This window comes from Aedes aegypti, chromosome 3 (genome assembly GCF_002204515.2).
Source record: "Aedes aegypti strain LVP_AGWG chromosome 3, AaegL5.0 Primary Assembly, whole genome shotgun sequence".
Classification (NCBI taxonomy): domain Eukaryota; kingdom Metazoa; phylum Arthropoda; class Insecta; order Diptera; family Culicidae; genus Aedes; species Aedes aegypti.
Window position 1 is genome coordinate 381,005,210 of NC_035109.1, and position 71,371 is coordinate 381,076,580.

A 71,371-nucleotide genomic window follows, 5' to 3' on the forward strand; every position below is an offset into this window, starting at 1 on the left:
AGAGGGAAAAAACTTTTTAACTCGCGGGACCGTTTACTCTAAACGTCTTTATTCTTTCGTATATCGGGTACAGACTAATGGGTATGAAAAGAATGATCGTTCACTTTCGCTTCTCTCTCTCTTGTGTTGCCAGCGTGGCGGTGCAGTGACGGCGTTACCATAAACGCTGCCCCCACTTTATAGCTGACAAGTTTATCCTTCAGACCGCACTTCCCTGATGTGGAACCATATATTCTAAATATTGCAATATCGCTTTTCCCCAGAATATGATCCCGTTCTTCTGGAATTTATGCCATCGTTCAGAAACGCAAACACTGATCCAGGAACGCCAGCGATAAAATCTGCACTACTTTCAGCATTCACCATTTATCAAGCGAAACTTCCAAGGATCTTCAATTTACAACGGATTTCTCCGCACCATTTGCAGTGACTTGCAGCAAAGGGCAATATAAACCCAATTATATATGAAAATGCGGGAAATGGATCTGGACCAAAGCGGGACAAAATTAACGGATTGGAAGAAACATTATTCATGAGTGGCAAAAACAAAACATAACTAGATATAATTTATGTGAAAATAAATGTGTTTCATGCAAAAATTCATAACATTAAATTTTTCTGGACTTTTGTTTGCCGTGATAAAAGAAAAATGGCTAATTTTATTCATAACACATGATTTTAGATCTTTAAGCGTGAATTGCATAATTTCCGAATAATCTTTCACCAATATAAAACTCGTTTATACTAGCCAAGCTTAATATGCTAAAATGCATCGTAATGAGTGAATAGACCGAATAGGGTTTTAGAATGGTATTTAAGCCATCTAGTATAATATTTTCTTAGCGTGTACTGCAATCTAAACAGCATCAAAGCAAAGACAAATTAAAGACCTCCATGTCCCTTGCAGTTGCCCAAAATTTTATGGCTCATAAGGTAATCTAGAATGCCGTGAAAAGTGTACTGCGATCTGTCAAACTTGGGTACCTTTTGCACTACCGAGGGACGAAATGCAGTACTAGAAGTGGTACCCAATCTGAGCCCGAGTGTGACGGACCTGATCAAAGTTAAGTTTTTACTCGACGGAAGCCGCAAATACAATTTCTTCACATATTGTTGGTAAGTTTTAAGTATAATAATTGTGTCTTCAACACATTAATATTCAATTCATACAATGTTGCAGTTGCAGTTCATCGAATATGCGGAAGTCCTTGAGAACAATCTGGCCCTGTTTGAGCTTCTACCAATCTTGCCAATCTACAATGCCTCCGGCACCGATGAGCTAAGCATTGACCTGACGAGGGTACTATGGATATCACCAGACAAGAAGCGATCGAGACAGCTGAGAGATCGTTTACGAGATGGTACGTGACCGTAGCATGGCGCTGCTAATGTTTTTCAGCAAATCAATAATAAAAATCTGTTGTCTAGCTATTAATGGCATCTTGAACGTAAGGTTGAATTTGTTAGTATTAATATTTTGAATAATTATTTATTAACGATCAGAAACTAATCTTATCAATTACTAACACATGTTTTTCGCGAGATAATTTGCCAACTCCTCCGTAACTTCTTCCTCAGTTGCTTTGCCTTTACTAGCAGCGGATTTACTCTCTCCCGCCACATATTAGCACGTATCTGTCTTTATTTTCTTTCCCGCGGGATAAACCGGATGCCTGTTGTTCCTCTGCCTGTCTCTTTCGGTTTTCTGCTTCATTATCAGCGGAGACCAGGGCGGAGACCTACTAAGCGCAGCCGTACAGGGCTGAATCTTTCATAGCAAAGTAGCATGCTTATGGAGTAACACGATCGTTGGTCGTCAATTATAGTCCCCTCGACGGTCCCTTCCATTGGACGGTATAGCAGGAGATTCACCAATTCGGAAAGTTCCGATGGGCATTTATGAAGTTTCATAGTCTGCGAATTGAAAGAATATTAATAGATCGTCATGCTTCTAAGGAAAGAGAACTTACTTGACAAATTGCTGGTCAACCTGGATTTTTTGTTCAGACAGAAGATTTTGGAAATGTTTAGGAAGCTATTTGCTTTGAATATCTCGTTCTCGATGGCAGTGTTCATTGCGATTTGTTTCGACTCAAACAAGCTTGTTGAGCCGGGGCGAACAACAACAAAGTTTTAGCTGTCAAATCTAATCCTGCAGAAAAAAAAAATATAGGAAGTGTGCCCAGAAGTGCGGTGCTGTGCAGAAAAGTGTGCCGGGCACAGTGAGCCGAGTTTCTCACCCCCTGCGTTGCCCACATACTCTCCGCCGTTGTCACACCGGAGGCGGCATATTTTGCTGTCGAAATGAGCTTCAGCCATGCTCGCGTACTGCTTGAATGCATCCAGTAACCTCATCTTTCGCCGCAAGGATGTACACGGCGCTAAAATGAGTAAAGTCATCCGTGAAAGTAAAAAAGTACCTTTTTCCGTTCCAGGATAACGGCGTGAAGAAACCGCACACGTCACTGTGCACCAGTCCCAACGGTTTGTTGGATCTCGGAATAGGGTGGGGCTTATTTCCAAAAATCTTTCGTAGTCAGGATTTACAATGTGGAAAATGATTATCGGACCCCAAAATAACATCCTGTGAAAAAATGAGAATTTTCGGTGAAGGTTTAGAGGTGGCGCAAATGGCGTAAGTGCAATTTTCCCATTTTAGTGAACTCTGAAAAAATTTGGTATGCTTTTCAGCTTGTTTTGGTGATTTTAGGACCCTTAAGGGCAAAAAATCACCTCAAAATTGCGGTATCTTTACTCCTTTAGATGATATTTGACGAAATATATTTATGCATGTGATTTTGGCCCTTGTATAGGTTACGCTGACTGATAACTATGAACCCGAATAAGCATATGATTAGCTGGGAAGAATTCCTATGCTAGTAAAATGGAGCGAAGGGCAAAGAAGAATGAGAGAAAGAACAAAGAACACAGAGAAATGTAAGGTAGGGTGGGTCAAACAGTTAAGAGGGTGAAACTAGTCATGTGTTGAGTGTAACTGAGGAATCTTGTAAAATCTCGATTTTACGCAATGGGAGAAAAGTTCCAGTAGGGAAAACGATGATTATATTAACTTCTATTTAATATAACCTACTTCAGAAATGTTTCTTCAAGTAGGGGCCAATGTTTCTTCAAGTAGGGGAAGAGCACCAATTTTTGACCCATCTCTAGTTTTCGACCCATGCATACGATTTTAGATTACTCTTAATAGAAAAATTGCAAGTAACGGCTAAAATGTCCTCAACTCCATGCGAAGTTTCATCATTATTCTCCTGGTATAGATAAATGCATGTTCACTTCAGCTTTAGTTCAATAATCGTTCGGTTTTTTTCCTGGATGTTGATAGCAATTTATCGAAATGGACCGTTGCAAAATATACATCCTGGAAATTCAGCCTCACACAGTATTAATTAAATTCATAACAAATTTATATAAGCATTTATATGTACATAGGACATTCCTTCATGTAGCTCTGTCGCAATTCCTAAAAAAAATATGTTTCAGAACTGTGAAGCTCAAATTTGTTTTAATTCGAGAGGTTTTCAGCCTGAAGTGCCTTATCTCTTGCACCCTTTAGAAGCTCGTGCAGTAATTTGAATTCTGACTACCGATTTTTCCTGTTGTCTGTTTATATACATCGATTTCATATACAGATATAGAACGATGTATTGAACTTCAACTGCATTTTTGTTTGTCCGAAGTTATGTTGAAGTGTTGTGGCTAGCGTGGGCAAATTTGATCAAAACATCGATGTTACTGAATCGATTCAAATTCGATATGTCGAATCGATTCACCGATTTAATCGAATCAATTAAATCGATGTTTTTGAAATCGATTTCGATTTTTAAGGTCATATGAAAATGTACAAAAACAAGCTCTTAAAATAAAACGAAATTCAATTATTAAATTCCATCAATATAAAAACGTTTGAAATTGAAAATTATACTTTGAACTCTTCAAAGCCAGTTCATAACTAGGTTCGTGGTTCATCATCTCATCAAACATTTTTATCAATTTCATCCTTCTGAATCGAAAAAAAAATCGAATGAAGAAAATCGATTCACACGAATTGAGTTGTCCTAACATCGATTCAAAAAAATCGATTAATCGAAACGAAAAAATCGATGTTTGCAACATCGATTCAAAATCGCTCATCACTAGTTGTGGCAAAAGTGAAGTATTGAAGCCCAAATGCCAATTAATTGTTGAATGGCATCATAATCCAGAAATTCCTGTGGAAATTCTAAGCGGAATTGTTACTGCTTGAAAGCAGAAATCGTTTATGAATTTACCTTATAAGGATATATCGTGCGGGATCAAATCCGAACAACCTATGAAATGAATCTAAACCCTTCCACTTCATATAAAAACTCCTTCTATTTGTATGAAGTGTACGGATTTTGAGCCTGTATTGATTTAGGCCCCTTTGTAATTTTTTTCAGATTATAAAAGCAATTGCTGGAGTTATGTAAAACGGACATTCTAAAAATACAAAATTAGTGTTGAATTTGCATATAATCACATCTCATACATCCACCGAGAATATTTTTATGGTTCCGTAGTTCATTCTAATATAATATCATCAGTTACACCTCCCCTGTTTAACTCACCCCACCTTACATTCTTCTGTGTCCTTTGTCTTTTCTCTCATCCTTCTTTGCTCTTTGTTCCATTCTACTTGCATTAGGAATCCTCCCCAGCTATACATATGCTTATTTCGGGTTCATAGTAATCAGTCAGCGTGCAGTGGCGCGGAAGTGGGTAGGGACAGGGTAGGACATGTACTACGCACAAAAACACGTTGGTAGGACCAGGGGGTGAGAAACTCGCTCACTGTGCCCGGCACACTTTTCTGCACAGCACCGCACTTCTGGGCACACTTCCTATATTTTTTTTTCTGCAGGATTAGATTTGACAGCTAAAACTTTGTTGTTGTTCGCCCCGGCTCAACAAGCTTGTTTGAGTCGAAACAAAATCGGCAATGAACACTGCCATCGAGAACGAGATATTCAAAGCAAATTAGCTTCCTAAACATTTCCAAAATCTTCTGTCTGAACAAAAAATCCAGGTTGACCAGCAATTTGTCAAGTAAGTTCTCTTTCCTTAGAAGCATGACGATCTATTAATATTCTTTCAATTCGCAGACTATGAAACTTCATAAATGCCCATCGGAACTTCCGAATTGGTGAATCTCCTGCTATACCGTCCATGGAAGGGACCGTCGAGGGGACTATAATTGACGACCAACGATCGTGTTACTCCATAAGCATGCTACTTTGCTATGAAAGATTCAGCCCTGTACGGCTGCGCTTAGTAGGTCTCCGCCCTGGTCTCCGCTGATAATGAAGCAGAAAACCGAAAGAGACAGGCAGAGGAACAACAGGCATCCGGTTTATCCCGCGGGAAAGAAATAAAGACAGATACGTGCTAATTGTGGCGGGAGAGAGTAAATCCGCTGCTAGTAAAGGCAAAGCAACTGAGGAAGAAGTTACGGAGGTTGGCAAATTATCTCGCGAAAAACATTGTTAGTAATTGATAGATTCAGTTTCTGATCGTTAATAAATAATTATTCAAAATATTTATACTAACAAATTCAACCTTACGTTCAAGATGCCATTAATAGCTAGACAACAGATTTTATTATTGATTTGCTGAAAAACATTAGCAGCGCCATGCTACGGGTCACGTACATCTCGTAAACGATCTCTCAGCTGTCTCGATCGCTCTGTCTGGTGATATCCATAGTACCTCGTCAGGTCAATGCTTAGCTCATCGGTGCCGAGGCATTGTAGATTGCAAGATTGGTAGAAGCTCAAACAGGGCCAGATTGTTCTCAAGGACTTCGCATATTCGATGAACTGCAACTGCAACATTGTATGAATTGAATATTAATGTGTTGAAGACACATTATTATACTTAAAACTTACCAACAATATGTGAAGAAATTGTATTTGCGGCTTCCGTCGAGTTAAAACTTAAGCTTTGATCAGGTCCGTCACACTCGGGTCAGATTGGGTACCACTTCTAGTACTGCATTTCGTCCCTCGTAGTGCAAAAGGTACCCAAGTTTGACAGATCGCAGTACACTTTTCACGGCATTCTAGATTACCTTATGAGCCATAAAATTTTGGGCAACTGCAAGGACATGGAGGTCTTTAACTAGACCATTTCCGTCAGACCTTACCCCTATTTTTATATTTTTCTTCGAAAGACGATTTATTTTAATGATTATTTGAGCTTTCCAGATCTAATTTATATGCACGTCCCTGATTTTTAATGTTAAAATTTTTGAAAATTCAAGAATTTACCAATTTTGAGTAGTGCGGCAAGCAGTTGTTTCAACCCTTGTGGGTAAACAAAGTGGAGAGTTTCCCACAACTTTCAAAACCCCGCTGCTGAGTGTTTCTGTTGATGATATGACCGAAATTGTCAATGTCAAATCCAAGCAAACAAGACGACACGACAAAATGGAGAAATCTGAGGTCCGATGGGCAAGCTTCGTTGTAAATGAAGCCCATCCTTTACTATTGTACTTATAATAAAAACTTTTACCGGAAGACGACTGCTAATAGACCGTTTTAAGCTTAGCAAGTGATGGAATTCTCCTTGGAAGCATTTCTGCAACGCTGCGGAACGTTTTCTACAAGAGGGGCATATTGGCCGGTTTGTTTTGAAACGTCAAGAATTGGACCGTTTGCAGATAACGTCTTGTACTCGCTTTAGAAGCTACCTGGCAAGAGAAAGTTGCATGCAAAGCATGATTAACTAAGTAAATAACACTTTGACACCAAAAACTGTATAAGTAATGGATTTGCCACTGCGATAGAGCAGTTTTTCCTTAGGGGGGCCTATACCTGTTTACCCTACCGTTTGATATCTGCTGCTTATGTCGTCAAGCTGTTCCGGAACCATATGACCAATGGATTATACATACTTCTCCATTTTACCACTCTCGTAGGTCTCCCCGAAAAATCTGCAAACGGTCCAATTCTTGACGTTTCAAAACAAACCGGCCAATATGCCCCTCTTGTAGAAAACGTTCCGCAGCGTTGCAGAAATGCTTCCAAGGAGAATTCCATCACTTGCTAAGCTTAAAACGGTCTATTAGCAGTCGTCTTCCGGTAAAAGTTTTTATTATAAGTACAATAGTAAAGGATGGGCTTCATTTACAACGAAGCCTGCCCTTCGGACCTTAGATTTCTCCATTTTGTCGTGTCGTCTCGTGTGCTTGATTTGACATTGACATTTCGTCATATCTACAAACACTCAGCGCAGGGTTTTGAAAGTTGTGGGAAAATCTCCACTTTGTTTACCCACAGGGTTGAAACAACTGTGCCGCACTACTCAAAATTGGTAAATTCTCGAATTTTCAAAAATTTACAATAAAATCAGGAGTGCATATAAATTAGATCTGAAAGCGTCAATAATCATTAAAAATAATCGTCTTTCGAAGAAAAATATAAAATAGGGGGTAAGGTCTGACGGAAAAGGTCTATTTGTCTTTGCTTTGATGCTGTTTAGATTGCAGTAGATGGTTTCGGTGTTTCAAAAATAAACAAAAAACAATCCGTCATGAAACGATCACAGTTGCCAGGTTTTGCAGTGCAACCAGACAAATGTGACACATTATTTCGTACGCTCACTCTCGCACAGTCGGCACATTTCGGCACAATTTCAAGTGAGCCGAGTTTCCCTCCCCTGGGTAGGACAGTCAAAGGATTGTCCTACCCACGATTCAGCAAAAAAAACAGCAAGCTTAGTAGAAAGCTTGAAAAATAAAATTATTTATTATCTTCTCAGTTCTAGTTGTTAGTCTAGGAGATCTTCCAAAGATTTCTATAGAATTTCTTCCGTTTGTTTGAAAAAAAGTTTTTTTTTCAAGAAATCCTGCAAAAATTCCTCCGCCTGTTAATGTTTTATGTTAATTATTTTATGTTCCCTCCCAGAAATTCTAAATTCCTAGAGAGGTTCTTCAAATGAATCTTTTTTTCTTCTAGGAATTGTTTCAGCATTTCATCCAAATATTACTCCTGCAGTTTAACCAAACATTTCTTAAAAAGTTTCCCAAAAAATCCCATACAATCTTCAAAAGTTCATTCAAGTTTATACTACAGCAATTTTTCCAATTATTTCTCCGATCATTCCTACACAAAAATCTATAGAGATTCTGTTTTACGAGAAATTTCCTTAGACAATCCAGCAGAATACTGTCCCAAAATAAAATTGATTTTATTCGATCATCTTATGAAATATTAGGGAGCCGGATCCTATTCTTGGCACTTTTGATTCACTTCGGCAGTGAGGTTTTTTGAAAGCTACAGAGCTCATATTTGGCATCAAAATGCGTCGTACTGAAGCGCTTCTTTTTGCAAAGTTTCAGACAATTCGGCCGAGAAAAACCTCCCATGCCAAAGTGAATCATGGGAGTGCCCAAGTGGTTCTGCACCCTATATAGTATAAAGTTATTTAGATATTTTTGCTCATCAAAAGTGACTTGAGACTTACCCAAGATTTTCAGAGAAAACCTTAGGATTTAAAATACCCACATGGATTCATTTTTCAGAAAATTTGCTTGGCATTTCCCTAGAAACATTTCTAGAAGAATTCCTGAAAAAAGAATCTTCAAGACTGACTTGAGAAAATCTCGACAATTTCTGGAGGAATTTTCTGTTGAAATCTTAGAATGAATGGAGCAATTGCTACATGTGTCTTTAGAGAAATCCCTAGTTGGAACTTACATAAATTTATACATCAACTAAAAAATAATGTTGATCTCCCATTAATTTCAGTAAATAGTTATTGATTGAATTTTAGAAGATGTTTTGATCGATGGAGAAATTTGGACCTTCTTGAAAAAACCTTAGAAAATTATTAAAGATATTCAGGGTGATTTCTGATACAATCTTGGAGAAATTACATTTCTGTTGTTCTCATTGGGAAAATTCCAGGTTGAATGCTTGAGCGTATCCTATGCAAAATTTGTTGCAGAAATTCCTAGCAAAATTCGTGGAGAAATTATTTGGAAAATGATCACTAGAAGAAATCTTCAAACATTTTCGGGAGTGATATCTGAACATTTTAGCAAATACTTGAATAGTTTTTTGATAAAATTCCTAGAGAAAGTCATGAAAAAAACCATACAGTATAGGAGTAAGGTGGGGCAAAAGTTCGACCCTTAGTGGTATAATCAAAATTCCATGAAAATAATAGCAGATGAAACAAACAACAAATACCATACAGCGAACCTTCAACATATTGGCTATAACTTGTTGGCTGAACCGAAACCTTGTGTCAAATATTTCCCATTTTTAGTTATAACAGTTTCAAAATTGATTGTCTTAAACGGAACTTTTGCCCCACCCGGTGGGCAAAGTTCGAATCTAGTGTGGGGGCAAAAGTTCGTTGGTTAATACAATCAAAATATCAATACTTTTATGCCAGGCATACTTTATACCAGCCGTAAACTTATGTTGTGTGTGTGTGTGTGTGTGTGTATACAATCCACCTCCCACTGACCGGCAGTGCTTTTATGAGAAAATTGTATGCATGTATTTATTGATACCTTTCGATATCTTCATATCTGCAGACAATTTTAGCCCAGGAGATGAAAAGGTGATAGCTCTAACTGAAATTCCAACGACGCCATTTCAAGAATGGCAGTAAATACACAACACATTCTGAGGTCATTTTCATATATCAGTAGCCCCGCATAAAAAACACCCAGATATCAAATGGATTATCTGAAATATTTTTACACTTCCCGAATCGAAATTAAATTTTCGACCCTGGCACGTATTTGTTTCATATGGAAATAGGTTAGGTAAATACATAATAAAAGAATGATTTTACCCAGAATGTAATGCTGTTTCTTCGCTCGCAGCACTGTGCTTCCCGCAAAATACAATACACTTTTTCACTGCACTACGCACGTAACATGAATCAATTCTGACCGCATCACCCGCCCCCGCAGGAGCAAGCGTCACGGTCAAAGGATCACACACTACTAAAAAGTCCGCGAATCACGCCACTCTTCTACCCCCCCCATTGCACTGCGCGCGAAACACGAATAATCCTGCTTGAACCGCTTCACCCGCCCCGCAGGAGCAAGCGTCACGGTCAAAGGATCACACACTACTAAATAAGCCCGCGAATCACGCCACTCTTCTACCCCCCCATTGCACTGCGCGCGAAACACGATTAATCCTGCTTGACCGCTTCACCCGCCCCCCGCAGGAGCAAGCGTCCACGGTCAAAGGATCACACACTACTCAAGCACTCAATCCGGTCTAGGTACGTCAAAACATATCGTTGACTTGCAAAAGATTCATAGAATAACTATCATATTTATCATTATTTTAATATCAGCGATTTTATCGTCCCCATTTTTTCTATCATTAAGAAACATTTCAATATTCAATATCTTTTTAAATTACGATAAGGATAATCATTAAAATTGACAGCTGGTCAGTAATTTATAACTCTAAATACTCAATTATCTTGTGCTCATTACTGGTCTCTGAATCAGTTATCACTCAACAGCGCCCATCGATATACTTTTGGTCGATTTCCTGCTTTTAAAATCTTATATAGATTCGTAAATGTTTTATTTTAAAAAATAAGTTATTTCTAAAAAAATTCAAATCAAATTTAGAAATTTTAGACTAATGTTTGTCGATTCTGAAGACGCTTTTTACCCTTTTTCAAAACTTAAAAGATATATATGAAAATTCACAATACTTTACCGTTTCTATTTCAATGCAACATAACGTAAAAAGGTGATATATTTTTAAAAAATAGAGGAGAACTCAGATTTTTCTTTCCTTTTCTGTAAATTTTGAAATGTGTACTGGCGATAGAATTATAATGAAAACCTACTACCTAGTCCTAAAATTTCCCTCCAAGATATTAATCGAAACTTTTTTTTAAAGATTTTAATATATTTGTTTTTGTCTCGCATATAGTTTTAACATCGAAAACATGTAAGTGACAACAAATTATTCAGTTGCCTTCAGTTGCTTTGAAATTCACGAAAGGCACAAATATTTTGTTTTTGACAATCGTCAAGTTTTGCCTTATATGATATTGAAATAGTATGCTTGGAAACAGGTATAAACATATAGAAATGTGGATTTATAATTCATCAAACGCATAAGAGTACACTCATGTATTTAAACATCAGTATTTTCTGCAAATATTTATGAATCGGTATTTTCAATTTCACCACATACTAGCACTTTCCACCACCTTTCTGTCTTTTTCGCATCCCCCCCCCCCCAAATACAGTTTCAAAAAATTTTCGATTCTTTGAGTTCCTGATTTCTATTAACCAGATGGGATTTTTGAATTACCAACAAAGTTTTTTCCCTTTTGAGAGGTACCTCTTCACGGATGATTTCCATTATTGAACTGTAAAAGATATCAACAGCTTTTTCAACATTGTTTTTCTTCTCTGATCAGTGATTGTCAGTCAATTGAGTCCTTTTGAGAGGTACCTCTTCACGGATAATTTCCATTAATTGAATGTAAAAAGATATCAACAACTTTTTCAACATTGTTTTCTTCTCTGATCAGTGATTGTCAGTTCAATTAAATTTATTCTATTTTTAAGTTTTCATAATTTTGCATTATCGTATTCATAAATATCTTCATATTCGCACACTGTGGGTCTGCAGTTACTGCAGTTATTTGTGGATAAATAAGGGTGTAATACTTTCATTTTACGTAGAAATCTTCTTGGTTATTTGGCAACAGAAAGTCAAGGTAACAATTTGCCGGATTTTTTACATGATTAATTTGGTTCAAGCCCAAAATTGCAATTTTGTCGAAAACTAATTATAACGTTTCATTTTCCCCGACCACTAATAATGCCCTCATTTTCAAAATCAGGGATGAAGTCAGCATACCTTTCATCTCAGGGGGAAGGTCAGATATGATATCTTCAGCATTAAAAAAAAGAGTCGTAAGCATGTTTGGTTGGCATGATCAGGTGGAAAGTACACTGATGAAAAAAAATGTTTTGTTCGTTTTCTATATTCACCTTCACCCAAGCATGTTCAAACTCTTTAAATTTCGAAGAATAAATAATTTCAGAATTAAATGTTGAAGAAACTGCAATGAGGACTCCTCCTCTTGACTTCTTTTGTGACATAAGAAAATCACGTCTCTAAAACGTTATAATCACATCCGAAAACTTCTTCGCTTTTTATATTCATTTTGTTTTATTTTTTTAAATTCCCTTTATTAGGGATCATTTTCAAAACATTACATTTATTTTAGTGTTCTTTGTTAGACAACACTTTAATTCAAATCTACAACAAACTATTATATTGAAGTTTTTTTTAATTTTCAAAGATGCACCATCATTTATAAGAAGAAACCTTTCAGTTTTTTTTTCCAGAGTCATTTACAAAAAAATCCACCAAACATTCAACTATTACCACCTAAAATTTACTTCAAAGAATGTTCCCAAATACGTTAGTACTTGAATTTTTAGTACAAACTGATCGTCCCAATAGTGAAAAATAATTCATCAAACCCATAATAAGAAATTTGCTGAATAGTAATAAACCTACATTGTCTTTGGGCCATCTTTACATCGCCACCAAAAAAAGCTGAAAATTTCACAGAACACTATTTTTATGGTAAGGAAAATATGGAAGATTTTGAATTGCAAACAATTTTAAATTTTGAATCTCCCTAATAGTCAGTTTCATGCGCGGCTTAAACAAATTCATCTGATTAGTTTTAATAATACTAGTCGCCTTTTCGATTAGATTTTGTTATTATAAACAATTGTTTGAAGACCAAAATATTGTGATTTTCCAGTTGAGTGAAATTCCATATTTATTCTGAACTGTGATGAAAATATCAGGTCAATTGAACCCTTAACAGCCGAGATCCGGAACCTCCCAAACTTGATCATTTTGTGTTAAAAAAATAATACTTGTGTACTTTATTCTGTCCCCGTACTGTATGAGTACGTATTGCGCACGATTATAAGTGCGGTTCGAAGAGCGAGATTGCAAATAAAGTGCGGATTACGTCGGACATATTTAGTGTTATCACCGCACTTATTCAGCATAAGATGACGAATAAGTGGGCAAAGACACCAAACCGATCCGACGTAATCCAGCACTTTTATTCATGATTCCGCGCTTATAGGCAAGTCAAGTTTCAAAGCAATTAAACATATCATTTGTCTATTATTACGATCATTCTTTTTGATTCTAACTACGCTTTAGAGTCGTGCGTTCCAACCATGTAGGTACACACACTCCAAATAAAAGCTGTCAAAAAACTTTACGTCAGCATCACACTTTGAGTGGTGATAAGAGCCCCTCATTCATAAACAAGAATAAAACAATAATTTCTGGCAGGCTAAATGATAGTAACTCCGGATCAATAAATTATACGTTTTATCAACCTCCTGGTACTGTTCAATTCAACTCTAAACTGATAGATGTTTGATGTTTAAATGTATATCGTGTGTACAAGCGACAGAACCGATCAGATTCAAATACCTTCGAGTGCATTGATAGCTATCAGTGAACGAAAAGGAGGTAAATCACCCCACGTAACACGTAAATATGTTATTGTTGCTAAATTTTGGGGAAAGCACACGCCATAAAACGGAATTGCATTATCATTTGTGTCGAATCAATACACGAGCCCACCACCAGAGGCTGATAGCTTAGATTGTTTTAATTATTTTTTCAAAAATAAACCAGTGTGCTGTTGACCTTTAGTTTGATTCTGTACACATACTTGGCGTTTTAATCTTTCCGTACCAGTAACATGTGTAAAGTAAACCATGCTAGGCGAATTTCGAACGTTTTAAAAGAGAGCTTCCTTAAATTTTCACAAGAATGATGCAATCTGGGCATGAACTCTTGGAGTGTGAATTAACACAAATGGATGAACTGAAGTTTCAATATCAAGGTGCGACAGCTACCTTCGAGAATCAGAGATAAAAAGTTTTCTATGCTAATTTTGCTATCCAAATCGAAGGATTTGGTTATGTGTAAATGTGGTATACGCACTGATTTTACCAATAGCCCTCCTTCGATGTTCAATAAACATTCCGCGGACCCTGGAAATGGATGAAATCGAAATGCAAATTTATGAAAATTTTCCAATTATAAATTATAAATTATAAACAACAGATATCCTTGGCAGCCACACCTTCTTCTTCTTTTTCTTGGCATTAACGTCCTCACTTTGGCAGAGCCTGCTTCTCAGCTTAGTGTTCAATGAAACACTTCACAGTTATCAACTAAGAGCTTTCTTCGCCAAAGTTGCCATTTTTGCATTCGTATATTGTGTGGCAGGTTACGATGATACTTTTATGCTCAAGGAAGTCAAGGAAATTTCCATTTCCAAAATTCTAGACCGGTCCGGGAATCAAGCCCAGACACTTCATTGCTTTGTAGCCGCGGAGATAAATTTTTACATAAGAATTTTTCTATAAAAATCCGTCAGACACCTTCCCTGAATTTTTTTTCCGGAAATTACAAGTATTACTGCTCGTAATACTGGATGCATTTTGCAAGATTTTTTCCGGATTTTTTTTTTTATCAAAACTAAATTCAAGATATTTGTTCTTAAGTAAACATTTATCAATTTTTCAACGGTGATTTTAAGGAATTTTACCATTAAATTAGGTCCAACATACATTCAACAATTCAATTTGATTTTTTAGGATTGCTCTAGAGATTCCACCATATTTTTTTACCAGGGATTATTCCCAATATTATTTCATAAATTCTTCTTATGAGCCATAAAATTTTGGGCAACTGCAAGGGACATGGAGGTCTTTAATAGACCATTTCCGTCCAGACCTTACCCCCCTATTTTTATATTTTTCTTCGAAAGACGATTATTTTTAATGATTATTGACGCTTTCAGATCTAATTTATATGCACTCCTGATTTTATTGTAAATTTTTTGAAAATTCGAGAAATTTACCAATTTTGAGTAGTGCGGCACAGTTGTTTCAACCCTGTGGGTAAACAAAGTGGAGATTTTCCCACAACTTTCAAAACCCCTGCGCTGAGTGTTTGTAGATATGACGAAATGTCAATGTCAAATTCAAGCACACGAGACGACACGACAAAATGGAGAAATCTGAGGTCCGATGGGCAAGCCTTCGTTGTAAATGAAGCCCATCCTTTACTATTGTACTTATAATATAAAAACTTTTACCGGAAGACGACTGCTAATAGACCGTTTAAGCTTAGCAAGTGATGGAATTCTCCCTTGGAAGCATTTCTGCAACGCTGCGGAACGTTTTCTACAAGAGGGGCATATTGGCCGGTTTGTTTTGAAACGTCAAGAATTGGACGTTTTGCAGATAACGTCTTGTACTCGCTTAGAAGCTACCTGGCAAGAGGAAAGTTGCATGCAAAGCATGATTAACTAAGTAAATAACACTTTGGACACCAAAAACTGTATAAGTAATGGATTTGCCACTGCGATAGAGCAGTTTTTCCTTAGGGGGGCCCTATACTGTTTACCCTAACCGTTTGATATCTGCTGCTTATGTCGTCAAGCTGTTCCGGAACCATATGACCAATGGATTATAACATACTTCTCCATTTTACCACTCTCGTAGGTCTCCCCGAAAAATCTGCAAACGGTCCAATTCTTGACGTTTCAAAACAAACCGGCCAATATGCCCCTCTTGTAGAAAACGTTCCGCAGCGTTGCAGAAATGCTTCCAAGGAGAAATTCCATCACTTGCTAAAGCTTAAAACGGTCTATTAGCAGTCGTCTTCCGGTAAAAGTTTTTATTATAAGTACAATAGTAAAGGATGGGCTTCATTTACAACGAAGCCCTGCCCTTCGGACCTTAGATTTCTCCATTTGTCGTGTGTCGTCTCGTGTGCTTGATTTGACATTGACATTTCGTCATATCTACAAACACTCAGCGCAGGGGTTTGAAAGTTGTGGGAAAATCTCCACTTTGTTTACCCACAGGGTTGAAACAACTGTGCCGCACTACTCAAATTGGTAAATTCTCGAATTTTCAAAATTTACAATAAAATCAGGAGTGCATATAAATTAGATCTGAAAGCGTCAATAATCATTAAAAATAATCGTCTTCGAAGAAAAATATAAAAATAGGGGGTAAGGTCTGACGGAAAAGGTCTATTTGTCTTTGCTTTGATGCTGTTTAGATTGCAGTAGATGGTTTCGGTGTTTCAAAAATAAACAAAAACAATCCGTCATGAAACGATCACAGTTGCCAGGTTTTGCAGTGCAACCAGACAAATGTGACACATTATTTCGTACGCTCACTCTCGCACAGTCGGCACATTTCGGCACAATTTCAAGTGAGCCGAGTTTCCCTCCCCTGGGTAGGACAGTCAAAGGATTGTCCTACCCACGATTCAGCAAAAAAAAAAACAAGCTTAGTAGAAAGCTTGAAAAATAAAATTATTTATTATCTTCTCAGTTCTAGTTGTTAGTCTAGGAGATCTTCCAAAGATTTCTATAGAATTTCTTCCGTTTGTTTGAAAAAAAAGTTTTTTTTTCAAGAAATCCTGCAAAAATTCCTCCGCCTGTTAATGTTTTATGTTAATTATTTTATGTTCCCTCCCAGAAATTCTAAATTCCTAGAGAGGTTCTTCAAATGAATCTTTTTTTCTTCTAGGAATTGTTTCAGCATTTCATCCAAATATTACTCCTGCAGTTTAACCAAACATTTCTTAAAAAGTTTCCCAAAAAATCCCATACAATCTTCAAAAGTTCATTCAAGTTTATACTACAGCAATTTTTCCAATTATTTCTCCGATCATTCCTACACAAAAATCTATAGAGATTCTGTTTTACGAGAAATTTCCTTAGACAATCCAGCAGAATACTGTCCCAAAAATAAAATTGATTTTATTTCGATCATCTTATGAAATATTAGGGAGCCGGATCCTATTCTTGGCACTTTTGATTCACTTCGGCAGTGAGGTTTTTTGAAAGCTACAGAGCTCATATTTGGCAATCAAAAATGCGTCGTACTGAAGCGCTTCTTTTTGCAAAGTTTCAGACAATTCGGCCGAGAAAAAACCTCCCATGCCAAAGTGAATCATGGGAGTGCCCAAGTGGTTCTGCACCCTATATTAGTATAAAGTTATTTCAGATATTTTTGCTCATCAAAAGTGACTTTGAGACTTACCCAAGATTTTTCAGAGAAAACCTTAGGATTTAAAAATACCACATGGATTCATTTTTCAGAAAAATTTGCTTGGCATTTCCCTAGAAACATTTCTAGAAGAATTCCTGAAAAAAAAATCTTCAAGACTGACTTGAGAAAATCTCGAACAATTTCTGGAGGAATTTCTGTTGAAATCTTAGAATGAAATGGAGCAATTGCTACATGTGTCTTTAGAGAAATCCCTAGTTGGAAACTTACATAAATTTATACATCAACTAAAAAATAATGTTGATCTCCATTAATTTCAGTAAAAGTTATTGATTGAATTTTAGAAGATGTTTTGATCGATGGAGAAATTTGGACCTTCTTGAAAAAACCTTAGAAAATTATTAAAGATATTCAGGTGATTTCTGATACAATCTTTGGAGAAATTACATTTCTGTTGTTCTCATTGGGAAAATCCAGGTTGAATGCTTGAGGTATCCTATGCAAAATTGTTGCAGAAATTCCCTAGCAAAATTCGTGGAGAAATTATTTGGAAAATGATCACTAGAAGAAATCCTTCAAACATTTTCGGGAGTGATATCTGAACATTTTAGCAAATACTTGAATAGTTTTTGATAAAATTCCTAGAGAAAGTCATGAAAAAAACCATACAGTAATAGAGTAAGGTGGGGCAAAAGTTCGACCTTAGTGGTATAATCAAAATTTCCATGAAAATAATAGCAGATGAAACAAAACAAATACCATACAGCGAACCTTCAACATATTGGCTATAACTTTGCTGAACAAACTTGTGTCAAAATATTTACCCATTTTTAGTTATAACAGTTTCAAAATTGATTGTCTTAAACGAACTTTTGCCCCACCGGTGGGGGCAAAGTTCGAATCTAGTGTGGGGCAAAAGTTCGTTGGTTAATACACAAAATATCAATACTTTTATGCCAGGCATACTTTATACCAGCCGTAAACTTATGTTGTGTGTGTGTGTGTGTGTGTGTGTATACAATCCACCTCCCACTGACCGGCAGTGCTTTTATGGAAGAAAATTGTATGCATGTATTTATTGATACCTTTCGATATCTTCATATCTGCAGACAATTTTAGCCCAGGAGATGAAAGGTGATAGCTCTACTGAAATTCCAACGACCCATTTCAAGAATGGCAGTAAATACACACACATTCTGAGGTCATTTTCATATACAGTAAGCCCCGCATAAAAACACCCAGATATCAAATGGATATCTGAAATATTTTTACACTTCCCGAATCGAAAATTAAATTTTCGACCCTGGCACGTATTTAGTTTCATATGGAAATAGGTAGGTAAATAATAATAAAGAATGATTTTACCAGAATGTAATGCTGTTTCTTCCGTCGCAGCACTGTGCTTACCGCAAAATACAATACACTTTTTCACTGCACTACGCACGTAACATGATCAATTCTGACCGCATCACCCGCCCCCGCAGGAGCAAGCGTCACGGTCAAAGGATCACACACTACTAAAAAGTCCGCGAATCACGGCCACTCTTCTACCCCCCCCCATTGCACTGCGCGCGAAACACGAATAATCCTGCTTGACCGCTTCACCCGCCCCGCAGGAGCAAGCGTCACGGTCAAAGGATCACACACTACTAAATAAGCCCGCGAATCACGCCACTCTTCTACCCCCCCCATTGCAACTGCGCGCGAAACACGATTAATCCTGCTTGACCGCTTCACCCGCCCCCGCAGGAGCAAGCGTCACGGTCAAAGGATCACACACTACTCAAGCACTCAATCCGGTCTAGGTACGTCAAAACATATCGTTGACTTGCAAAAGATTCATAGAATAACTATCATATTTATCATTATTTTAATATCAGCGATTTTATCGTCCCCATTTTTTCTATCATTAAGAAAACATTTCAATATTCAATATCTTTTTAAATTACGATAAGGATAATCATTAAAATTGACAGCTGGTCAGTAATTTATAACTCTAAATACTCAATTATCTTGTGCTCATTACTGGTCTCTGAATCAGTTATCACTCAACAGCGCCCATCGATATACTTTTGGTCGATTTCCTGCTTTTAAAATCTTATATAGATTCGTAAATGTTTATTTTAAAAAATAAGTTATTTCTAAAAAAATTCAAATCAAATTTAGAAATTTTAGACTAATGTTTGTCGATTCTGAAGACGCTTTTTACCCTTTTTCAAAACTTAAAAGATATATATGAAAATTCACAATACTTTACCGTTTCTATTTCAATGCAACATAACGTAAAAAAGGTGATATATTTTTAAAAAATAGAGGAGAACTCAGATTTTTCTTTCCTTTTCTGTAAATTTTGAAATGTGTACTGGCGATAGAATTATAATGAAAACCTACTACCTAGTCCTAAAATTTCCCTCCAAGATATTAATCGAAACTTTTTTTTAAAGATTTTAATATATTTGTTTTTGTCTCGCATATAGTTTTAACATCGAAAACATGTAAGTGACAACAAATTATTCAGTTGCCTTCAGTTGCTTTGAAATTCACGAAAGGCACAAATATTTTGTTTTTGACAATCGTCAAGTTTTGCCTTATATGATATTGAAATAGTATGCTTGGAACAGGTATAAACATATAGAAATGTGGATTTATAATTCATCAAACGCATAAGAGTACACTCATGTATTAAAATCAGTATTTTCTGCAAATATTATGAATCGGTATTTTCAATTTCACACATACTAGCACTTTCACCACCTTTCTGTCTTTTTCGCATCCCCCCCCCCAAATACAGTTTCAAAAATTTTCGATTCTTTGAGTTCCTGATTTCTATTAAACCAGATGGGATTTTTTGAATTACCAACAAGTTTTTTTCCTTTTGAGAGGTACCTCTTCACGGATGATTTCCATTATTGAACTGTAAAAGATATCAACAGCTTTTTCAACATTGTTTTCTTCTCTGATCAGTGATTGTCAGTCAATTGAGTCCTTTTGAGAGGTACCTCTTCACGGATAATTTCCATTATTGAATTGTAAAAGATATCAACAACTTTTTCAACATTGTTTTCTTCTCTGATCAGTGATTGTCAGTCAATTAAATTTATTCTATTTTTAAGTTTTCATAATTTGCATTATCGTATTCATAAATATTCTCATATTCGCACACTGTGGGTCTGCAGTACTGCAGTTATTGTGGATAAATAAGGGTGTAATACTTTCATTTACGTAGAAATCTTCTTGGTTATTTGGCAACAGAAAGTCAAGGTAACAATTTTGCCGATTTTTTACATGATTAATTTGGTTCAAGCCCAAAATTGCAATTTTGTCGAAAACTAATTATAACGTTTCATTTTCCCCGACCACTAATAATGCCCTCATTTTCAAAATCAGGGATGAAGTCAGCATACTTTCATCTCAGGGGGAAGGTCAGATATGATATCTTCAGCATTAAAAAAAAAAGAGTCGTAAGCATGTTTGTTGGCATGATCAGGTGGAAAGTACACTGATGAAAAAAATGTTTGTCGTTTTCTATATTCACCTTCACCCAAGCATGTTCAAACTCTTTAAATTTCGAAGAATAAATAATTTCAGAATTAAATGTTGAAGAAACTGCAATGAGGACTCCTCCTCTTGACTTCTTTTGTGACATAAGAAAATCACGTCTCTAAAAACGTTATAATCACATCCGAAAACTTCTTCGCTTTTTATATTCATTTTGTTTTATTTTTTAAATTCCTTTATTAGGATCATTTCAAACATTACATTTATTTTAGGTGTTCTTTGTTAGACAACACTTTAATTCAAATCTACAACAACTATTATATTGAAGTTTTTTTTTAATTTTCAAAGATGCACCATCATTTATAAGAAGAAACCTTTCAGTTTTTTTTCCAGAGTCATTTACAAAAAAAATCCACCAAACATTCAACTATTACACCTAAAATTACTTCAAAGAATGTTCCAAATACGTTAGTACTTGAATTTTTAGTACAAACTGATCGTCCCATAGTGAAAAATAATTCATCAAACCATAATAAAGAAATTTGCTGAATAGTATAAACCTACATTGTCTTTGGGCCATCTTTACATCGCCACCAAAAAAAGCTGAAAATTTCACAGAACACTATTTTTATGGTAAGGAAAATATGGAAGATTTGAATTGCAAACAATTTTAAATTTTGAATCTCCCTAATAGTCAGTTCATGCGCGGCTTAAACAAATTCATCTGATTAGTTTAATAATACTAGTCGCTTTTCGATTAGATTTTGTTATTATAAACAATTGTTTGAAGACCAAAATATTGTGATTTTCCAGTTGAGTGAAATTCATATTTATTCTGAACTGTGATGAAAATATCAGGTCAATTGAACCCTTAACAGCCGAGATCCGGACCTCCAAACTTGATCATTTTGTGTTAAAAAAATAATACTGTGTACTTTATTCTGTCCCGTACTGTATGAGTACGTATTGCGCACATTATAAGTGCGGTTCGAAGAGCGAGATTGCAAATAAAAGTGCGGAATTACGTCGGACATATTTAGTGTTATCACCGCACTTATTCAGCATAAGATGACGAATAAGTGGGGCAAAGACACCAAACCGATCCGACGTAATCCAGCACTTTTATTCATGATTCCGCGCTTATAGCAAGTCAAGTTTTCAAAGCAATTAAACATATCATTTGTCTATTATTACGATCATTCTTTTTGATTCTACTACGCTTTAGAGTCGTGCGTTCCAACATGTAGGTACACACACTCCAAATAAAAGCTGTCAAAAAACTTTACGTCAGCATCACACTTTGAGTGGTGATAAGAGCCCCTCATTCATAAACAAGAATAAAACAATAATTCTGGCAGGCTAAATGATAGTAACCCGGATCCAATAAATTATACGTTTTATCAACCTCCTGGTACTGTTCAATTCAACTCTAAACTGATAGATGTTTGATGTTTAAATGTATATCGTGTGTACAGCGACAGAACCGATCAGATTCAAATACCTTCGAGTGCATTGATAGCTATCAGTGAACGAAAAGGAGGTAAATCACCCCACGTAACACGTAAATATGTTATTGTTGCTAAATTTTGGGAAAGCACACGCCATAAAACGGAATTGCATTATCATTTGTGTCGAATCAAATACACGAGCCACCACCAGAGGCTGATAGCTAGATTGTTTTATTATTTTTCAAAAATAAACCAGTGTGCTGTTGACCTTTAGTTTGATTCTGTACACATACTTGCGGTTTAATCTTTCCGTACCAGTAACATGTGTAAGTAAACCATGCTAGGCGAATTTCGAACGTTTTAAAAGAGAGCTTCCTTAAATTTTCACAAGAATGATGCAATCTGGGCATGAACTCTTGGAGTGTGAATTAACACAAATGGATGAACTGAAGTTTCAATATCAAGGTGCGACAGCTACCTCGAGAATCAGAGATAAAAAAGTTTTCTATGCTAAATTTGCTATCCAAATCGAAGGATTTGGTATTGTGTAAATGTGGTATACGCACTGATTTTACCAATAGCCCTCCTTCGATGTTCAATAAACATTCCGCGGACCCTGGAAATGGATGAAATCGAAATGCAAATTTATGAAAATTTTCCAAATTATAAATTATAAATTATAAACAACAGATATCCTTGGCAGCCACACCCTTCTTCTTCTTTTTCTTGGCATTACGTCCTCACTTTGGCAGAGCCTGCTTCTCAGCTTAGTGTTCAATGAACACTTCCACAGTTATCAACTAAGAGCTTTCTTCGCCAAAGTTGCCATTTTTGCATTCGTATATTGTGTGGCAGGTACGATGATACTTTTATGCTCAAGGAAGTCAAGGAAATTTCCATTTCCAAAATTCTAGACCGTCCGGGAATCAAGCCCAGACACCTTCATTGCTTTGTAGCCGCGGAGATAAATTTTTACATAAGAATTTTCTATAAAATCCGTCAAGACACACTTCCCTGAATTTTTTTCCCGGAAATTACAAGTATTACTGCTCGTAATACTGGATGCATTTTGCAAGATTTTTTCCGGATTTTTTTTTTATCACAAACTAATTCAGATATTTGTCTTAAGTAAACATTTATCAATTTTTCAACGGTGATTTTAAGGAATTTTACCATTAAATTAGGTCAACATACATTCAACAATTCAATTTGATTTTTTAAGGATTGCTCTAGAGATTCCACCATATTTTTTACCAGGGATTATTCCAAATATTATTTCATAAATTCTCCAACAAAATTTTGGAAAAAACATGACGGTTTTTCTAGATTAATTGCGGAGACAATTATTGAAAACATAATCAATTGAAACCCTGCATAAAATTCTGTAGGATATTTTGGAGGCATTTATTTATTTATTTATTTATTTATTTATTTAACAAAAATTTGGAAGAGGGAAAAACCCCTTTGAGTGATTTCTATAGAAATCTTTCTCAAAGAGGCACAAAACCTCTTCATCTTTTTCAAAACGTTATAATATGAATATATAATCTAAAGGCTCCAACGGACATAAACCATAACACCATAACATACCAGCCGTAAACTTATGTTTGCCGAAAAATACACACTAAATTTTCATCAAAAAATGCCCAAAACAGGGTTAATTGTAATACACCCAAAAAATAGCAGTTTTTCGCAAAACTAAGTGAAAATGTAAATTTTTTGTGACATTTTTCGCACGATCAGGCAAATTTCACTAAATTTGAAGATAATATGTGGATTTCAGGCAATTCGAAAATTTTTCCGTGGGTTTATACATGGGTCGAACTTTTGCCCCGTTATGGGCCAAAAATTGATTCCAACTATTTATGGAAAAACTAATACACGTCAAAGCATCCTTATGATAGGTCTAGAAACGCCCTTACATAAAATATTGAAAAATATTTTATCTTCATTTGGTTCCATGCATCGAAAGTTTGACCAAATATTACAATATTTACGTCGAAAAACAACAAACAGCCATAACTTTTCCAAATCTCAATCGATTTTTATGATATTTGGAGTGAAAGTCTCTTACTTGAATAGCATTCGAACCACCATGACATTTCTAAGTTTTGATTTGATTTGAGCTAGGAATCTTAAAAAGAAACTCTTGCCCCACTCGAACTTTTGCCCCACTTTACTCTACTTGTCGTAATGCCACAAGGAATTCTCAAGAAATGTCTTAGATCTTGAATAAATGTCTGCTCTGATGCTATGCAGTATCAAACTCTAATCTTCTGGCTTACATTGATTAGAGCATCGATGTGACTGAATTGATTGAAATTTGACCCATTGAATTAAATCACCGATTTATTCGAACGGTCTGAATCGATTCGAATTTCGAGTTAGTTCACAAAGCTTTTTTTTTTCACTCAGCCGCTACCAGCCCTGTAAAAACAAAAAGCTCTCTTAAGCCTGATTTACTGCTGAAAAGGATTCGCTCAAAAAAATTCTCGCCGATTCCTTGCATTAATTTTTTACAGCAATTCTTGTTTAAACTATCTTTTGAACTGCAATCTGAAAAAAGCGAATTCTTGGGCTACATTTCCCATGCACCAGGATAGGCCAAGAATAGACTTGTCCGCAAAAAAAAAAACAGCTATTAGTCTTGTGGTAACGAGTGGCATGAAAATGAGGGGGTTAGAAGCAAAGGAGTGTCAGTGGAAAAATACTTAGTTTTGAAAAAAATACTTTGAAGATTTTTCAACAATTTTTTATTCGATACAAATTATATGGGAGTCAAAACAAAAACAAGCCAGTCTTCTAAGAATTATGTTGAAAAATGAAATATCGCTTGCAAACAGTAGAACTTCCACAACTCAAATCCGACCAAATGCTAAGATTTGAGCCCCTCTCATATAGTAACCTTCCAGTTACAGTCCAAGGTTAAATTTTGTCTTAGATTCATTGTGCTCAAAATATATGCCACCGTTTGTCCTACCCACGGTTTCCAACGTGGACGCGCCTCTGGTCAGCGTAACCTATACAAGGGCCAAAAATCGCATGTATAAAATATATTTCGTCAAATATCATCTAAAGGAGTAAAGATATCGCAATTTTGAGGTGATTTTTTGCCCTTAAGGGTCCTAAAATCACCAAAACAAGCTGAAAAGCATTTTTTTCAGAGTTCACTAAAATGGGAAAATTGCACTTACGCCCTTTGCGCCACCTCTAAACCTTCACCAAAAAATCTCATTTTTTCACAGGATGTTATTTTGGGACCGGTGATCGTTTTCCACTTTGTAAATCCTGACTACAGAAGATTTTTGGAAATAAGCCCCACCCTAATCTCGGAACTGGGACGTCTCCAAAAAGTTGCCTTGCATGCTTTCCCAGCACACACGGTTCGCAAATGTCGTTCTCCCGGAAGGCTTCCTTGTTCAGCATCATGCCGTTGACCATCTCATCGCGCGCCAGAGTCTTCAGACCACTCTTGCCTATGTGGCCGAACCTCCGATGCCAAAGCTCGTAGTCGTTCACCGATAGAGTGACTAATGCGTCGTCCACCGGGCCACGTTCGACAATGGCGTTCAGCACGTACAACTTGCCGGATAGCTTACCAGTGGCAACGACCTCGTCGCCGCGCTTGATTTCCACTGCATCGTTTCCAAACGCCACACGCATCCCAAGCTTGCCGACACGCCGAATGGAAAACAGATTGTACTGCAGTTCCGGCACGAATAAAACGTCGTTCACCACGTTGTTAATCCGCCGGCCACCAACCATCGACACCATCTTGACGGTTCCAGAGTGCCGACCGTACAATACCTTGCCAGATGCGACTACGATCGGGACCGGTTGGTCCAACTTCACCACGTTTTGGAGGCAATTCGCTGTGTGCACCATGTGCTCCGATGCGCCCGAATCCAGAATCCATTGGAAATGATTTGCATTCTTACCTCCGCCCGTCGCGTCACCATGCGGCTCCATCACGAATGCCACCTCGGAACCAGCAGCGTTTGTTCTATCCTTCTTGGGCTTCCCGGACGGCTTCCGCTTCTCGGTGTCCTTCTTCGTTGGGCAACTTGCTTTTTTGTGGCCCACTTTCCCGCAGGCAAAACATTTGAGTTTTGTTCGCTCACCATTGAACGCCGATTCGCCATCCAACGTGCTCTCCGTCTCGCCAATGTTCCGTCGCTTCACGTTCTCACTCATCAACCGGGCCTTCACAAAGTCGAGCGTGCACTGTTCCGCCGGTAGCGTTTCGAGAACTGTCACCAGCTGTTGAAAGGATTTCGGCATGGTTTGTAGCAAATTGAACACCACCAGCCGCTCGTGCATCACGATGTCCGCCGAGGCCAACTCACGGATAGTTCGGACGGAAGTTCTTCCCGTCGAAAAGGTAGGGCTTTAATTCGGCTTGCATCTTCTTCGGTGAAAAAAATTTCTTCAGCCTAACAATCTTCCGTCTCCAAGGTTACGGTAATCTGGGCCCATAACCTGTCTTGAATAGCAGAGTTAATGAAAAGTCGAACTGCTTCTTGTGACGGTATAATTGTAAGTGATCTTTATTTATTCTAATTACAGACATGATTCAGGGGGTGAGAAACTCGGCTCACTGTGCCCGGCACACTTTTCTGCACAGCACCGCACTTCTGGGCACACTTCCTATATTTTTTTTTCTGCAGGATTAGATTTGACAGCTAAAACTTTGTTGTTGTTCGCCCCGGCTCAACAAGCTTGTTTGAGTCGAAACAAATCGCAATGAACACTGCCATCGAGAACGAGATATTCAAAGCAAATAGCTTCCTAAACATTTCCAAAATCTTCTGTCTGAACAAAAAATCCAGGTTGACCAGCAATTTGTCAAGTAAGTTCTCTTTCCTTAGAAGCATGACGATCTATTAATATTCTTTCAATTCGCAGACTATGAAACTTCATAAATGCCCATCGGAGCTTTCCGAATTGGTGAATCTCCTGCTATACCGTCCAATGGAAGGGACCGTCGAGGGGACTATAATTGACGACCAACGATCGTGTTACTCCATAAGCATGCTACTTTGCTATGAAAGATTCAGCCCTGTACGGCTGCGCTTAGTAGGTCTCCGCCCTGGTCTCCGCTGATAATGAAGCAGAAAACCGAAAGAGACAGGCAGAGGAACAACAGGCATCCGGTTTATCCCGCGGGAAAGAAAATAAAGACAGATACGTGCTAATATGTGGCGGGAGAGAGTAAATCCGCTGCTAGTAAAGGCAAAGCAACTGAGGAAGAAGTTACGGAGGAGTTGGCAAATTATCTCGCGAAAAACATGTGTTAGTAATTGATAAGATTAGTTTCTGATCGTTAATAAAAAATTATTCAAAATATTAATACTAACAAATTCAACCTTACGTTCAAGATGCCATTAATAGCTAGACAACAGATTTTTATTATTGATTTGCTGAAAAAACATTAGCAGCGCCATGCTACGGTCACGTACCATCTCGTAAACGATCTCTCAGCTGTCTCGATCGCTTCTTGTCTGGTGATATCCATAGTACCCTCGTCAGGTCAATGCTTAGCTCATCGGTGCCGGAGGCATTGTAGATTGGCAAGATTGGTAGAAGCTCAAACAGGGCCAGATTGTTCTCAAGGACTTCCGCATATTCGATGAACTGCAACTGCAACATTGTATGAATTGAATATTAATGTGTTGAAGACACAATTATTATACTTAAAACTTACCAACAATATGTGAAGAAATTGTATTTGCGGCTTCCGTCGAGTAAAAACTTAACTTTGATGCTGTTTAGATTGCAGTAGATGGTTTCGGTGTTTCAAAAATAAACAAAAACAATCCGTCATGAAACGATCACAGTTGCCAGGTTTTGCAGTGCAACCAGACAAATGTGACACATTATTTCGTTCGCTCACTCTCGCACAGTCGGCACATTTCGGCACAATTTCAAGTGAGCCGAGTTTCCCTCCCCCTGGCACTACTGGTCTGTTGCAAAATAATTCCATTTTACTTCCGCTTATCTCTCATATAAAGGATCACTAGTGCATACCACGCATAAAAGTTGAACGAATCAGTGAAATGGGTCACAGCCTTGCCGCAGATTTGTTTTAGGCTCTTTTCAAATGTTACGCTTACTAAAACAGTGTTTTTATTTTGAAGTCCACGGCGTCGATGTTTTTTATCAGTTTTCATCTGCGATCTTCACGATGAGCGTAAAAACCGGTGCCAACGTTTGTCCTACGACCGAGGAACGGTCCGGAAGCGTTCGTGAAGTCGGTTCCCAAGCGGTATGGAGCTTGTCCTCCTGTAAACCGGGTTGGTATTATCGTGAGTTGATACGTTCAAGTTCTCTTAACCGGATGCATTTTATGTTTGTTGCAGGTTTCGGCGTCGAGCAGCTGCGGGACAATTCGATGGAAACGTACTGGCAATCCGACGGTCAGTTGCCCCATTTGGTGAATATCCAATTCCCCCGGAAGACGACGGTAAGTCAAATCTACATCTATTCCGATTACAAACTGGACGAAAGCTACACCCCGAGCCGGATATCGATCCGTTGCGGTACCCATTTCAACGACCTGCAGGAGGTCGAAGTGGTGGATCTGTGTGAACCGTCCGGCTGGGTGTGCATCCCGATCAAGGAGGTGCGGGACATTCCGATGAGGACGTTTATGATCCAGATTGCGGTGATCAGTAATCACCAGAATGGGCGCGATACTCACATGCGGCAAATTAGGGTTCATTCGCCAACGGAGGGGACAACCTATCCGCTGGAACAGTTTGGGCCTTTTAGTACGATTGAGTTTCAACAGTTTCGTACAATACGGTAGAATAGATGGCTGAGTATTTATCACAGCAGAACTTATTTGTCCGAAATTCATTGATATATGTACTCATTTATTAGTCGTCATTATGTCGGTTTAAAATAAATTAGATTGAAATACGATAGTTCCGGTAACCGGACGCTGTTCGCCGTTATAGTTGAGCTTGAGAGGCATCAGTTCCATGACTACCTTGGCGAACGTCTTGGCATAGGCATCCGGATCGATGTTCAACGCTTCGGCATTCTTCCTATTGGCCGGGTTCGATTTGATGACTATTTGTGGACCAGTTCGACGCCCCGCAACGCTGGTGGACGAGGATGATGATGATGGGCCGGGTTCGTTGAGGAAGATAACCTGCGGTTCGCTGGACGTTGATGGCTTCGGGGTGGAACTTTTTGCCTTCGAGGGTAGATGAAGCTTCGGAGTAGCCCAACTTTGGATAAACCTGCCGTTGGCGAAAAAACCATTCTCCGGAAAATGTTTCTGACAACTGTAGATGTCCTTGTCCTGGTATCGATTTATGTCTAGCTTGGCGGCTAGCATCCACTTCCGGTAGATTTTGGGAATCTTTTTCGGAAAGACGTACAGGCGACAGTTCGGGTTTTTCGATTCCCGGTCTCCACAGAGGATGCAATATTTGGGATCGCTTTCTTGATCATTTGCTGCTGTTACGTTTCCAAAAGGATCCGGAATACCCTCGTCAACATCCGGAGCTTCAGTTTTGATTTCGGTCTCTGTAAATGATGTATCTTCTGAGATCATCTCAATAGGTTCAGCCTTTGGAACAAGAAGCGTTTCCGTTTCCATTTCTGGTGTCTCACTGGAAGGGGCTAAAGATTCCTAAAGGGGAAAAAGAAAAAATGTTAACGAAAGGTCCAAGAACATATCAATTTACAACAACGTACAACAGAAACCTGCTCGGCCGTTGGCTTCACGCTGAACAGCGGTTCATATTCTTCCAACATCTGGAAATCCTCGTCGGCATAGGCTTCGATTTCGATCCGTTCCAGATTGGTGGTGGGCATCGAACCCTCGGCCAAATTACCCTCTGCATCGATGCATTCTGCGGTAAAGTGCGTCGAGCAGATATACAAGGCTCCGTCCGAGGGCTGAGGCTGTCCTTGCAGGTCGCAAACCGTGAGATACTTTTGATATAAGACCGGTTGTGCAGAAGGGTCCGGAAATGGAAACAACAAACACTGGGGATTTTTCTGCCGATTATCATTGCAGATTACGCAGCTGAGTGTCATTTTGGAAACTACAAAATCACAAAAATAGTAGGATTTGAATATTAATAAAATTACAATATATACCTACTTACTTGTTTTACATAAAGCAACCTTATTAATAATATTTTAGTTTTTAAGCGTTGTTATTGAATCGCAGAACAAAAAAATTTTGATGGAAGCAGCGAGGAAACAAGTTTTTGATGCATCCGATGTGACACCTGAGGTGCAACATCACGTTTCGAGTGCAACATGACACACGCTAACTTGAAACTACCCAGGCAATCATCAGCAGAGTTACAGGGCTGTTACAACAGGCGCGATTATAGCGGATTTTGCTATTTTCGCGGATTTGTGATTAATGAAAACGAGGCAACAGTGCAAAAAACAGTTATTTTTCATTCATGTTTTACATATGGTTTTAGCACAGACAAACAGACGTCACATTCTGATCATTGGCCATTGACCACCTTTTTAACGGTCGATTCAAACATGTTGTTGGTGGACAATCGACCACCCGCAGCGCTTGTTCGTGTTTTACGTTCACACACTATAGCCACTATGGGCCTGGGATTGAACTTCTGACCTTCTGCTTATTTGAAGCCGAAGCGGATGTCATTAGACCACCTGTCCTGTCCTTATGATGTGGAAGGCGCTAAACTTGCCAAGCTGTGGTAGGTGAGATCTAATTTGACGAAAAAAAAAATTCAGGCGGCTACATTGCATGATGTTGAGCCGATCAAGCCGTCGAGTCTTTCTATATTTTTTTAAGAGTAGATGAAGACGGGGCCTTCCTTAGTCGAGTGGTTAGAGTCCGCGGCTTCAAAGCAAAGCCAATGCTTAAGGTGTCTGGGTTCGATTCCCGGTCGGTCCAGGATCTTCCTTGACTTCCATGGGCATAGAGTATCATCGTACCTGCCACACGATATACGAATGCAAAAATGGCAACTGAGGCAAAGAAAGCTCTCAATTAATAACTTTGGAAGTGCTCATAAGAACACTAAGCTGAGTAGCAGACTCGGTCCCAGTGGGGACGTTAATGCCAAGAAGAAAAAGAAGATGAAGATGATCTTATTATTTTTGTACATGTCAGTTTCAATAAGGAAATACATTGCAAATGTTGTATAATATATATATTATCAAGCAGAGCATTCTTGTTATTACGCGCCTAAGAATTTTCCACGAGACATGTAAATCCCTAACCGCAGACAGACGTTCAAGTTAGACTCAGCCACTTGTGTAAAAACATGGCCGCCACAAATCACCAAGTGGCAATAAGCTAACAGATGGCGTTAGTGGCGTATGCGTATCTCCACCACAGATGACGGTAATGGCGTATGCGTATAGGCCTATTGTTCGCCGCAACAGCCCCTCGTATCGAACACCCCTACTGAGAACCATGGTGAGCTACCTAAAAGTCAACAGACAGTATGAGATCTTCAGGAATGACAATTTAAATTGAATGCGTAGAAGTTTATTTGTATTGAGAAATCTAATTTGATCGATTGTGAAATTATCTGAATTAAAAAGGTACAAAGGTTTGAAATTAAACTGGTATTAAATAGTACATTTTTATTATAGCATTTTTTGAAGCTAAATTTATCATCTGTTTGCGAATTGGTAGTGACACAGTTAAATCGGAGACTAAAATGTGAGTCGTAATATAAGTCAAGAGAGTTGAATTGATTGCCAATAAAATTACTATTTACAGCTTTGAGCTTAATCTACTCCTAAAACGAGTGTTCTGCTGCTAGACCTCCGAAAGAATCCGTTCGCAACAGATTCTCAAAGATTTTAGCCGGATCATAATGAACCTCCAGAGTAACGTGCGGCAGACTCGGTCGAGAACGAGGGCTTTCCAGCAGGAGAATGCTAACCCTACTCCGCCGGGTGACGACGATAAGGTGTCGAATGCGTCGTCGGATGTTTCGTTCGTTCCATCCATGGTAGACAACGATGAAGGTGAGTTACGGTGTTGTGTCGGTTGTGATCGGCCAAACAACGCAGAAAAATACATGGTACAATGTCAGAAGTGTACTCTGTGGTACCATTTCTCCTGTGCGAATGTCAGCACGGCTACGGTACGTATGACTACTTTCGAGTGTGAGAAATGTAGCCCAAGCGGTGATCCGCTTGTCCCAGCGAGAACGGTGAGCGTAGCAAGTGGAATTTTTAGCTCATCTAGTGCACGCAGGGCCAGAATCGATCGTGAACTGAAACGTCTGGACGAGGAAAAGAAGCTTATGGAGGATTTGAGTCGTGAAAGAATCGAGATGGAGCGAGCTCTGCAAGAACGTCGACTTGAGGAGAAATTGGACCGAGAAAGGCAATTCATCGCACGGAAACATGAGTTGTTAAGCCAGCAAGATGGTGAAGAGGGTAGCGTACGTAGTATGCGTAGTAGCCGGAGTAGTACCAAGCGCACGGAGGATTGGGTCAGGCAGTCAGTTGGTAGAACGGCCGGAATGTCGTAGAACAGATTACGTCAATCGCTACCATCTCTGACCTACCAGACGACGTACGATCAGGAAATCAGCAGATTGTACAACATTCCTCAACACCACTGAAGGCTAACACATCCACAGTTCCACCACTCACTGGTAACGCTATACGGGATGCAGGATCAGAGGCAAAATCGATCGCACGCACGCTCGGAAGCATTACGATTGGAGATGAATCAGAAGTGTCTCTGGAAGGCGCCGTTGGAGGAGATGCGGACAATGAAGACAAAGGGCCATCCAATTTGCCTTTCGTTGATCTGCAGCCCTACACTGATCTGTTGAAGGTTGAAGAATTACCGCCAGCCGGCGTAGATCCGAGGATTAATCGTTTCGGCTCCCATTGCTACAAGCGTTGGAGCGTTCAAACTGGTGAGCTCCGAAGTCAGATTGCGTTACAGCAGCAACAGCACACGGAAGCGGAACGCCGGGTAATGCAGGAACTTGTAGCGAAACATCAGGTTGACATCGACGAAAGACGGCAAAGAGAAGTCGATCTGGTGCATCCGATCAAAAGTTCGCAGTTGCAACATAACGCCGAGTTGAAGCTAGTTCGGAATTCGGAGGAAGGATTACGTATTCAGCTGAACAAGCGAGACAGTGAAAGGATAGATTTGAAGAACCAAATTCAAATTCTAGAGAAGCGGCTTGTCGAGGAAAAGGAGCGAATGTGCACTTCGGAAAAAGATTTGCACGATCAGCTTATGGAAAGCAAGAGAGAATGCGAAGCTCTTCGGCTTCAGGTGGCAGAACTGGAGAGTGAAATCCAGTGCCTGCGTGAGGCGGAGCTGCAGCTACAATCTCAAATTGATTCGAGTCGTCAGCGTGAAAACGAATCCATCCGTCTGCGGCGTATAGCAGAAAAAGAATACTGGGACCTGCACGACGAGGTTCAACAGATCATCAATCGAAACGAAGATCATTCAACAAGCGGCGATTGTTCTCCTCCGTTACCACCCCCTCCGTTGTCGTGGTTTGAATCCATGAACGCGTTTAATACAGATACTTCTTCTCTTCCTCATCCTCCTCCTCCTCCTCCTCCAATTTGTGTTGATGATGGTTTACCTTACGATCGACGAGAAACCACCGCAAATGTTGGAGCCTGTGGTGAAAGAATCAATATTCCTGCTCCAATTCCATTCGCTTCCACCACCGTTCATCCCGAGGTTCACCCGCAACTAGCAATCCCCCATCTAGTGCCTCCATATGTAAGCAATCAGTGTCCCCCACCATCGCCTCAACAAATTGCCGCTAGACAAGTGGTCACCAAAGAGCTTCCGGTCTTCTCCGGGGATCCAATTGATTGGCCGCTGTTTATTAGCAGTTATCAGCACTCAACGGATACATGTGGGTACACTAATTCGGAAAATCTTCTGCGGCTACAGCGCAGTTCGAGGGGTAGTGCGAAAGACTCCGTCAGTAGCTTCTTACATCATCCGTCGACGGTATCACAAGTTTTGTCCACCCTACAACAGTTGTATGGACGACCGGAACAGATCGTTAACAATATGATTGCTAACACCTCCACCGAAGCCTGATCGTTTGGAGTCGCTTGTTAGTTTCGGCTTGGTGGTCCAAAACCTTTGTGGGCATTTAAAAGCGGTTGGCCTAGAAAGACATCTTGCAAACCCGATTCTGCTACAAGAGTTGGTCGATAAGCTGCCGGCTACAGTAAAATTCAACTGGGCACTCTATCAGGAACAAGTCCCAGTGGTGGACTTAAATGTGTTCAGCGAATACATGGCGAAGATATCCTCAGCGGCTAGTGGCGTCACCCAGCTTGCGAGCTTCCCGCAGAAAGCACCAAAAGATGAGCGAAGTCGTCAGAAAGAGCGATCGTTTGTGAACACACACGTCTCAATGAATCAACCAAAAGCGAATCGAAGAGAAGAGGTCAATAAATCCGAAACAAACAACGGAAAGCAGAACGAAAGAGATGCTGGCAATATCAAATATCGTGCTCGATGTGCAACGCAGGGAGCCACCAGACTGAGCATTGCACATCTTTCAAAAGCCTGGATTTGGATGGCAGGTGGAAGGCAGTGAAGGCGAATAAACTTTGTGCTCGATGCCTCACTTCCCATGCCCGTTGGCCTTGCAAAGGTGAAGTTTGCGGGATCAACGACTGCCCGAAGCGACATCATCGTTTGCTCCACTTTGAGCCGCCAGCGGTGGCCAAGGCTACCAATGCAGTGGTAACGGTACATCGTCAATTGTCTTCATCAACGCTTTTCCGCATTCTGCCAGTCACGTTGTTCGGGAGAAACGGGAAGGTGGACACGTTCGCGTTCCTCGACGACGGATCGTCAGTGACACTCGTCGAACGATCGATCGCGGAAGCTCTTGGAGTCAACGGAGAGATAGAAACGTTACATATTGAATGGACCGGCGGTATCAACAAGACAATTGCAGGAGCCGAAGTCGTAGCGATGGAAATATCCGAAGCCGGAGGAAACAAGCGCTATAAGTTGTCAGAGGTGTACACTGTAGACAATCTCGGTTTACCAAGGCAGACTACAGACTACACAGAGCTTGCAGCAAGGTTTGGCCATCTCAAGAAGCTGCCAGTGAAAACTTTCAGATCTGCTGAACCCAGAATCCTGATCGGACAGAGCAACTCTCATCTGTTAGCTACACTGAAGTTGCGCGAGGGAAAACTGGACGAACCGATTGCTACAAAGACGAGAATTGGATGGGCTGTTTGTGGTAGACTGCGAAAGGCACAATCAAATACGACGCACATACAGCTTCACATCGCAGAGCCAACACTAGGGGATCTGCACGAGTATGTCCGCCGCTTTTTCGACATCGAAAGCTTGGGCGTAGCAATTGTGCCAGCCGTGATAGGTACAGAGGAACAACGGGCACTGCACATTCTTGAAGCGACTACACGACGATTACCTGGTGATAAGTTCGAGACGGGCTTGCTCTGGAAGCAGCTGGCCGATGGCAGAACGACGTTTCAAATGCCTGGAAAAACGTTTAGCCCAGAAACAAGACCTTTATGAAAGCGTCAAATAGCAGACTTCAAGGCCAAAGGATATATCCACGAAGCGACAGCAACAGAAATGGAAGGATTTGACTTGCGGCGAACCTGGTTTTTGCCGATTGGAGTCGTCGTGAATGAGAAGAAGCCAGGAAAGGTTAGAGTTATTTGGGATGCTGCCGCAAAAGCTGACGGCGTTTCGTTGAACTCAATGTTGCTGAAAGGCCCCGATTTGCTTACTCCACTGCTGTCTGTACTGTTTCCATACCGAGAACATCAGGTGGCTGTGTCGGCAGACATCAAAGAGATGTTTCTGCAAATTTTGATTCGTCAGCAGGATCGTAGCTCTTTGCTATTCCTTTATAGGGAATCCCCGCAACTGCCGATGAGTATCATGGTATCTGATGTGGCGATTTTTGGCGCAGCATGCTCGCCAGCACACTCGTAGTACATAAAGAATTTAAACGCTACAGAACAAGAAGTAGAGCTTCCACGAGGTTCCGCGGCAGTTAAAAAGAAGCACTATGTAGACGATTACGTAGACAGTTTCGATACGTCGGAAGAAGCATTTGAAGTGGCAAAAGAAGTAATCGAGGTGCATCGGCGAGCAGGATTCTACATTCGGAATTGGATGTCGAGTGACAAAAGTGTACTGGAGAAGCTAGGAGAAGTAAGCCAGGAACCGCCAAAGGCCATGCTACCTGAAAAAGACATTAGTTTTGAACGAGTGTTGGGGCTGGCATGGATGCCTGAAGAGGACGTCTTTACCTTTTCGTTGAAGTTTTGTGAAAAAGTGCAAGCCTTACTGGAAAGTAGTCAGATTCCCACGAAAAGGGAACTGCTTCGATTGGTGATGAGTATTTACGACCCTTTAGGGTTAGTAGCATCGTTCGTCATCCAAGGAAAAATCCTCATCCAAGAAGTATGGCGTATGGAAACAGATTGGGACTGCCAGATCCCATTAGAAATAGCGCCTTGCTGGACCGGACGAGGTTGCGTATTCCTCGGTGCTATTTTCCGGGCTATGATCCAGAAAGTTTTAAAAACCTGGAACTACACGTGTTCGTGGACGCGAGTGCTCAAGCATTTGCAGCAGTGGCATACTTCCGCATCATAGATCGGGGACAGATCAGAGTCGCGCTTGTTTCCTCTAAAACAAAAGTTGCTCCGCTTCGGGCACTTTCGATTCCTCGACTGGAACTGATGGCAGCCTTGCTGGGCGTTCGATTGCGGAAAACTGTCGAGAAAAACCATTCATTGAAAATCAAGAAAACCTTTTTTTGGAGTGATTCATCGACCGTTTGCTCATGGATCAAGTCGGACACGCGGCGATACAGACAGTTCGTAGCTTTCAGGGTCGAGCCTCTCATCTGTCGACGAATGGCGATGGATTTCAACGAAGGTTGAAATAACGTTGCCGATGAAGCCACCAAGTGGGGCAAAGGTCCAACGTACAACGTAGAAAGTCGCTGGTTCCTAGGGCCCGCTTTTCTCTACAGCAACGATGAAGATTGGACGAACAACCCTGCAGAAGGTATAGACGAGAGTGATAGAGAATTACGCGAAGCGTACGTTTGCAGCCATCTAATAAGACAACCGTTGGTGAACGCTGAAAGATTTTCAAGGTTTGACGGAATGCTACGTTCAGTTGCGTATGTCCATCATTTCGTGGAGTGTTTGCGGACAACGACGAGTTGATCCACAGATATTGTTGGACTGACTAGTTCGGATATCCAAAAAGCTGAAAGAACGTTATGGACGTTAGCGCAGTCAGATGCGTTTCCGGACGAAGTTGCTAACCTCAAGAAGAACTTGGAGCGTAGTCGAGAAAACCGGAAGCAAATCGAAACTTCAAGCTCTCTTTCGAAATTATCACCATTTGTAGACGAGTTTGGAACGTTGCGAGTTGGCAGCAGGGGAACAGGAGCACAAGTACTAGCCTATGATACTAAGTATCCCATCATTCTGCCGAGAAAACATCGGATCACAGATTTGCTGTTGGATTTCTATCATCGAAAGTATGGCCATGCTAACGACGAAACTGTTGTCAATGAAGTGCGCCAAAAATTTCATGTGCCAAGGCTGCGAGTGGAAGTTCGATTAGCAAGAAAGCGATGTATGTGGTGTCGAGTTCACAAAGCAAGGCCGGTAGCTCCAAAAATGGGACCTCTTCCGGCAATACGGTTTGAACCAGGTGTGCGGCCATTCACCTACGTGGGCGTAGATCTTTTCGGTCCGTATTTAGTGAAAGTCGGACGAAGCATTGCAAAACGTTGGGTATGCCTTTTCACCTGCCTTACGATCAGGGCTATTCATCTAGAGGTAGTTACAAGTTTGTCGACGGATGCGTGTAAAAAGGCAATCAGAAGGTTCAGAGCTAGAAGGGGCTCCCCATTGGAAATCTACTCCGATAATGGGACAAACTTCGTCGGAGCAAGTCGAGAGCTGCAAGACGAAATCAAGAGGATCCATACGGAATTGGGCAGTACTTTCACAAACGTTCAAACCCAGTGGCGGTTCAATCCTCCTGCAGCTCCTCATATGGGGGGTTGTTGGGAAAGGATGGTTGGTTCTGTGAAATCAGCATTAGGTTCTGTTCCAGTAGAAAGAAAGCTAGATGACGAATCGTTTGCTACAGTACTTGCTGAAGCGGAGAATATGGTCAATTCCCGGCCATTAACTTTCATCCCTCTGGAAACCGCGGACCAAGAATCTTTAACACCGAATTACTTTTTGTTGCTGAGTTCAAGTGGCGTGCGTGAACCAGAAAAGTTACCAATGGATGCAGGGATGGCTTTACGAAGCAGTTGGAACTTGGTGAAACATACACTGGATAACTTCTGGCGACGTTGGTTGATAGAGTACTTGCCTACTATTATCCGTCGCACAAAATGGTTCAAGGACGTACGACCAATCGAAGTTGGAGATCTAGTGCTTGTCGCCGACGAAAATGTCCGGAATAGGTGGATTCGTGGACGAGTGATCCGAACCATTCCGGGAAAAGACGGAGTGGTACGTCAAGCAGAAGTAAGGACTATGGGAGGAATTTTGAAAAGACCTGCTACGAAGTTGGCTGTGCTGGACGTTGTAGGGACTGGTGACGCTAATCCGGAGTTAGAGGCAACACGGGGGGGAGGATGTTCGCCGCAACAACCCCTCGTATCGAACACCCCTACTGAGAACCATGGTGAGCTACCTAAAAGTCAACAGACAGTATGAGATCTTCAGGAATGATAATTTAAATTGAATGCGTAGGAGATTATTTGTATTGAGAAATCTAATTTGATTGATTGTGAAATTATCTGAATTCAAAAGGTACAAAGGTTTGAAATTAAACTGAATTTAAGTAGTATTAAATAGTACATTTTTATTATAGCATTTTTTGAAGCTAAATTTATCATCTGTTTGCGAATTGGTAGTGACACAGTTAAATCGGAGACTAAAATGTGAGTCGTAATATAAGTCAAGAGAGTTGAATTGATTGCCAATAAAATTACTATTTACAGCTTTGAGCTTAATCTACTCCTAAAACGAGTGTTCTGCTGCTAGACCTCCGAAAGAATCCGTTTCGCAACACCTATTCACATGACGTTCCAAAACAGCTGATCGGGAAGCTCTTTGACAGTTCTTCTATGAAAATGACAGCTAGAGAAGCGGTACAGGGCAGAGAGCGGTACAGGGCAGCGAGAGCCGAAGAAAAGCGAATCCACCGCAGGAAGAAAAGGCAGCACGAAGAAAGTGTGGTAGCTGAAGCACAAGGAAGCATGAACCGGAATGATATGCGGAGATTCTACGCAACGGTCAACCGTACCAGTGCACGTCATGTGCAATGATCGAGAAGAGAATTTGCTGACCGATAAAACGGCGGTGGCTGCCAGGTGGAAGGAGCACTTTCAGCAATTGTTGAACGGTGAAAATGGAATGTTGCGAGGAACAGGATGAACATAGATGACGACGAACAAGCTAGCCGACCATAGGAGAGGTTAAAAAGGCTATCAGCGAGCTGAAGAACTATAAGGCTGCTGGGAAGGACGAGCTCCCGGTCGAGCTTCTCAAGCACGGAAATGAGCAGCTTTATCAGTCGATCCACCGAGTACTTCTGAAGGTATGGGAGGACGAAGAATTGCCCACCGGCTGGTTGGATGGCCTCATCTGTCCTATCTACAAGAAAGGGCACAGACTGGAGTGTGCCAATTACAGAGGAATTACCCTGCTGAATTCGGCGTATAAAATTTTGTTTAACAGACTGAGACCGCTAGAGGAGTCCTTCGTCGGCGAATACCAAGCTGGTTTTTGTGAGGGCCGTTCGACAACGAAGCGAATGATCCCAGACAAATTCTGGGAGTATAACTTGCATACTCACCATCTGTTTAATGATTTCAAGGCGACGTACGACTCAGTGAAAAGAAATGAGCTTTGGCAGATAATGTCTGAACCGGGTTTTCCGGCAAAATTAATTAGGCTGATACGTGCTACGCTGGATGGTTCGAAATCAAATGTTCGGATCGCAGACAAGGTGTCAACCTCGTTCGTGACGTTAGACGGATTGAAGCAGGGAGACGCACTTTCGAATTTACTGTTCAACATTGCACTCGAGGGTGCTATTAGGAGAAATGGCACTATTATCACAAGGTCGCACATGCTCCTTGGCTTTGTGGACGATATATACCTAATTGGAATTGATCGCAGGTCAGTGGAAGAGGCCTTCGTGCCTCTGAAGAGGGAGACAGCGAGGATTGGCCTGACCATTAATTCTACAAAAACGAAGTGCACGGTTGCAGGTAGAGATAGAGTCAGGCTTGGTGGTGTAGGTGCAGAGGTAGTGTTTAATGGGTATGTGTTTGAAGTTGTTGAAGAATGTGTTTACCTTGGAACACTTGTGACATTTGACACCGACGTTTCCCGCGAAGTGAAAAGACGTGTTGCGGCTGCGAAAAGGGCCTTTTACGGACTACGTAACCAGCTTAGGTTCCGCAGCTTGCTAACGGAAACAAAATTCGCCCTGTATAAAACATTGATTCTTCCGGTGGCACGAAGCGTGGACGTTGAAAGAGTCAGACCGGAAAGCTCTCGGTATTTTCGAGCGTAAAGTGCTGCGGAAAATACTCAGTGGGAAACTCGAAAATGGTATATGGCGCAGACGCATGAATCACGAGTTGTATCAAGTGTACAAAGATGCGAATATTATCAATCGTGTAAAATACGGCAGTCTTCAGTGGGCTGGTCACCTAGTGCGAATGTCGGAAGAAAGAATTGCGAAAATAATATTCAGCAGGGAACCAGGTAGAGATCGGCGGCTTCGGGGAAGACCACGAATACGCTGGCTGTACGCAGTGGAAGAGGACCTGGCGACCCTAAACGTTCGGGGCAACTGGAGAAGTTTCGCCCAAGACCGACAAAGATGGAGCTCTACAATACGCCCGGCAATGGCGTGACGCTACGCTGTAGCCATCAAGGTATCAAGGTAGATGTATAACAATACTATCAGCAAAGTTCATAACACTATCAATGCTCAAAAGTCATTTTTGGGTGTTTTTGAACACTTTGCCATATATACCCCTTCTAGCACTGAACCGAATAGCGCCTTCCGCTTTTGCACTAGCGCTTTTTTCCCAGTATGTTATACCTAATGTCGGAAGTAGTGCGCTATATAGATCATCAGATGATCATATACAGCGCACTACTTCCGACATTAGGTTTAACGTACAGGGAAGGCAGCGCTAGTAAAAAAGCGGAAGGCGCGATTCGGTTCAGTGCTAGAAGGGGTATAAGAGAAACAAAAAGTTTTCTTTGGAGACTACAAGCATGTTGGATAAATTGGTTTAATCTAAATTTTATCGTGCAATTTCAACTAAATTATATCTAAAATGAAAATTGAAGTCCTATTTTGCATGATTGCTTGATTGAATCACAAACAAGATTGATGAATCAAACTTTAAATTTTATGTAAATATCAGCTAAACCAGTGTATATACAACTTTGGCGACCTGTACCTAAATATATGACGTAGGGACATTTCTGAGAACGGCATCAGATTCAGCGCCCCCAAATCTGCTAGAGACACATAATTTAATCCTTGAGATATGCAAAAAAGACATTTTTGTTACGCTGAGTAATCTAATCGAGACGTCTTCAGTAGGGCTTAGCTTTGTGGACGCAGACGTTACTTCCAGGCTAAACAAGGCCCAACTAACACTTTAGCTAAAACAAAAAGGAACATCATTTGTCATCTTCGAAGCAGAGTAAGGTTTAGTATGTGGACGTCCAGTTATGTATTCTTGATAGGATGAGCTGCTATTACGTGATGAAATTCATTGATGGAATCTGAACACATAGAATTCTGCAATAATTTGAAAGCGTATGCTGCACCAAAAATTAAGTCTTAGTTAAACAGGGTTGTTTGTTCGCGTTCATAGGTAGAAGCAAATAAGACGGACCGATTTTTCCTATTAGCATTAAGAGCAGTTTCAGGCTGCCTCTTCGTTTATTAAAATAGTTGAAATACAAAAATTTAGTTTCAAATGGCGTAAAACATAAACATACAGTAAAGTGTAGCTGTGGGCTTACATGACATGTAAACACGTAAAAGAATTTTCATTAACATCTAATATCCAAGTGAATAATTTTGCAGTGGCGGGTAGCGTCAACAGGAAGGTGACTCATGCGCAAACTACATTCTCGTAGTTGATCATCAGGTCGGCAGTGGAGGTGTTGCAAAGGCTTTCGTCAGCGAGCGTCGTCAGGTGCTCCATCATTTCCCTGTGAAAAGAAGAGAGTAGGAAATCAAAAACGTTGCTTTTTAAGCATGTCTGAGTGTTACATACAATGTATTCTTGCTAATGTAGCAGAACACCTTGGGAAGTGGGAAGCCGTTGAATGGGCTGGCAATCGGGATCGTGTAGGCGCCCATGTTATCAAAAACAACCCAGTCCTCGATCTGAAGCTCTGGTAGATTGATGGTTTCGACGACCTGATCCAGCGCGTCGCACGAAGGTCCCCAGATGGTGGATTTGTAGGTCTTGCCGCTTTGCTGTCCGATCAGACGAGGCTGAGGGTACTGATGATCGAACAAGATGCAGTTGAACGATGCGTAGACTCCATCGTTCAGATAGTACATCATACGATCGATGGTTCCGGTGGCGGGATCAAGACAGGCGCGTTTCGACTGTACGTTGGTGAGTAGGGTGAAGGCCGACGCTACGTAGTATCGACCAGGCTCAGAGATGATGCGTACTGATTTGTCAGCGAAGAATTTATCCAAGGCCGTGTTGATGATCAGAGCCACTTCATCGATCGAAGTTCCGTGGCTACCGGGAAAACCTCCGCCAATGTCCAACAGGTTGAACTCGTATCCCAGTTGCTTGGCGTAGTCGAACAGATCTCTTGCGATGGAGATTGCCTTGTAATAGATCGGGAAATCGGAGCAACCTGATCCTACGTGGAAGCTGATCCCGATCACGTCTAGGTTCATGCTGCGGGCGATCCTGATCAGAGAAGGAGCTTCATCGACGGGATCGCATCCGAACTTCTTTCCGAGTGGACATGTTGCTTTCTCAGCTTCGCAACGGATGCGCAGCACCAGTTTGGCGTCCGGGCAGAACTTCCGGATCTTGTGCAGCTCGATTTCACTGTCGAACGTCATCGTCTTGACGTTGTTGGCACTGGCATAGCGCAGATGCGAGCTCGGCTTCATCGGGTTGGCGAAGATGATGCGGTCTGGGCTGACGCCCAGTGCGAGGATCTTGGCAATCTCGCCCTTGGATGCGCAGTCGAAGCTGGCACCGAGGGTGGCCAAAGTGGCGCACACCACTTCGGTGTCGTTGCACTTGACGGCGTAGTGCGGCACCACTCGGGGCATCTTCTCGATCCAGGCCTGATGCTTGCGGACGATGTCGTCGATGTCCATCACGTAGAAGGGCTCCTCGGTGGACAGCTCGTTGGTGAGCTGGTCGATGATGGCCGGTACGTCAACTGGACCGTCGACGACCTGAACCAGCTCGGTTTCGTTTTGAGAGAGGAATTTCATGTTGAGGGTTTGTGGAATGCTTGCTTGCTTGCGAGGTAGAAACTTAGAAATTTAGAGTAAGTCTTAAATCGATGGCACTTAAGCGTGTATCGTAGTCTCAAAGATTTCAATTAGAACGAACTGGAATGGAAGAGATTGAGAAATTAGACAAGAAATTTGGAGATTGCTGCTTTGATCAACTTACGAGGCAGCCAGTCTCGGTGGGTGTTAGCCAGCGTTTCAATCACGTGTCACCAGGGAGGATCTCCTTGGAAATGGTCAGAGCCCGGGACAAGGGCTAACTGACCTGTGATTGTATTCTGTAAGGAGAAAGAACAAAATAGAATCTTTGAGAATGTTTGAAAAGGAATAGTGTAAAAAAATCAGAAGCCTTGAGCGATCGTTCCACCCGTCCAAAACCCGCCAAGGTCATTCGTTGATTGTTTTGTTTATCGTACACTCGACAGACGGCGGTACGATTTCGCTTCCGCTTTTGTGAGGAATCAAGAATAGACGAATTTTTCGACACCTTTCCGTTATCAAAATAGCAACGCCGTCAGCGTTTTTACGGGGTATTAGACGAATGTAATAAGCGATCTCCCGTCTTATCAGTAGTTTACGATTCACTTCGTGAACGATGGTATATTGCAGTAATTCATTGATCAAGTCACGGATCTTGCCCATTCTTATATTGAAATATGATTGGGAACGAAGCATGCCATGCTTGTAATCATCTCTCGGCAAGCTGAGGCTCACGTGGTTGATCGTCTGAATGAGAGCAAGCGGATCCGCGATCGTCTGAGTATAGAGAGTGAGATGACGTTCACCCGCAACGCAATCACTTCTTCGATCAATGACTGTTGCGGGTTTGTTTAGGTTGTTACTAAGGAACGGGTCGTCAAGACGCATATGTCAAGTCGGCTTCGTTGTCAATGAATGTGAGAATCAGTGAGAATGGTTTAGTAGCTGATTTTTGGTTTTAAATAGTATTCAAGAAAATGCCATCTTAAATTGGAATATAAATAATATCGTGGAAAGTATCGTCAATTTAATGCTGGATGTTATTTTTTGAGTTCAACTGTCATTATACGATTTAATGTTAAATAATTTGAATATGAAAACTTATTTTTGTTAAATGTCTTTTAGTATTTTTATGTGTGTACATGAATTTGTCGAAAAAGTGTTACCATTAGGAATGGAACATAATAACAATCCTATTAGAAAAGTGTGTATCTGGCAACCATATGCGAAGGTTGCGTGTTTTTGGATGGTAGCACACTCATGCACGTGTACTGTTTGTATAGTAGTTATTGCGCCTTATCATTTTTTTCTATGCTCAAATTCGCTTGCACGGGAATAACCGAGCAAACATAATCCGAATGGTCATGGTTTTCAGACAAATTTTACCTTGCAATTGTTCATCACATTTACTACCAGAGCTTATCTTTAATCCGGTCCTGAATGCATCGGTTGTTATACCTATATAATTGTCTTTACATCGTCCCTTTTAATCTCTTCACAATTTCTACCTTGAATGTTCGGCTTTCGAATTATCTGGTGCGGTAGCCATTTCCAAAAGCAAAATTTTGCTTAGCTGGCAGTTTTAGGAATAGGAAAATTCCCTGACACATTCTGTCTACCTATGTCGTAATATGATTGACATGGTCACGCTAAAGAATGGATTGAATCATCGTCAATTCCCCCGTCTATCCTAGCTGCAAAAACCTACCTTTAGAGAAATTCTCGAAACTTTTCGACAATAAAGTTAATTATACAGCATTGGTGTGAACGGCTTGCGATCACTCACGACTACCATGCAACAGCGGGGTAATTTCACGAATCACACAACAAAGAACAACTCGCTTCACGCTGATTTCACTATGGCGGTCTGATTCACAGGTTGTTACTATGCTGTGTTCACACTTTGGTGCTTCTTCTTTCCAAAGGAAAATTTTCACTTTTCACTACGCTCTAACCGTATCACTTCGGACCGCTGTCGCTAACCACACCGAGAACTGAACTGAACTGAGAGGCAACTGCCAGGACTGCTCTAGCTTGTACGTGATACTGCCGGTTGAGAGATATTCTCCGCTTATGTCGGTCCGTTCGAGCGGAGCATGGCTTTTATAAGAGTTCTGTGAGTGCGCCATGCGAGTGTATGAACCGGATGAGAGAGATTAAGGAACGAAGGGAGAGAGAGAAAGAGAAGAAGTGCGGGTGCACATGATGTATACTCTTTCGCTAATTCGTTGCTCTCTTTTTCTCTTTCTCTCCTCGGTCGATGTCGGTAAGGAGCTTATTGATTGTTTGTATTGTTTTGAAAAATAGATAGTCTTGGCTGAATTGATATAGCATCTGCCTTGTGCGGGGGTTTTGCGGGTCTTGTATCGTAGTTAGGGATTAATCGGAATTGGTTAGCATAATAATTTTCAAGAAGAATTTATGTTGTTTTTACCATTTGTCTTGGAAATATTTTGCTATTATTCTGGGGTTTTCCATTGAAAACAACCTTATTCTGAAAAATAGAGATCATATTCAATTAAGTTTGAGACCACTGCTGGTCAACTAAGAGTGGACTAGTCTCAAACTTAATTGAATATGTCAGTATACCACATCAAACTAAGCTACTGAAAAAAAAAACAAAAAAATCTTCAAGTCACATCCCTCTCTAAAAAATAATAGTAATCCCTTCTCGACGAAATCGCGAGTTAACATAGTAAAAAAAGAAACAATCATGATTTAGTGATACAAATCCGATGATTTCGGCTCCGTTATGCCTAATAGCGCTTGAGCCTGTTAAATAAATGATAATGTAAAAAAAAGTTTGAGATCACTGAGCTCATATCAAATTCAAAATTAAATATTACAACTAATGCCTTGTCTTAGAAACAGTTACACAAAATAGGACTATTGTGGACCAACATACATGTGTGTAATTTTCAAACATCCTGAAAAATCGATTTTGTATTGATTTCTACTTCTTTTACTGAAATCACACGACACGCAGAGATGCTTAGGATTTCGAAGCTCCTTCATATGTCAAATAGTTTGCGAAAAAAAGAAATCAGTCCAGAAGCAGTTTTTCGAAATTGCTGCAAATTACATACATAATGTGTTGGTCCAGAAGAGCTTGCCTTCATTGCGAATCGTACTCCATTTTGTGTAACTTTGTTTAAGTGTGCTGCTTTCAACGAGAGCAAATGGCCATCACAAGCAAGCACGCTTCCTGGTAGGGATCAAACCAAGTACGGACTTGAAAAGTAAAGCACTCAAGTAAAATGTCTCCTTTTCACCAAAGTAATTTTTACCAAAGTAACATAGGAGGTCTATGTCTTCGACAAAGTTGTTCAATGGTTAAGGCGAAGTAGGCCGTCATTGGAATTTGTACAAGACATTGATGATTGTTGCTAATTCATCCCATAGTTTCGAACTCTTGAAAATCCGATAGGTTTATATTAAAATTGCTGAAAAAGTAAAAGCATATTTTCGGTATGAAAGCGTGATACTTTTTTTTTGAATCCATATGAACTATGAAGACTGAGTTTTATTACTTTTAAATTTCAACCTGCCATCTCATCATGGCTGCCAAAACGAATGACGGGTTACTTGGCCATGAAACAGTTCTGATATCCGACGCCATTTTGGAATTCAAGATGGCGGAACGGTTGCGATAGGGCTTCGTCCGATGTGTGAACATTTTCGAAAAACTATACAATATTGGTATTTTTAGGGTCGCCTCGACAAGTGGATGTTATAAATCGATGTTTGACACTATTTAGAAAACACATCGAAAGCTTATAAATGTAGGCACAGTCAACTCTCCCTTACTCGATATTTCGTATCTTGATTTCGAGTTAGAGAACTAAAGTTGGTTGTCATGGCTACTTCGATGGTCCCTTGGATCGCAAATTCACTGGTTTTGGGTTATGTAGCTCAATACCTCCCTAACCTGATGGTCCCTTCAATCTCGAGTTATGAAAAGTTAACTGTATTTTCTAATCTAATTTAACGAGTAGAATTCAGTTGAATTTCAATTTGTAATTATGAAATAGTAGTTCCAGATACAAAACAAAACATCAGATATCTAAATTTTAAATTTTAGAGGGCTATCGGCAGTAAAAAATACTCATATAGGGCTCTAAGCTGAAGAATGTCTAAGAGGCATAGGACTTAAAAGGCTAATTTTCTTACGAACTGCTCGAGCATAAGCCTTTTTTTGCAGAGAGGACCCGACCTGTTTTTCTCTCGGTTTCCAACCGCTCTGTTAGCTCTTCGCTCGCGCCTACATTGTTCTCTGTACTCTGTACCGTCTGGAGATAATGCCGCAAGCCGGCTCGATGTGGTTTTTGATTTTGTTTACAACGATCTACGAAACGTGGGTAGGAGTTTTCTAGCCTAAGAAATCCGTTTTACAGGCGTTCTTTCTTCGTTTGCCCATGCTGCTGCAGCTTTGGCGGAGGAAGAGGCAGACAAGCTTGAGGCTTTGATTGGTTGGTCGCTTCCGACCGACCGAACGAACGATACACAGCCCGATGACGATGAGTCGAATCATATAGTTATGGGGACAGAGGCGCAGACGAATGGGCTCTCTCGGAAAGTGGCAGATGTTGAGGCTTGGTAACGCGCCAGAAAGACAACAACGATTCATATGATTGAGGTGACTTGAGGCTTTGCCGGGCCCCGCGCCGATGTGGTAAAGTCCCAATAGTTGGAGGCCGAATCAATGAGTTCAAAATTCGGAACGAAATGGTGAAACCCTGATAAAAAAATAATGTATTATTGTAACAATTCCATGTCTTTCAACAGGTTTATCATAGAACGAAATGTAAATCTTACAATTCAGGTACCGTCTATTTTTATCAAATATTTTTGAAATTATTTGTTGGAATTCAAAAGACCATCAAAACTTGAATGTACTATTCCGAATTTGCTAATTAGGAATTATAATAATAGGGTCCTAAAATGTTTAATGAAATCTTGTTTTTATTTAAGGTGAAGATGAATCGAAGCCAAACCTCAAATTTTCAAGAGCACGAATCTGGAGAACCAAACATCCGTTTTAGCTGAAAACTTAATCGCTTGGTCACTAGCTGGTGGTGACTAATCGATTAAGTTTTCAGCTCAAACGGGTGTATGGTTCTCCAGATTTGTGCTCTTGAAAATTTGAGTTTTGGCTTCGATTCATCTTCACCTTAATAACACGGAAAAGCATGTTACTGCAACTACTTTTTTTCCCGCTCAAATAACGGCTATATCATATTTAAACTTTGATTTTAAAATTGGGTACATAAATGAACCTTGACACTTTTGATCATGACGTTCGCTTCGTTGACAAAAATGCCACAGGGCTTTTAGTTTTAACTGAGGTTGTTCCTATCTGACATTTCGGAAGCGACACAGAAAACAAAACACACACAACATTTAACTTTAATCCAAGGGGTGTGACAAAATCTAAAACAAAAAACATAAAACATAGTTTTTTGGACTTAAACAAACTAAAAATATTAAAAAATTGAGTAAACATGTGTTTTTGGCCTGAACTTAAGTGTTTGACACTCAAATTTGGACAGGGCTTTAGGAGCCTATTGTCTTTCCTTCGGAGGTTCCTCCAGAGATTGTACAAGAAATTGCTCCAAGATAATCTCTATCGTAATACCTACAGCGATCGTTAGTAGAGTTTTTAGACAGGTACCGACAGGAATACCTTCAGCAATTCCTCCTGGAATTCTGTCAGGTGTTCCTCTAGAGATTCCCTTAAATATGATTCCAGAGATTTCAGGAAAATTTCCAAAAGTATTCTTCTAGAGATTTTGCGAGTTTTTTTTTTTTTTTTTTTAATTTTTTTATTAGTATCATTCCAAACATTACATTCATTATTTCTTATATCTAGGTGTTCTGTGTTATTAGACAACACTATCATCCTAATTTGGTAAAACAAATCTAAGATTTTATTAACATTTTGTTAACAACATATTACATTTCATTTGCCGTAGCAGTTCAGATTTTTTACAGGTGAGTTGATTTCACCTGCTTATAAGAGAAAAAAAAAAGTTTTTAATATTCTTAACCTAACTTAACCTAAACATATAACGCATTAATCGTGGCAATAGAAGATTGTAACGATTTTTGCCTGAACTTATTGATTATTTTATTTGACATTTGTTCCAATGTTTCAACATTGGATATCCTATGTAACTCATTGGTACTATACCAGGGAGGAAGCCTCAGAATCATTTTCAAAATTTTATTTTGAATTCTCTGCAGAGCTTTCTTCCTGGTATTACAACAGCTAGTCCATATTGGTACAGCATACAACATGGCTGGCCTGAAAATTTGTTTGAATATCAAAAACTTGTTCTTAAGACAAAGTTTTGATTTTCTATTAATAAGGGGATAGAGACATTTTACATATTTGTTAGATTTGGCTTGAATGCCCTCAATGTGATTTTTGAAAGTTAAATTCTTATCTAGCATGAGTCCTAGATACTTAACTTCATCTGACCAATTTATTGGAACCCCTCTCATCGTGACAGCATGTCTACTTGAAGGTTTCAAATAAAGAGCTTTTGGTTTATGTGGGAATATTATTAGTTGAGTTTTGGAAGCATTAGGAGAAATCTTCCATTTTTGCAAGTATGAAGAAAAAATATCCAAACTTTTTTGCAATCGACTACAGATGACACGCAGGCTTCGTCCTTTGGCGGAGAGGCCTGTGTCATCCGCAAACAAGGATTTTTGACATCCCTGAGGTAACTCAGGTAAGTCAGATGTGAAAATATTGTATAATATTGGTCCCAAAATGCTGCCTTGGGGAACACCAGCTCTTACAGGAAGTCTTTCAGATCTGGAGTTCTGATAATTAACCTGAAGTGTACGATTTGACAGATAACTTTGAATTATTCTAACAATGTATGTTGGAAAATTAAAATTTTTTCAATTTTACAATCAAACCTTCATGCCAAACACTGTCGAATGCTTTTTCTATGTCTAGAAGAGCAAGACCAGTAGAGTAGCCTTCAGATTTGTTGGAACGGATCAAATTTGTTACACGTAAAAGTTGATGAGTGGTCGAATGTCCATGGCGGAATCCGAACTGTTCATTGGCAAAAATTGAATTCTCGTTGATGTGGGCCATCATTCTGTTCAAAATAACCTTTTCAAAAAGTTTACTGATGGAGGAAAGCAAACTGATTGGACGATAGCTAGAAGCTTCTGCAGGATTTTTGTCTGGTTTTAAAATTGGAACAACCTTAGCATTTTTCCATTTGTCAGGAAAATATGTTAATTGAAAACATTTGTTAAATATATCAACTAAAAATGATAAACTACTTTCTGGAAGTTTCTTGATGAGGATGTAGAAAATTCCATCATCGCCAGGAGCTTTCATATTTTTGAATTTTTTAATAATAGTTCTCACTTCTTCCAAATCAGTCTCCCAGGCATTTTCGAAAACGTTCTCTTGATTGAGAATATTTTCGAACTCCTGAGTAACTTCATTTTCAATTGGACTAGTGAGTCCTAAATTAAAATTGTGCGCACTTTCAAACTGCATAGCAAGTTTTTGAGCTTTTTCGCAATTAGTTAGTAATAATTTGTTTTCCTCTTTCAATGCCGGTATAGGCTTCTGAGGTTTTTTCAAGATTTTAGATAATTTCCAAAAGGGCTTAGAGCCGGGGTCCAATTGAGAAATTTTATTTTCAAAATTTTTGTTTCTTAAATCTGCAAAACGTTTCTTGATTTCTTTCTGCAAATCCTGCCATATAATTTTCATAGCAGGATCGCGAGTGCGTTGAAATTGCCTTCTCCTCACGTTTTTAAGACGGATCAAGAGTTTAAGATCATCGTCTATAATCACGGATTCAAATTTTACTTCACATTTTGGAATTGCAATGTTTCTGGCTTCAACAATGGAATTTGTTAAAGTTTCAAGAGCATTGTCAATATCAATTTTAGTTTCTAAAGAAATGTTAACATCAAGATTAGAGTCAACATACGTTTCATATATATATTCCAGTCGGCTCGTAAATAATTGAAAGTGGAGCTGATAGGATTGAGAATCGCTTCTTGAGATATTTGAAATGTAACAGGGACATGATCAGAATCAAAATCAGCATGAGTAACTAATTGGCTACAAAGATGACTAGAGTCGGTTAAGACCAAGTCAATCGTAGATGGATTTCTAGAAGAGGAAAAACATGTAGGGCTATCAGGGTATTGAATTGAGAAATATCCTGAAGAGCACTCATCAAATAAAATTCTGCCGTTGGAATTACTTTGAGAATTATTCCATGACCGATGTTTGGCATTAAAGTCACCAATGACAAAAATTTTGACTTATTGCGAGTTAATTTTCGCAAGTCAGTTTGAAGCCAATTAACTTGCTGTCCAGAGCATTGAAAAGGCAAATAGGCAGCTATGAAAGTATATTTACCAAACTGTGTTTCAACAGAAACACCTAAAGTTTCAAAAACTTTAGTTTCAAATGACGAAAACAGTTGATGTTTTATACGCCTATGAATGATGATTGCAACTCCCCCACATGCCCCATCAAGTCGATCATTACGATAAACAAAAAAGTTAGGATCTTTTTTAAATTTGGATCCAGGTTTTAAATAAGTTTCGGTAATAACTGCTATATGCACGTTATTAGCTGTAAGAAAATTAAACAGCTCGTCCTCTTTACCATTCAGAGAACGAGCATTCCAATTTAAAATATTTAAATTATTATTTGGATCCATTAGAAAAACGTAATCCAATAACAATTTTATTTGTAAATTTTACGCCTACTTGGACTGCTTCAGTCATAGTTGTGGCTTTGAACATTGCATCAATCATTAGATTCAATTGTTCAGTTAGAAAATTAAAATCAGAGGCAGACATATCATCTGATGATTTCCCATTGGAATTTTCGGTAGACGAAGAAGCGGGGTAGGAGTTACCTGTGGCGGTAGGGTTTTTTCCATTTGATTTGAAACAAGTAGAATGGGTACTCAAGGAACGAACAGGGGAAGAGTTCAAATTACCTGCTACGATATCGGCAAAGGATTTACCGTGGGTAGATACATTCGAAATTGAAAGATTCGAACGGCTACCCGACGGATTAAAATTTGTTTGTGAATGAGCATGATTATGATCTTCCTGGTGGGTATGATTCCTAATCAAGCGATCGTTAACTGAAAAATGAGCATTGTTCGATACTCTACCAGGCAAATTCCGGAAACGACCGTTATCGTAACGGATATTATCCTTCATCTGCTTGGCACGAGCCTCAACGACTCTTTTGCGTGAAATGCATTCCCAAAAGTTAGCTTTGTGAGGGCCCTTGCAATTGGCGCATTGAAATTTTCTGGTATCTTCTTTCACAGGACAGTCGTCCTTAGCGTGAGAAGAACCTCCGCAAATCATGCATTTAGCATCCATGCGACAATTTTTTGTACCATGACCCCACTTTTGGCACCGACGGCACTGAGTGGGGTTCTGGTAATTTCCTCCAGGTTTCTGGAAATGTTCCCACGTCACACGGACATCGAACATAAGTTTAGCTTTTTCTAAAAGCTTTAATATTATTTAGTTCTTTTTTGTTAAAGTGAACTAAATAATATTCTTGAGAAAGCCCTTTCCGAACAATGCCAGATTGGGTTCTCTTTTTCATAATGATTACTTGGACTGGGGAAAATCCAAGTAAATCATTTATTCCATTTTTGATCTCTTCAGGTGACTTATAGTCACTTGAGAGACCTTTCAAGACAACTTTGAACAAACGTTCAGTTTTGTCGTCATAAGTAAAAAATTTGTGCTTCTTCTCTTCAAGATATCTGAGAAGAAGTTCGCGATCTTTAAGAGTTTCCGGCAAAACGCGACAGTCTCCTTTCTTTGCGATTTGGAAGGAAACCTTGATTCCCCTAATGGAGTTCAAGATCTCCTGCCTAAATCCCCCAAATTCGGAACAACTGACCACGATAGGCGGCACTCTTTGCTTCCTCACTTGAATCAAAGAGCCTGGGCTAGAGGCTGCTTCGATTTGGTGTTCGGAAAATTTGTCTAGAGCATCGAACTGATTGCTCATTTCAATACAATTATTCATTTCACCCTTGGAAGAAACTTCGCATTCCGGGGAAGCGTCCTTTCTTCCATTCTTGCCACGTGTAGTGACAGTTTTAAAACCCACTTTTTTCGAAGGAAGTAGTGAATTCAGAGATTCACCCTTCCTTTTGTTAGTTGTTGATACCATGTTTAGTTAATAAACGAGAAAGACGTGACCTTCGAGAGGTTTTTTCCCTAGACGGTGTCCAAGAAGGATTACCACCGCTAGCTTTCGCCAACGGGTCCAACGAAAAATCGAAGGCACGGGTCCAAACAAGGATCGTAAAGGGATCAATAGTAGAAAAAATAGTACTTAAAAGTACTGTTTAAGTAGCACTGAAAAGTACCGTTTTTAATTTTAGCACTGAAAAGTACTGTTTGTGTAGCACTGAAAAGTACTGTTTTATTGCTTTAGGTAGTTTTTAAGAAAACTTCCAAGAGCAGAGAGAATTCGTGTACGCACAGCACGAAGGTACGATGCGCACTGAGAGATTTTGCGAGTGATTCCTCCATTGGTTCGTCCAGTATAATTCCAGTATAATCTTTACTGAGATTTTCCTCCAGGAATATCTCCGGGAACTTTTCAATCAATTATTTCAGGGACTCCTTCAGAGATTCATTAAGAATTTTTCGAACGTTTCCTCCCAATATTCCTATAGAGCTTCCTCCAGAAATCTTACCGGAGAAATCAACCAAAAAATTGGAATTGCTTCAACGAATTACTTCTGTTATTTCTCCAGTGATTTCTGCAGAAATTGCCCCAGGCAAGACCTCTCGAAATTCCTTCAGAAATTATTCCGGAATATTTTCACAGGTTCCGCCAGCCATGAAATTACTACAATTTTCCCTCAAGAATTCTCCTAGGGATGACTCCAAGAAAATCATTATATGAATTACTCCAAAGATTTTAACAAGTATTCCTCCAGGAATTCACCGAGAGTTATTTCCAGAGATTCGTTATTGACCTCCAAAAATTCCTGTTCAGATTACTCTAGAGATTCATAAATGGCTCCAAGGATTTAATCAGAAATTACCCTAAGAGTGCCTACAGAGATTCCTCGAAAAGATTTTTTCCAGAAATTGCTTGAGGAACTCCTCTATTGAAGAAGTTTTTGGAAAGCTCCTGAAGGAATCGCTGGAGGAACCTCTAGAATCATGAAGAAATACTTAGAGTAGGGGCGATCCATTAATTACGTAAGACAATTTTGGCAGTTTTTAGACCCCCCCTCCCCCCATAGTAAGATTTTTTGTATGAAAATTAAAAATAATTTGTATGGCGCGTAAGAAATCTCAAACCCCCCCTCCCCCCATAAACCCTTACCTAATTAATGGACGACCCCGTATTCCCTAGAGATATCTGGATTATCCCCTCTAGAAAAAAATATGGCGAAATATCTTTAGCATTACATGAAATAAAACATTGAGTAATCTCTAGAAATATATCTAGAAGAATTCATTTAGTAGTCTTTGCCTAATTTCTAAAAGATTCTTTGGAAAATCCTATGAAAAAAATGCAGGAGTCTCTGAATGAATACGCGAGAAAAATCTCTGAAGGTTTTCCTGAAGAAATCTCTGGAACAATTTTCAGAAAAACCCATGTATGGATTACGGAGGAAAAGGCTGGGTAAATCTCTGGAGGAATCCATGAAGAGATTCCTGTAGGAATCTCTGAAAGGCTATTTGAGTAAATTGCTGAATCAATCAATGAAAGGTTACCTAAGTTAATTGATGAAGGGATCTTTGGAAGATCAGCTGGGTAAGTTGCTGAAGGAATCCCTGGAAACATCTCAGGAGGAATGCCTGGAAAAATTCCTTGGAGGATCCTTGGATGAATCATTGTGAAGATTATGAGGGAGGAATCCCTAAAAAATTCCCTGCAGAGATGTTTCTAGAGAAATCCTAGGTAGAAGTTTTCCTAATGTTATCCATGGAGAAATTCTTAGAGCAAATAAACGAAAAACCGACTTCAGTACTATACCATTTAATTCCGTTAGAGTTTGTATCCTTTGGCAGATACGCGTATTTCGACCTCAATTGTAAGGCCGTCTTCAGTGTCGTGTACTAGACTCGACTTGTCGAAGTCGAATCTAGTACACGACACTTAAGAGGGCCTTACTGTTGAGGTCGAAATACGCGTATCTGTCAAAGTATACAAAATCTAGCGGAATTAAATGATATAGTACAAAAGTCGGGTTTTCGTTTATTCACAGGTATTCCACTAAACAGCTCGAAAATTTATTATCTTCTAACCTAGAGCAATTTTTGCTAAGATTCCTGGAGGATGATTCCATGGTTAATCTTTTGAGAAATTTCTAGAACAAATCTTGTTGAAATTCCCGGAGGAATTTTTTGAAGGCCAAAACGAATCTCTGAAGAAATTTCTGAGGTTATTCATGGTAGATTACGTGGAAAATTCCTTGGTGTAATGCTCGTTGCAATTTTTCAGGAGGTATTCCTCAAGGAATTCCAGGAGAAATCTCTCAAAAGATTCGTGAAGTATAGAATATCTGGAGGAATTATTGATTGAATCCTTGCATGAATTCATGGTCTGAAGGGGACTACCCTGCATGGAGTAATCTTTGATGAGATTGTTATAGTATAACCCTGGAGAAAGACTTGGAGACATCTCTGAAAGGATCCCTTTATTTTTTTTCCTGGATAAATTCTTGAAGGAATCTCTAGAGGAATCTGGAAGAATATCAGGATAAATAGCTTGAAGAATTCCTAGAGAAATCCCAGTAAAAATTTTACTTAAGGAATCTATGAAGGATTCACAGGAGGCAATCCTTTGGAAACTCCTTGCAAATTTTCTAGAAAATCCCTGTAGTGATTTTCACGCGGAATAATCCTTGAAGGAATCCCTGCAGAATTGCTGAAGGTGTTCCTGGAGCCCTATTGGAGTTGGTTTAAAAAACATAGTGATCAAAAGATCTTCCCCGAGAAATCACTGGAACCACTGGTGACATCCCTAGTGTAATCCCCGGAGAAATCGCTGTAGAGATTACTGCATATTATCTCGGAGGAATTTCTTTTAGAATCCCTTGAGGAATCTTCGAAGGAATTCCTGTAGAAATCTCAGGTTGAGATTTCGGAGAAATTTCTAAAGATATGTCGTGAGGAATTCTTGAAATAATCATTGGAGATTTTCCTAATGGAAATCCGGGGATTTCCGGGGCCATGCTTGAACTTGTCCTAAAATTGCATTTGCGATAAAAAGTTCTTATTCGTCAGCGATAAATCGTCTTTTTACCTATAGGTACAAAAAATGCAAAAGGGATTGTCGTATGATGCCAATACGCTATATTATCTAACCTAACAGAAATGGCTACGGGTATTCGGATATACAGTGCCTTTCCGATTTTGGCAACACCCGATTTTGTCTACCCCCAATTTTAACAACACCCGTTTTTGGCAACAATTTCTTCCCGATTTTGGCAACACATTGAAAATTATCTTCAATTGATAATTAAGTACTGAACCATAACATTTTGAACTAAAACAAAGGGAAAATACATTAAAATGAAAATAATCATGAACATTAAGATCACAGAGACGTAATGTGAGACGTACTTATGAGTAGAATACTTATACATCTATGATATTGTTTGATTTAAATGAGAAGTCTTATAAAGCAGGTAAGCTGTAATGAATAAATTGGTGGAATACGATGGTAATGTTTTGTTGTTATTATGCTTGTATGTTTTTACATATCATTCGGATTGTATGTGGAGGTCTGATAAGCCTGAAAATGTTAAATTATTGTCTCGTGATTATTGGTTAGTTGATCCATAAAATATTAGTGAGTGATTTTTTTAGGTATTTCTGTCGGCAAAAAAAATGCATAAAACAGTTATTGAGGAAAACATTGAGAAGCTTTGTTCATAACTCAAGATGACAATTTGAGCAAAATGTTGAGAATGGGTTTTGACTTAGTCATTGAAAAAACGTTTGTGTAGGAATTCTGAGAGCGAATAAAAAAATGTTGAACGACTTGAACGGCATTCAATTTTAATATTGTACCTATAAACCTAAGATCTTTGGACTGTTGGACACTGATGCTTTGTAAGATAAGCGAGGTTTTTTCACAACTGTTTTACAAAATACAACAGCGCGACTACTGAAGTGTCGAAGGTGTCTTGTGGAGAGTTGGATTAGGCAACCGAGGTATCGAAATGTTTATAAAACCAATCTATTTGTTTGCTTTCGGTGGTCGTTTACGAATGTGCACCTTCATTCTTGTATACGGCAAATCGAACTTGCGATCGAATCCTGTTCGTTCGAATCCATGGCCCATTTGATTTTACTGGCGTGAACGGGAATGCAAAGCGATTTTCGATCAAAAGAATAAACCCAACTCTGGACAACTGACTCACATCCGACGAATAATACGTGGAGCTTAGCGAGCTAAGTGGATTGACCGAGTGAAACATGGCTTGGCGAATATGAGTCGCATCCGGCAATAGAGACATGCGATACTGATGCAGTCAGTCTTTACTGATCGGTTGATATCTTCTAGTCTATGAGATTTAGTTTAGGTGAAATGTTCAAATCATTCTAGAGGATACCTAGGCAAGTATGGAATATGTACAATGATATGAATATTATATATAACAACGATATCTATCGACACCAAACCAAAATGTATTCCTCAAGAATCTTCTTAGGAACAATACTCGACAGTTTTTTTTTTACAGTATGGCCCTTTATAATACAGTAAAATCAATAAATGTACATTGAAGTCGCATAATAATGAACGAGTATACCACAATTTGAAATCGGTACCCAGATAATATAGAAACTTGGGATCTTTAGTAAAGTTGTTCTGGAGGTGATGCGCTGTCTGACGGTACCCCATTTTATTCGGGAATTTGACCGCTAGGTGGCACTAGTGGGCATGGAAGTTTTACTTTTGTTTAGCAGATATTTTCAGGATCCTGACCATTTAGAAGGATGGCGTCTTCAGCAAAGTTGTTTAGTAGGTTATCATTGTTCGAGCTAGTTGATTCAAAATTTTGCCACTAGGTCTGGTGAGCATGAAAATTTTGTTTGCTGGTATCCTCAGGAGCCTGACCACTTAGAAAGATATTGTCTTCGGAAAAGTAGTTCAGTAGCTCAAAGGCTATCATTATTTGAGCCAAGAAATAGGATATTTTGCCACCAGGTGGCACTAGTGAGCATGCAATTTTTGTTTTGCGGATACTGCAGGATCTTGATTTTTCAGACAGGCACCTTCGGCAAAGTTGCTCAGAAGCCCAGGGACTATCATTATTTTACAAAATCTCGAGCTTTAAGGTTTAAACAAAGAAAGAATTTGAGCTACCAAATAACTCTGCCTAAAACGCAATCTTTCTAAGTGATCAGGCTCCTGAGATATTTGCAAAACAAATGTTTTATGCTCACTAGCACCGCCTGGTGGCATAGTTTTGAATCAATTTACTTTAATGATAGTACTTGACTTGCCGAACAACTTTGCCGAAGACGCCACCTTTCTAAGTAGGTAGTCAGGATCCTGAGATCTGCGAAACACAAGTTTCATGCTCACTAGCGTCGCCTAGTGGCAAAATTGGCTAAAATAATGATAGCCCTTGAGCCCTTGAGGCAATTTCTTGGCTAAAATAATGATATCCCTTAAGCTACTGAAAAATTTTGCCGAAGACGTCATCTTTCTAAGTGGGATATTCGCAAAGCCAAGGGTGTTGTACAAAGTACAACGCGCGACTACTCGCGTTACAAAAATTCGCGCGACGTCCGAAAGATTAAGAGTCCAAAATAAAATTAGCGACATCGAACGTAGAACGAAACATTTTATTACAAAACTAATCAACAAAACCAGGTTTTGTACGTGCGTACAAATCTACATAAATTCCCTACCTCCTTTTTATGACAGCTTCGATCCACGTCACTTCCCGATCGCTCACCAACGCCAACAGTTCCCGCTGTTTGCGATCCAGTTTGACCACCGTGAACCGCTTACTGCTGGTTCGCAGCGCGTTGCTCGTCAGATATTCGCGGAATCCGGCCACACCCTCGTAGCGGTAGATCACCAACGGGTGGAACGGATTCTCCGTCAAAGTGTACAGCATCAGTTCCGAAGTGGTTGCCAGGACCGAGAACTGGATCTGCTTGGGCATCTTGGTCAGGATGGTTTGATACTTGGTGAAGGTGCTATTGTGATGCTGAGGTCGTAGATCGCGCCAAATCTCTATGGAACCGTGATGGGCGGACGCCTCGGTCAGTGCCTGGTCCGAATTAATGGCGATGAACAGCTGCTGCTCGAATTTGGCTACGGTTAGCGAAGTCGGATGGGCTATTTTGATTAGCTGCAAGAGACCTAGTTTGTAGTCGGCCCGTGGTCGCCACACTTGCAATAGGCTATCTCTGCTCAGTAGGATCAATCGTCCGTCTAGGTGAAGAGCTTGCTTGACGGCGGGCGTGGTAAGCAGTTGATGGAACTTCAAGTAGTACACCAGATTCTCCAACTGGAGGCAGTACACGTTTAGCCCATCGATGTGAGGCGAGTAGAGTCCGACGCAGTCCAGATCCAAGACCTTCAGTGCCACAATATCCCTGGGTAGTGAACTGTTGAACTCGTAGATCGAGGTGAACTTCGGTGTCTTCTTAGGTGCTGTGAAGTCCGGCGCTTCGAGGTCAAGGATGGACTGTCGATACAGATGACGGCTGTGGTCGTAGTATTCAACGAAGAGGTTCTGCACGCCACCTAAGACGATTCGTTTCGTCTTGGTGATCTGAAGGGTCGGATAAGTGATGGGTGGAAAACCTAGAAATATGATAAGGAATGTAACGCTTCATACAATGTAGAAATAATAGGCTTGAGTAGCATGTCAAACCTTTAGCAATATGGAACTGCGAATCCTTCTTGTTCCACCTGTAGAACTCAACGGCCGTACGATTTCCGTCGTCCACGTGCACAGCCAGTAACTCGATCGGCATTGGTGAAAGGGGTAACGTAATAGTAACTACGCTACGGAAGTATCCCGGCAAAGGCTTTATCGGTTGATAGTGACTGAGATAAGGAGTTTTGGCTGAAATTCAGAGAATATTAATAACTGCATAGTGACCAAGAACGCCCTAACGAACTTACTACTGAGTGTTTCCACCAAGGATTGACCAACCATGTGCAACCGTCGCAACTTCGTTCGTATTGGCTCAGCTGATCGCCGTATTCCACTTCCTGCAGAAGTTGGTTGATGTTCACATCGAACATCTTACTATCGCCCGTATCGACATTCGAGCCCATGTTTAAAATTATTTGGACATTGTTAAAAAATGTGTGGTTTCCTCCTTCCCGTTACATTGATATAATATAATTATTTGGAAATTATTTCTAGTAATCTAGACCAGCTTGACGCTTCTTTAGCAGTCAAGAGCTTTTCTGACCAGATTCTTGCGACAGCTGGTTTAGGCGAATATTTGGATGCTTACTATACACATTTGCAAGCGACTGTACAATTAAAAAAATCATCAAAAACTTTGACTGTTATCGAAAGAAAATGTTGAATTTCACATATTATTCTGCAACAAGAAGGAAGAAGTAATGATTATTACAATTCTCGAATACTTTTTTAATTAGACGTAAGTCGCAATTTTTTTATGAACGAGTTTATCATTGCAAACGATTACAAAAACAACAATAGCAAAACTTCTTTCAGACTTTCAATGAAAAAAGTTTATTGTTGGTTTCGCAAAATCTATGCTAATTTTTTTCTACCGTCCGCTTTCATTCTTACAGATAATTTAGAACATCCCGCAGAAATGAAAGCTAAAATTGTATCTCTGTTTTATGGATTGTATTTTCATTTAAAGTATCAATTTATGGAATCAATGAGAAAATTCATATGTGCCGAAGAGATTTTGCAAGCAGTTTCTGAAAAATTGCGTTAAAAAATCTATCGGTATTCTTGTGAAAAAGAGAAACAGGTTCACTAATATTGTAGGTGAAGATGCATAGAAATCAAAACTCAAATTTTCAAGAGCACAAATCTAGAGAACTTGACCACCGTTCGCGCTGAAAATTTGTCGATTGATCACCACCCGCGTTTAACCAGCGAGTCAAATTCTCAGCATAAACGGTTGTCTGATTTTTTAGATGCTCTTGAAAATTCGAAGTTCGGCTTTGATGCATCATTACCTTAATTCGAAAATTACGTTTCAAGTTGCTTCAATAATTCCAGCCCAAATAACTTCTTTACCATGATTTTTTTTCCTTCAAGAACCCCTTCCCTCTGATCATTCATTTTGCTACTCTCAGCAAAATATTTCCCGAATCTCAGCAAACAAACATAATGCTTGATGAGAATGACAATTCGTCATCAACTCGATTTATGGGTGCATGGCGGTCTCAACAAATCCATTGAAAAAGTGCCATGGCGAGTAGTTTTTTTATGGACCTTACTGTAAACATTTGATGGATATTTTTCACCTTCTCTTTTTCTATTAATTCTTGACATTACATTTTAACTGTGATATCATTGATTTCAGCAAAGTAACTTATAAGAACTTCCATTTTTTTTTCAATTTAAAACCTTGTTTACTACATAAGACGTGTAGTAACCAAAATTGCACTCTTTGTTCAGGAAATCCTAGAACTGAACCAACTTGAAAAGACCCTGCATTTAAATTCTGCTACTTTCAATATAGTATTGCTTGAAAGATACAGATTTGCACTCTAGAACATTCGCAAATGACCACTGAAAGTAATACTACGCATGCACTGTGTACAACAAGTCTCGATTGTTTTTTCAAATTGACGTCAGTAACTTTTATACGGTGGTGAAAATTAATTAAGAAGAATCAAACCCTGTCTTCTAAAACTGATTTAAAATTAATCCACTTTTTAACATGTACACGGCCATCGTTTATATTTTGCATACCATCAGCTCGCGTTAGAAAACTATGTAGTTTCTGTTTTTTCCCACAAAAAATATGACAAAATGATAAGCCGTTTTATTTAGTTACTTACGATGTTTTTGTACCAGTGTAAAATCGACACAAGTAGTGTTTTGATTTGATTCGTGATTAAGTCATTTTGTCTATCCATACAACGGAGCAGTGAAAGTAGCGATTAGGTTGCGAAAATATGAAAATTTTACTTACGCCGTTTTGTAAATCCAGATTTTAAACCTTCTAAAAGTGAAAAATTGAGTTGGTTTAAAGCGAAACGTGTAGAACTTCGTCTGAGAAACACGTAGGACCGCAAAAGTAAATTTTTTGATGGTGCATATAATCAGTGCATGATGTCTATGGTTTTAGGTCAAAAAACTGAACTGAAAAAGGCTCCCAGATATTGTTCACATAATTTGGTAATAATTTTCATGCATTTTCTGAGATTGAAATGATAAAAAACATAAGCATTTCAAAATTCCCGATTTTGGCAACATCCTCAATTTGGCAACATAAAAATCACGCCTTGTTGCCAAAATCGGTAAGGCACTGTAATTATGTTATGTTTGTGAGGCCAAGATAGCCGTAGCGGTAAATACGGCAGCTTTTCAGCAAGCCAAGATGAGAGACATGTTTTTTAATCCAATCGGTCGGAAATCTTTTCGAGTTGGAACATTCCCAGACTTCCCAGAGCATAAAGTATTTTTGAACCTGCCAGACGACATTCAGAAATCCAGAGCAATGTAATAGAGGCACTCAGATATTAATTTGTGAACTCCCAAAACAGAAATTGAAAGTAATACTTTTCAGCACTATTATTAAACAGTGCTGAAAATTAGCTCTTTTCGGTACTTACGGTTTTGTGTGAAAGTGCGCCATTATGTTGTTTATTCATTCGATAAAAAGATGGCTGATATGCAACATAATGGATCATTAAAGTAACCAAAACGGGCGCTATGAAATGCATAGATAACATCACCGTAGACTTGTGTTTGACAAAACAACAATGCTGTCACAATGTTAAATCCCATGCACGGTGGTGCCGCTGTTTTGATACGGTGAGTGCCAAATGAGTGACCTTCAATGATTCACTGCAGAAATACATTAAAACATGTTGCTCGATTATCCGGATTTTTAAACTCGATTATCCGACATTGTTTTTTGATATGCTTGTTTTTCAGTTTATATGCATAAATTTGAGATAATTTAGTATTGCTATATCTAAGATGAATGGTTTAGCAATTTTGGACGTAGATAGGAAGAGGGGGTTTAATAAAGGTTTTGTTGTGTATACTGTTCAAAAAATTTGTATTCATCTCAAGACCCTCAATGTTCCTAGAAATAATTTCTGCCTACGCCACTGCATCATATAAATAAAACAACGTAGAAAAATAATGTATAAGTACTTTTTCGCAGATTTTTTTTTATTTTTGTGATTCGATTATCCGGAGGATTCGATCATTCGGAGTGAAAAAAATCGATACTCAGGATAATCGAGTCCGACCTGCACAGCAAAAAAATTGTGAATTTTATGTAAAAGCAGTAATTGTTTCAACAATAAATAAATTATAGATTTTTTGTAAACCGCAGTATGTAAGGTTTGTTTAATAAATTCAACTAATTTTTAATTTCATTGTTAATTTTTATTCGGGTGGTGATTCAGCTTGATTGATTGACTGTTTGTTAGGAATAGCAAATTTCGGAAATGCCAGGCCTTGGTTGGAACAGGTTTCAGGGCCAATCCGGAAAATACTGGATTTCAAGGGAATCATTCAATTAGGTGATAACATTCGAGAGTTCATAACCGGCTTCGGAGAGTCTCGTTATCTGCATTTGCATTGCACAATTCAATGGAAGTCTGGGACCTAATCGTTTTTCGAATAGCTAGCTAATCTCAATAAGCTAGGTCGGGTAGTTTTTTTTCTCTGTTCCCATTTTCTATCGGTCGAGATCACAGAAAACTCTTACTCGAGCACAGTGTTTCCCATTTCTTTGTTCGAAGGATTTCATCGATTCATGTTCATGATACTGCTATGAGCTTCGATGCACGATTCAAACCTGATTGAAAACCTCTCTGGTCTTTGGCTGATGTGTAACGATGATATTTGTAAGATGATCGGTAGATCCCTGAACCTGATAGTTTCTTTGTTGATTTTTTTTTGCTTTCATGCTGAAAAACATAAAGCCGCTCCAATTCGTTCGGCGTTTGATGAACCAAGTAGGCTGTTTACGAACGGCTTGCTTACGTCGTGTAACAAGCTGTAAAATGCAAACCTGCCTGTGTAGTAGGCGCGCGGGAGAGTGTTATCAATCAGGGTTGCCGCCATGACGAGTGCGATTGTCGCATGATAAGAGCCGGTCTGGGGGTTTGTCCTAAACCTGAACTTGATGATCGACTCAAGTGTGAATCGGAACTGCTGTTGATTTTCAGAATTAGATGTGACACAAAATATGATAGTTATTGCGGGCTCTTGGTGGTGGTCACAGTGTAGAGCCATACTTTTCTTGTTTTCAAGTATGAATTGGATAGAGTGATCTAGTTTTGAAATGAATAGTATCACTGAATCACTAAGTGAAAAACATCTCAACAAATGAGTCATAATAGCTTACAACTTTGTTGATTGAATATTTTGGAAAAAACCAGCACAACTGCGCAAAATGATGGACAAAGAAGAGTTGTAATTGCTTGAAATCGTTGTAAAATGAATGTGAATATGATGAGAATCCACAATACTAATAAATGTTATCAATTACTTGAAATAGTTCCAAGTTATTATCGTAGTAATAGATTTAGATTAAATCATGAAAATCCAAATTTAGAAATTTTTAAAGTAATTTAGCTATTATCATCTTAGTTTATGAAACGGGCAACCAAACGGCTCCATTTTGTGGGACGACGTTAACACAAAAGTACACGGACAGTACATCAAGTTGAGAAGCAAATACTGTCCCAGTTAGGACCGAATCCTTTTATGGTATTTAGAAGAAGAAGGTAATATGTAATAAAATGAATCCACATACTATAACCAAATACGAAATTTCATCTTTGTCATAACTAAGAAAACGCAATAGAAGCCTTCTGGATAGTAATATTCTACATGGATCGATAGCTGTATGATGAAAACTATTGTTACGCTTCCATTACCTGTGGTTTGCAGAGCCTAAACTAAGGAACTACATATTACATGAGGTATAATTATCTCCATTGAGGTAACGGTGTTTAGCACATCAGCTGTTCAATCATTCAGTCAGATTGCATCATCTAACTTACTAAACGTGGACGCTTGGTAATAGATCTGAGAAAGGGAAATTCTATGGGTTTTTCCACAGATTCACTTTTGGTGAATCCGACAATTCCATTTGTTTTGCCTTTTTATTGCAAACTTGTTCTCTCAAAACAACATGTGCTGAGCGCTGGGTAGATCAAGTTTTGCAACGAATTGCTAAGCATAAGCATAAGCATAGATGACCGTACAATTCGTAGTTGCTACTCCGTGATTGACCAGAACAATCGAAGTTGCACAGGGAATTAATGAATGGGGCTTGGGATTAGCTTACCATTCTTCAATGTGCACAAATCGAGAACTCAAATTTAAATATCAATAACGGCGCCGGCCACGTCCTTACGGTAATCGGGAAGGGAAGGAATGTTAGTTAGACAACCGTTATTACTAGAGACCGAGATCTCCTCTGCATCTCCACGTTTATCATGGAAAGGATATTGGGTTAGTGGGATAAGGTAGAGATCTGGGAGTCACCAATGTTTGGTGATGCGATCCATGATATAACCGGATTTGCGAAATAATTCTATAATCGCATTGTACGTCGAACAAGTGTTCGTCACTCGCCCACGCAAGAGCAAGCGACGTGATCAATAGATCAAACACTACTAACGATCCGCGGTGCTTTTTCATTTATCTGAGCGAACGACGCGCGACAAGTTTGATCCTGCCCTCATAGCCCGCCCTCGCAGGAGCAAGCATCAAGGTCGAAGGATCAAAGACTACTCTCAAGTTTTGCAACGAATTGCTGACACCAAACTCATTTTGTATGTAAATTTTACTTAAATGATCAGATCGGGACTGTAATTTTTCGGGTCAATGGTAATTTACGTTATTGAGTTGTTCAGCTGCTGTTTCATTGTAATCTGGTAGTATTAGACTACCGTAGAATAGCTTGTTTGATGAAGTAGAAAAATTAATTGTTATAATATGTGTTAGCACCCCCCACTGGGCACAACCCTAGTGGGCTTGTCGAACAGTGACAGGTCTGAGAAATGTCAAAAGCAATTGAAGTTTAGGGATCAAAAATAAAAGAAGAAGAACTGGATTGATGCTGAGAGTTGCTAAAATTTGGAATAGTTGTAAAATCTATTGGAAATTGGAATTTAAAGTGAACTGAAAATAAAATTAAGCCTAAAGTTTTCGGATTTGCTAGAATTCACAACGCCACAATAAAATATTTGTCAGGTCACAGAAACCACATGGAGAACATCAATAATTTTTGAGCTGTATGCTACAAAAAGGTGTATTTCTTCTACGTGTCCCTGAACAAAATTCTCAAAAATTATTGATATGAAGCCTGCAGAAGACGGACATAACCTTGAAAAGACCGGCTATGATTGTGCGCACTGCGAAAAGCCGAATCATGCAGATGATAATATGGTGCTTTGCGAGAAATGCCAAAAATGGTTCCATTTTATGTGTGCTGGAGTAACGTCGGACATCGAGAAGCTCCCTTGGTCGTGTGATGATTGCCGAAAAGCGAGCAAAACAGCGGACAATACCTCCATTCAAGGCGAAAGTGGTACAATATTGGAAGTTTCCGATTCGACGGACCAACGAGCAAATAACGACACGAAGACGTCGACGGCCGACGAGGATGACGAAGAAGAACGGAAGCACCAGAAGGAGCTATTGCTGATGAAACAAAAATTTGAGCGGCAATTCGAAAGGGAAAAGGAAAAAATGATGATGCAGATCCGTCTGGAGAGAGAAATGCTGGAAAGAAAGAAAGCTGTAGAAGCGGAATTACACAAGATGCGGAGCGAGCTGTACGAAGAATTTCATGGCAGTCTCGACCCCTTGGACCAGGAGAAGGGCGCCGTAGGTGGTAACATCTTACCAAGTCAGGAGCACATTGAAGCGGATTTGGAAAAGTTGTGGAGGGATAAGCTGAAATTCCAAAATGATCAGCTCAGGCCTGTTGCTGATCCCCGGGGAGCTTTTCCCAAATTCTCCACCCCCAAAGACGTGCCAACGCAACTGGGTACCATCAACAATCATCAAGAGTCGTCAGAAAGTGGTCCAAAGGAAGTAACGCCGCTTCGAAACCCGCAAGTTCCAGCAAGTAAGGTAAACAAACCGTCTTTACCGATTCCTTCCTTTCGTCAACCGGAGGTTGATTCACCAAACGAAGTACTGATGCATCAAGAAAGCCAGCCCGTTACGAATGCCAATCCGATACCAACAGTCTTGAATGATCGTCGACATCAGGTACTAACCGTATATCAAGAGCAAGAGTTAACAAGAGCCCAAATCGCAGCTCGAAAAGGACCCTTTGCTAAGCTGCCAGTGTTCACAGGCCGGCCAGAAGAGTGGCCACTGTTTATCAGCAGCTTCAACAACGGGAACGCGGCTTGCAACTGGACTGACCTGGAGAATCTTGGAAGGCTTCAAGAAAGCATCAAAGGGCCTGCACTGGAAGCTGTTAGAAGCAGATTATTGCTGCCGGAATCAGTTCCAAGGGTGATCGAAACGCTACGGCACCTCTATGGCAGACCGGAACAACTGCTTCATTCATTGATGCAAAAGGCGAGGAGAGCAGATCCACCTCGTACTGATCGTCTCACCACCTTTATCAGTTTTGGAATGATTGTTCAACAACTATGTGACCACCTGGTGGCATCAGGAATGGTCGACCATCTCGTAAACCCTATGCTCATTACAGAGCTTGTAGAGAAGTTGCCACCTAGCACGAAAATGGAATGGGTAAGACACAAGCGTCAACAGCCAGCAGTGGACCTCAGCACGTTTTCGGATTTCCTTTCCGAAATTGTTTCGGAAGCAACGGAGGCCACACTCTACACCAATCCTCGAATCGACGGGCGACCCAATCGGGAAGGCAAGGAGAAAAGGTCCAGGATCAAGGAAACTGAAGGATTTCTAAATGCACATGTAGGAGTGGAGCAGTCATCGATTCCATCGATAAACCAGCACAATCGCAGGCCGTGTCGTGGATGCAATAGCATGGAACACCGGACCCGTGTCTGCGAGGATTTTCGTAAGTTGGTCTGGGGCGATAAAGTAAAAATTGTAGAGAAGTGGAAAATTTGCAAAATGTGTTTAAACGAACATGGCGAGTCACGCTGCCGATTTAAGGGACACTGTAACGTCGGCGAATGCAAGGAAAGGCACCATTCCCTTCTGCACCCACCAAACTCAATTGCACCACTACCTACAAACTGCCACGTACACAATTCGGAACAACATCCTGTTATTTTTAGGATGGTTCCGATTTAACTACACCACGAAGGACGAAGCTGTGACGTCATTGCGTTTTTAGATGAAGGTTCTTCTTATTCCCTTATGGAGGGTAGCGTTGCCGATCAATTAAAGCTAAAAGGCGCATGGGAACCGATACTTGTGAAGTGGACAGCAGGTATGAGTAGACTAGAACGAGAATCTAGGCGTGTTGATGTCTCTATTTCATCAAGTGGATCGAACGAAAGGTTTCTCCTGCGAAACGTTCACACCGTCCAAGAGCTCCAATTACCAGAGCAAAAGATCCGGTTCGCCGAAGTGGCGGCCCGTTTCAAGCACCTTTGTGGGTTACCAGTTGCCGATTGCCTAGGTGGTTCTCCGAAAATTCTTATCGGCCTAAAACACCTACACGTGTACGCGCCTCTGGAGTCGCGTATAGGAAACCCAGGAGAACCAATTGCAGTCCGTACGAGGCTTGGCTGGACAATATACGGCCCTCAAGGAAACGGTAATGTGGCAACGGGGTTCGCTGGGCATCATACGACTGGTGAATTGTCAAATATCGACCTCCAGGAACTTCTTCGAAAACACTTCACGTTGGAGGATTCTGGCTTAGTTGTTAACGTTCTACCAGAGTCCAACGAAGATCGTCGAGCTAGAATGTTGTTAGAACAAACGACCACACGAGTCGGTGAGCACTTCGAAACTGGTCTTTTATGGAGAAACGACCAACCTCAACTACCGGATAACTACCAGATGGCACTCAAGCGAATGAAGAGTCTGGAATACAAGTTAGCAAAAAACCCAGAACTGGCGCAAAATGTGGAGAAGCAGATTGAAGACTATCAACGAAAAGGATATGCCCATATCGCTACCAACGAAGAATTGATGGAAGGTGAAGCAGGCAAGGTTTGGTATCTTCCTTTAAACGTTGTGCTGAACGTGAAAAAGCCGGGAAAGGTCCGGCTTGTCTGGGATGCTGCGGCGGCAGTACAAGGGCGGTCGTTAAATTCTGAGCTGCTAAAAGGTCCCGATCTTTTATCTAGCCTTCCATCTGTCATGTGCCCCTTTCGCGAGCGGCCAATCGCCTTTGGTGGTGATATTGCTGAAATGTACCACCAGGTACGCATTCGTGAATGTGACAAGTCAGCCCAGAGATTTTTGTATCGGCCGAATGCTTCGGGACCCCCAACCATTTATGTTATGGATGTCGCCACTTTTGGCTCAACAAGTTCGCCTTGTTCTGCTCAATATATTAAAAATTTAAATGCCCAGGAGTATGCTAAAGAGTTCCCTGATGCGGTCGAGGCTATTGTCAACAAACACTATGTCGACGACTATTTGGACTCAACGTTTACAGTTCGCGAGGCTATCGAACGGGCAAATCAAGTCGCTTTCATCCATTCAAAGGCCGGATTCAATATTCGAAATTGGGTTTCGAACAGTACGGAATTTCTCCAACATTTCGATGGACAACCGGATAATCGATTGATCCACTTCAACTGCGACAAGTCCAGCTATACGGAAAGGATCTTAGGTATGTCGTGGAATACTTCGAAAGATGTCTTCGTGTTTGCTGCCGTTCTGCGTGATGACTTGCAATCATACCTAAGGGGAGAGAAGCTGCCAACCAAAAGAACATTGTTAAGTATCGTCATGAGCTTTTTTGATCCGCTGGGTCTGTATACGTTGTTTACTGTCTTTGGAAAAATGATCATCCAAGACCTTTGGAGGAATGGCTGCTCATGGGACGAGACAATAGACGCTGATTCGGCGAAAAAATGGTCCAGATGGATAGCGTTGGTGCCTCAAGTACAAGCTATGGAGATCCCGCGCTGCTACTTCTCAAAAGTGAAACCGTCTGACTATCAGAACCTTGAACTGCACGTATTTGCAGACGCGAGTGAGGAGGCCTATGGATGCGTCGCTTATTTTCGAATTTTCGTGAACGGACAACCGAGAGTAGCGTTAGTGTCGGCGAAATCCAAAGTGGCGCCACTACAGTACACATCTATCCCCAGAATGGAACTCCTCGCTGCGGTACTCGGTGCTAGATTAGCTACTGCTGTGAAGGCCAACCACTCGGAGAAGGTGACGAAGGTCATTTTCCATATTGACTCCGCAACTGTGCTTTCCTGGATCCATTCAGACCACAGGAAATATAAGCAGTTTGTTGCTTATCGCATAGGGGAAATTCTGAGCCTTACTAACCCACATGAATGGATTTGGGTCCCCACAAAAAACAATATAGCTGATGTGTTGACAAAGTGGGGGAAGAATGGCCCACCGCTAGACTCTAATGGAGAATGGG

General features: G+C 40.0%; 4 protein-coding genes and 4 long non-coding RNA genes across 9 annotated transcripts; 3 read left to right on the plus strand and 5 right to left on the minus strand.

Moving 5' to 3' along the window:
• Positions 1–1,001: 1,001 nt before the first annotated feature.
• On the plus strand, positions 1,002–1,447 carry LOC110679045. Its single transcript, XR_002502162.1, has 2 exons — positions 1,002–1,116; positions 1,181–1,447. It is a non-coding gene; the product is annotated as an uncharacterized LOC110679045 (long non-coding RNA).
• LOC110679047 lies at positions 1,245–2,244 on the minus strand. Its single transcript, XR_002502164.1, has 2 exons — positions 1,971–2,244; positions 1,245–1,914 (listed from the first exon to the last, which is right to left on the minus strand). It is a non-coding gene; the product is annotated as an uncharacterized LOC110679047 (long non-coding RNA).
• Positions 2,245–26,352: 24,108 nt separating this feature from the next.
• LOC110679046 lies at positions 26,353–27,657 on the plus strand. Its single transcript, XR_002502163.1, has 2 exons — positions 26,353–26,926; positions 26,983–27,657. It is a non-coding gene; the product is annotated as an uncharacterized LOC110679046 (long non-coding RNA).
• Positions 27,450–28,016, minus strand: LOC110679044. Its single transcript, XR_002502161.1, has 2 exons — positions 27,782–28,016; positions 27,450–27,717 (listed from the first exon to the last, which is right to left on the minus strand). It is a non-coding gene; the product is annotated as an uncharacterized LOC110679044 (long non-coding RNA).
• A 95-nt stretch (positions 28,017–28,111) lies between these two features.
• LOC110679043 (anaphase-promoting complex subunit 10-like) lies at positions 28,112–28,920 on the plus strand. Its single transcript, XM_021852972.1, has 2 exons — positions 28,112–28,370; positions 28,437–28,920. Exons 1-2 carry the CDS (start codon positions 28,178–28,180, stop codon positions 28,883–28,885), a joined length of 642 nt encoding a protein of 213 aa, XP_021708664.1. The 5' UTR covers positions 28,112–28,177; the 3' UTR covers positions 28,886–28,920.
• Positions 28,921–28,931: 11 nt separating this feature from the next.
• On the minus strand, positions 28,932–30,318 carry LOC5569727. Of its 2 annotated transcripts, none has more exons than XM_021852971.1 (3): positions 30,197–30,318; positions 29,785–30,137; positions 28,932–29,719 (listed from the first exon to the last, which is right to left on the minus strand). In XM_021852971.1, exons 2-3 carry the CDS (start codon positions 30,127–30,129, stop codon positions 28,976–28,978), a joined length of 1,089 nt encoding a protein of 362 aa, XP_021708663.1. In that variant the 5' UTR covers positions 30,130–30,137; positions 30,197–30,318; the 3' UTR covers positions 28,932–28,975. The 2 variants fall into 2 exon arrangements, with proteins under 2 accessions (XP_021708663.1, XP_001652948.1); XM_001652898.2 differs by having other exon boundaries at positions 30,201–30,317.
• Positions 30,319–42,029: 11,711 nt separating this feature from the next.
• On the minus strand, positions 42,030–45,702 carry LOC110679049 (ornithine decarboxylase 1-like). The gene is made up of 4 exons (XM_021852978.1): positions 45,324–45,702; positions 43,800–43,914; positions 42,414–43,735; positions 42,030–42,348 (listed from the first exon to the last, which is right to left on the minus strand). The coding sequence occupies exons 3-4, from the start codon at positions 43,613–43,615 to the stop codon at positions 42,249–42,251; spliced, it is 1,302 nt and encodes a 433-aa protein (XP_021708670.1). The 5' UTR covers positions 43,616–43,735; positions 43,800–43,914; positions 45,324–45,702; the 3' UTR covers positions 42,030–42,248.
• Positions 45,703–59,461: 13,759 nt separating this feature from the next.
• Positions 59,462–60,829, minus strand: LOC5569726. The gene is made up of 3 exons (XM_001652900.2): positions 60,780–60,829; positions 60,526–60,720; positions 59,462–60,455 (listed from the first exon to the last, which is right to left on the minus strand). Exons 1-3 carry the CDS (start codon positions 60,811–60,813, stop codon positions 59,545–59,547), a joined length of 1,140 nt encoding a protein of 379 aa, XP_001652950.2. The 5' UTR covers positions 60,814–60,829; the 3' UTR covers positions 59,462–59,544.
• Positions 60,830–71,371: the final 10,542 nt, after the last annotated feature.

What these genes read in the sequence shown, in the direction of transcription:
- LOC110679049 (XM_021852978.1), bottom strand. Translation starts at nt 43,615, where the DNA reads ATGAAATTCCTCTCTCAAAACGAAACCGAGCTGGTTCAGGTCGTCGAC. An exon ending in TACATTAGCAAGAATACATT is followed by an intron (nt 42,349 to 42,413) that starts GTATGTAACACT and finishes TTCTTTTCACAG; the next exon opens with GGAAATGATGGAGCACCTGA.
- LOC5569727 (XM_021852971.1), bottom strand. Translation starts at nt 30,129, where the DNA reads ATGACACTCAGCTGCGTAATCTGCAATGATAATCGGCAGAAAAATCCC. An exon ending in CGGCCGAGCAGGTTTCTGTT is followed by an intron (nt 29,720 to 29,784) that starts GTACGTTGTTGT and finishes TTTCCCCTTTAG; the next exon opens with GAATCTTTAGCCCCTTCCAG.
- LOC5569726 (XM_001652900.2), bottom strand. Translation starts at nt 60,813, where the DNA reads ATGGTTGGTCAATCCTTGGTGGAAACACTCAGTA. An exon ending in CTTGGTGGAAACACTCAGTA is followed by an intron (nt 60,721 to 60,779) that starts GTAAGTTCGTTA and finishes TCTGAATTTCAG; the next exon opens with CCAAAACTCCTTATCTCAGT. An exon ending in GCAGTTCCATATTGCTAAAG is followed by an intron (nt 60,456 to 60,525) that starts GTTTGACATGCT and finishes TCATATTTCTAG; the next exon opens with GTTTTCCACCCATCACTTAT.
- LOC110679043 (XM_021852972.1), top strand. Translation starts at nt 28,178, where the DNA reads ATGTTACGCTTACTAAAACAGTGTTTTTATTTTGAAGTCCACGGCGTC. An exon ending in CTTGTCCTCCTGTAAACCGG is followed by an intron (nt 28,371 to 28,436) that starts GTTGGTATTATC and finishes TGTTTGTTGCAG; the next exon opens with GTTTCGGCGTCGAGCAGCTG.